This window comes from Alosa alosa, chromosome 7, assembly GCF_017589495.1.
Source record: "Alosa alosa isolate M-15738 ecotype Scorff River chromosome 7, AALO_Geno_1.1, whole genome shotgun sequence".
In the NCBI taxonomy this organism is placed as follows: Eukaryota; Metazoa; Chordata; class Actinopteri; order Clupeiformes; family Clupeidae; genus Alosa; species Alosa alosa.
Window position 1 is genome coordinate 9,992,337 of NC_063195.1, and position 72,089 is coordinate 10,064,425.

General features: G+C 41.3%; 2 protein-coding genes and 1 long non-coding RNA gene across 3 annotated transcripts; 1 reads left to right on the forward strand and 2 right to left on the reverse strand.

Annotated features, from left to right (window-relative positions):
* The first annotated feature begins 13,056 nt into the window (after positions 1 to 13,056).
* On the forward strand, positions 13,057 to 37,215 carry LOC125297641 (NXPE family member 3-like). The gene is given in 8 exon segments (XM_048248096.1): positions 13,057 to 13,219; positions 14,066 to 14,133; positions 22,858 to 23,256; positions 23,388 to 23,809; positions 34,287 to 34,399; positions 34,401 to 34,490; positions 34,971 to 35,314; positions 36,922 to 37,215. Coding segments are annotated over 8 exon segments (1,677 nt in total). The 5' UTR covers positions 13,057 to 13,173; the 3' UTR covers positions 37,117 to 37,215.
* An 11,937-nt stretch (positions 37,216 to 49,152) lies between these two features.
* Positions 49,153 to 49,844, reverse strand: LOC125297749 (uncharacterized protein K02A2.6-like). Its single transcript, XM_048248204.1, has 2 exons — positions 49,771 to 49,844; positions 49,153 to 49,642 (listed from the first exon to the last, which is right to left on the reverse strand). The coding sequence occupies exons 1-2, from the start codon at positions 49,842 to 49,844 to the stop codon at positions 49,153 to 49,155; spliced, it is 564 nt and encodes a 187-aa protein (XP_048104161.1).
* Positions 49,845 to 58,616: 8,772 nt separating this feature from the next.
* On the reverse strand, positions 58,617 to 60,810 carry LOC125297654. The gene is made up of 4 exons (XR_007194094.1): positions 60,735 to 60,810; positions 60,573 to 60,653; positions 60,418 to 60,486; positions 58,617 to 59,907 (listed from the first exon to the last, which is right to left on the reverse strand). It is a non-coding gene; the product is annotated as an uncharacterized LOC125297654 (long non-coding RNA).
* Positions 60,811 to 72,089: the final 11,279 nt, after the last annotated feature.

A 72,089-nucleotide genomic window follows, 5' to 3' on the forward strand; every position in this document is an offset into this window, starting at 1 on the left:
TCAAGTCACACTATATGACATTTCTGTCACACCCTATGACCAAATTGCATTTTTACATAAAAGTTCTTGTAAAAACATGTTTTAAATTCAGATATTATATGTTTTTTGTTAAATCTGTGATAATTGGGAAAAAAATGTATCTGTACAACACATATTTCTCATACTTTTTTTTTTATGTTACCATGCCATGTAAGTTTAAAAATAAATACTAAACTTTAATCTATTTTGCTGTTACACGATACACCATTCATACAGTGACTTCAAAATTCATTGTTAATGATTTTATTGTCAATAAAAACCCTGTTTTGCTCTGACACATGGTGGAGTGGTGCAGTTCATCATATGGCGTGACACCATGTCATTTGGTGTGACATTAAATAATGTCACAAAAAAGACTTTATAATTGAAAAATCATTAAAACATCAATAGCACACAAAGGGAATGGTATCTGCAAGAACCTCAAGAATTTTGAGTGAGTTCATACAAGAAATATTAGAATTAAGCTAAAATATCTGGTTACACTTAGGAGCATTCTCCACCTTGACAAAATAACTTGTTAAATTTGAGGTTTTTCTTCTAAATATTCACAAGGAAATGTTGCATATCAAAGCAAATGTGATTAAAATGTACAGTGACATAAATTAAAGTAGAAAAAAGTATCTAATTTTCATTTTATTTCAAATTATTTTCACGTCACACCATATGACAATTTTAGGCAATAACATGACAAATTGACATATAAATATATATTTCACTTTTTTTTTTTTTTTTTTAAAATGTATATTAGTCAAGTTTAGAGATACAGCAACACATATAAACACTTTTTAGGGATGATATTTGAAGTTTTTTTAAATTCCTTTTTTCAGGCTTATTTGTCATCTACCCATATGCGCAAACAATACTTTGGGTTTTCGCACCGGCAGCAATGAATCAACATAATCAGTCGAAAGGAGAGGACAGCACATCATGGGGAAGTGTTGTTTTAATTGTCATTATGGATTTGATCTGGTGTTTTACAACCGCATAATGGGTGTGATGTAGGCCTTAATTTTCATGTAAGTGGTCTTAAAAAGGTCTTTAAAAAAAAGTCTTATTTGGGGTGGTCAAACTTGGGGAAACCCTGTAATGGAAAGAAGATACCGAAGGCTTTTTTGCCATATTGAGTCAGCTTTACTTTCGTGTCCATAACTTGTCTAGGTTATGACACATTTTATTGTTCTTTGTCCTTTGGACAGTGCCTGGTGAGCTCGAACAACAAGGCTTTGAATCAGTTTACACCAGATTTGCCCTTCAATGAGACTGTGTGACATGTTCCAGCAATACTCATCACTTAAACCTCACTGATCACAGGAGAAATGTTCCTGTTGAAACCCACTATCAGAACTAAACAAGGCAACGCTGCATTTAGTTGTTATGCGTTCTGACTATGGAGCCAGCTCCCAGATGACAAAAAAATTTGCCCAAATTACTTTTTTGACATCAGGACTCTGAACTAAACTATTTTCAGATGCCCATTTCTTTTTTTACAATGAATAGGCTTAGTCCAACCAAAACAAGGTTTTGCCTAGTGGTAAGCTGGATAGGGGTTAATCCTAGCCTGACAATACAGTTTACTCACTAGATGAGGTGAGGGAATTCAACAAACTTGTTTAAGCTTGACAAATATATCAATACAATCTGTTTTTCAATTGGGCATCATATAGCAAATGTGAGTCGTAGCAATCACATCCCCCATTCTTTGTTTAAGTGATTAATAAGGTGTGTCTGATCTTTGTGCTGTATCAAAATTCCCACAGTTATGAAAGCAGACGGTCAAACAAATGTCTTACTTTGTATTTTTGAGTGGCTCACAAACTAACAATGTTCTATTTTCTGCTCTTCTCTCCCTCCTCCCTTTGGTTGGTTCCACCACCAGGATAAAAGACGCAGATTGACCAGCCCACGCTTTCATCCACCATTGTACACAGTATGGCACGCTTTGGCACAAGTTCAGTTTGTTTATGTTATTGTTTATTAGTTCATTTCTCCATGTTGTATGATTTATAGATAGACTTAAATTGTCATTGTGCAGTTGGTCCGTACAATGCAATTTGCTTGTGCAGCTTTTAAAAATAATACTCACATACACACTCACACACACAAAAAAATAAAAAATAAGAATACACATTATAAAAAGAACATATCAAGGCATTAACATGCTTCCATTGCTTAAAGTCCATGCTTAAACTTTCATTTTTAAAGTACAACTGTTTTGCTTTGTTTTATAAAATAAAAGTTTGAAATGCTATGGAGTGCCCTATTTTTTGACCCTCAAACTGATATCTCAATTGTAACTCCTACTTCTCAACAGTTTCTCATTGCAATGTCTCCTCATTTGCTCTATTATTTCTCCTAAGGAGAAACAAGTTGTAAATGAGACTACACTCAAACATATAAGAGATCTCTCGTATTTCTCCTGCTTCTCAAACTAATATCTCTTATGTGACTCCATCTGCTCTATTATTTCTCCTAAGGAGAAACAAGTTGTAAGTGAGACTACACTCAAACATATAAGAGATCTCCTGTATTTCTCCTGCTTCTCAAACTAATATCTCTTATGTGACTCCTACTTGTCTTATTGCTATGTGTCTCATCTTTTGCTTGTTTTATTTCTCCTAAGGCAAAATTAGGAGAAATAATTGTGACAAAAGTAATACTTAAATGATCCTTAAAAGAGAATCACCATTTTGCCTCCTTAGCAACAGAAGGGATACAAATGAGAAGCAAAAGTTTCCTCTGGGCATATGATGACATACTTAGGTTAAAGGAGAATTCCGGTGTGATATTGACCTAAAGTGTATTGAAACATGATACCGAGTGTGAACGTATGTCTCATAGCCCATCTCGACTTGTCCCCTGCACTCCAAAAATCTGGCGCTTAGTTAGCCGATGCTACCAACAACTTTTTCAGTAGTGGTGCTTCGCATCGGGCTAGCCATGCAAATAAATCACTGTTTTACACCCATTTACGAGGCTCAATGTATCTCCACACTTCATTGGTAGACTTCCTAGGGGCCCTGACATTTAAAACGAGACATTGAGAACTTTGAAAAGCACTGGTAGTTTACTTACAAGACGATTTATACAGACAGTATCTTCATCGAAAGTTTAACGCTTGCAGCCATCTTGAATTTAGTCACGATAAAGTCGAAAGCAACGAGTAAGAATGAACAGGTATGATAAGGGATCAGATTCCAAAAAATAATTCAGTGGAAATGCATGGATTCCAGTTTCTTCCAGTAGCAGCAACTGGAATCCATGCATTTCCACTGAATTATTTTTGGAATCTGATCCCTTTCATACCTGTTCATTCTTACTCGTTGCTCGACTTATCGTGACTAAATTGAAGATGGCTGCAAACGCTAAACTTCGTGAAGATTTTGGAGTGCAGGGGACAAGCCGAGATGGGCTATGAGACATACGTTCACACTCGGTATCATGTTTCGATACACTTTAGGTCAATATCACACCGGAATTCTCCTTTAATACTGTATTTCACCAGTTAGGGCACCAAAATGGCCAGTAGCTGCACTGTGTAGCCTATCTTGACATGTCTTTAAGTTTTGGGTTAGGGTTCTCTGTTGATTTTAATGAGTAGGCCTAAGCCTAAAGTTACAGCATTTCTATCACAATTGACCAGACTTTGACCTTTTGTCTTCTTTAAACAAAATTCTGGCTATGATTGTTCCTTGTATTGCATCATGAGCCATCACTGCACCTATTGCATTCTACTGTAGCCTTAAGCCTAGCTCAGTCATTATGTTGTACCACATCACCCTCCATTAGAAGTGCAATGAACTACATTGAGCATAATAAACTGCATTTAGAATTCCAAATCCATATTTCTAGATATTTTGGTAAAAGTAACTTAAAAGTAATACAATAGTGTAATGCCTTACAATTCAGAGACAGTAATATTATAATGTAATGAATTACTTTGAAATGACAGTAATAAGTAATACATAATATATTACGATTTTGAAGTAACTTGCCCAACACTGATTAAACCACATGTCACTGTTTGACTAAATGAAAAATATATGCATGGAGATCGTCATAGTTGACAGAAATTACGATTTGTGCCAGCATGTTGTAGAAACACAACCACAGCCTTTAGGCCTATTTGGTGCAAATCTTCTACATTGGTTATAGTCAGCGATTCACATTAACTGTAGGCTATCACCACAAGTGTATACTAAACGTTTTTGCCCAAGTTTGTGTTCCGTCATCACATTTTGCAAAATTAGGCTACCTTCGTTACTAACCTATCAGTTGATACTTTTTACGTGCATCGAGATTGATTGTGCATCTAATGTAACACTCGGTGGAGAGACTTCCACTTTCTAAGTTCCACTTTCATTGTCGTTGTGAGCTAAAAGGCTACTATATGGGAAATACTTTGAAGTTCCTTTTGAGTCCAAACATGAATAGGTTTTCTTTAACCTGTGCTACACTTTTCCACCAAGATGTGCGAAAAATGTAGGTACCGGAGATTTTTTATGTTGACAGACAAACCGCACTACAGTAGCCTACATGGTGCAGTAAATGGAAGCTCTTCAGAAGCGCGTGCAACTTACGCCTATGAAAACAATATATTTATGGAATAAAATTAGACACCTCTGATTGCTGTTTACGGTTAAACTGCGATGATGTGAACACCAGCCAGCGGAGGGCACTTATATAGCCTAGGCTACAATGCATGGACTCGTAGGCTATATTTCCCCACAAACCAAGCGGCTGCTTGGACAAATCCACTTGAGGGGTGGGGCAGGGGGGCGCGATCGTAACACACACTGAACCTGTCATGAAGAGGCCAAAATGATTGACCTGTCACCCCAAAATCCAAATGGATGCAACTGCATTTATAGGCTAAGCCTAGGTCTACATGACGGGCCGCAAATAGGCTAAATAACTTTGAAAAAAAAAAAAATCCCGGAGGTCACCGGCCCACGGTTGTACAGATTACCAGTCCGAGCCTGTGCTTGAGTCAATTTAGGCTAGCTAGCTGGTAAGTAATGGTTCACGTTAGCCAGCAGCACATCATCTTCAGCCTATCATTTTGACAGTAAAAGTTTAAACTCAACAAACATTTTATGTAAATCATATGAATATAATAAACTCTAACTTACTGACAACTAACGTTAAGGAATGCCTAATTATAAATCAGACTGCCGAGTAACGTTAACGTTAACATAACAGTATGATGAACTGCTAACGTTAACGTAAAACATTAATTTGACCAGCAACGATAACGTAGCCGGCCTAAGTTGACTCAAGCATGAATGAGTTTGTAAGTTAGACAGTAGGACGATGTACATAGACTGTAAACATGCCCGAATTTAATGTAGTACAATTTCACATTGAAACATTATCGTTAGATAAATAAATGCTTGCTTACCATTTAGGTGGAGCGGCGAACTTGACAGAGAGCTGAACACGTACGGTTGGTCTGACTGAACCAGTTGCTCAAAATGATCTCCCGCCGGACAGTTCAAACGTCGTCGCGCGTCAACTAAAAATCCACTACTTTTCAATCACCACGTCAAAATTTCCCAGTAAACCATACATCCATGACTTTTCAATATATTTTACTGAACTATGTATCGATGCTCTATCGATTATGGCAATATAAACTATAAACCAATGTTGTTTCGATGTCTCTCTGTCTATGCTCATGCACTGTCGGGGTTTTGTCAGGATTGTAATGCTGATTCAATGTCTATTTACCATTGAGATTTCAATCTCAACCAAAATGATGATTTGGATGGAAAATCAACATCATATCAATGTCACCTTGCTATCTGGGTTGCTAGGATGTCGGACTGGGTTACCTTTTTCCACCGTTTGAAATAGTGTAATGCACAACTTCTCCAGCAGACGGGGAAATATAGCTAATCCTGCCAAGTTTCCCTTTAAAGCAACACCAAAGAACTTTCCCTCTGTCGCACGCACGCTATTTGTTTATCCAGCACCAGCTTTGCAAATAACGATGTCCACAGACAAGGTAGAATATTTTGCATGACTTATAAAAGTACGATGTTTTGCGACATCAGATGGAAGTCACATTTGTAGTTTCTTATGTCTCATTCCATCGAACTACAGATCCGCTACCCGATCTGGCAAACTTACATAGTGCGGTTATAGCCGATAGAGGGCCGCCAAAGCGAATGCAGAATTGCCGTTCACCCTGTTACGAGTTGATGAACCACTGAAACGATTTTGGAAACATTATTTTAAGGTACAAAAAACTCTTTGGTGTTGCTTTAACGATGGTCATGGTTTGGAAACTCTTTTTCTCCCTTGCCTCTTTGACACCAACTAAAACTTCAGTTAAGATTAATAGTGAGTGCTGAGCAGGGGCACGTTTCTAGAAAAGTTAGCAACGACGTTGCTCAACCACTGTGGTACGACACAACTTGCAATCAAACAACAACGTGGTAACACCTGTTTCCAGAAAGCCTTGTACCTGTGTTGCAATTTGCTACCTCCGGCATTCATACACCGTAGTTCCAACAACGTTGTTAATGATGCAGCGATACATATCATTGGTGGAAAACCTATTGTTGTGTCTTGTAGGCCTAGTCTTACTCAGAAGTGAAAAGGAGAGAGAGGATGCAAACTCTTGTCGAGCACACAGAGTACTGACATGCTGCTGTTAAGCCACAAGACAGCCAATAAAATCTGTGATACCCTGAAATTCCTCCAGGCTATATATTTTTTAACATGGATATTTAACACAAATAAAGACACATATTGGTCGGCTTAAGTAAACTGTTTTATATGCTTGCAATAGATTAAGGTTTTTGCTGATGGCAATGACAATGCCAGCATTAAACACTTTTGGTTTAATTGAGAAAAATGTCGGCTGTGTGATTTCTAGGGGGTGGGCTAACATAACTTAAACTGGCTGGCAGACACCTCACAAATAACCTCAGATTTTTTTGCTGGTTACAGTAACTATGTCAATGGAATTTACTGTGTCTATTTCTAGATACTTTTTACAAAATGTAAGCAAGAAAAAGCCCAAAAAAATAGTACCGAATAGTTCTGAGTACCGTTTCGGTCATAGAGTCTATGGTTTCGGTGATGAGCGATGCAGACACAGGCGACACCGAACTTCGAAGCCATACATCCCCTAGTGTTATGGCAGTGAAATAGACCCCTATGCCGCGGAGTTGACGTTCAAGCAGTTTATTACATAATGCGGCAGATTATTATGTAACAACGCATTATCATTATATAATAACGCCGCATTATGTAATAACTCAACAAAATGTAATACATTTTCATGGCATTATGTAATAACTACCGCATTTTGTAATAATCTGCCGTATTGTGTAATAAACTGCTTGAACGCAATATGTAATACATTTTATGTAATAAGTTATTACATATTGCAGTTGTTATTACAAAATGCAGGTGTTGCAAATTGTTTTTTTTTTAATCAAAATCAATTATAGTGCATTATGTAATAACCAATCAAAATTAACGTCTTTGATAAAAAAACAGCATAACGTGTATTTTACTCAAAATGAATAGCCTATTTAAGAGGAAAATAGGCTATGTCATAGGTTACTATTGCTCAGCTTACATTAATAATGCACCTTAACTTGTGTGTGAGTTTCAAAGAGTGCTGCCAGTGTCAGTTATTATTATGCATTATTATTATTATTAAGTTATTATGCATTATTGCTTTGCTTATTACTTTTCACTTACATTTCAGTGGACATTTAAACACATTCCCATGGAACATGTTCATTCCCATGAAACTTGGTTTTTTTTAATGCTGTTTTATGTTTATGTCATCAGCTTTGTAATCACTTTGATGGTTAAATGGCTCATTACAGGGTGAATGAAAGCTGTCTCAGCCCCCTCTAGATATTTAATGGTTTATAGTTTGTCACTGTTAAAACATCTCCCTTACGAAAAAATCCTACATTGCAGGCCTACTGTGTATCAAAAACTAGAGAGTGTAACATCCTCGTCTGCTCCTCAGAACATCAGTACAAATGTTCAACAACGGGGGGAATATGGCAAGCCATTTTAACATTTAACCGCTAGACTGGATATGTATTGCAGATATCTGTAATTCAGTTTTGCCTAGTCAAAACAAACATTTTAGATATCCGCAACTGAATTCTTCCTATCCATAATTGTCATTTCAGATATCCACAAAGACATTCTTCTTAGGACAAATGACGCCACATTTGTCATTCATTTCAATGGGGTTTATCATTACGGATATCTACAATTCAGTTGCAGATATCCACTATGTGAATTGTAGATATCTTGAATTAGAGTTTTGACTAGGCAAAATGACGTTAGAGATATCTGTATTGCTATGCAAATTAGGCCCGCATCCCACTTTAGGCAGGAGCAGAGCGTGTTGTTGTTCAAATCATCAAATCACATAGCACCTGTTCTGTTAACTTGTAATTAGCACTAATTAGCACCATGTCAGAGCAGCCAGAGGGCGAAGGAGTTTTTAATTGTCTTTTTAATGCTGCAGCCCATGCCAGACAGGAGCTGGCAGCAAGAATTGATGATTCAATGTTGCTTTGATGTTTTCGATTACAGCCAACACCATTATGAATGGAGTTTCCTGTAGATGGTGCCTCTCCCCTAATCACTTTTAACAGTCATTACCAATTTGCAAATGATGGTGAATAACTACTCATCATGAGATGTACAGTATTTCGTAATATCTTTATTCTAATTATGTTTCCCATTGTAATCATGCAATTTGTAATGCTTTGCATGGACGTGCGCTGGTGTGCGTTCATGAATGATAGAAGGATGGTGCGTGCACCTGCCAATATGACTGTTGACATGCGCTCTTAAAATAGCATATTGACCATATCGCCATTGACTTCTGACCAGGTTTAGGTGGTGTATGATAGCGATTTTTAGACAACGCGCCAGGCCCCTCCGAATTGCCACACCCCTGGGCGCAATGCTTGAAATATAAACATACAAAATACCGAATTCAACTTTGCGCGGGTGAATAACGAACTTTACGCCATGCGCTGGTACCCAAAATACAGCCCTAAATGTTAAAATGGTTTGCCATAGTATGGGGGAAAGCATTTAGCCCTTCTGGCTAAATTTAGTTATTTAGAGCTGAGTGTAATAAATCTCTCTCTCCCTCTCTCAAAACGAGCACTGAAATGTGTTGTGCCAATTAACCTGACCAGATGCCTTGCCGTTGCCTAATGCTTGCTTAGCCTACTAGCAGGGCTCAAAATTGCACCAGACAAATGCTGGTAAATATTGAAGTTGGTAGATTTCAGACCATAAATACGGATTACCTATTGAATTGTGGGTGAATTTCGCCACTTAATTTGTCAGTGAATATCATTCAAGATAGTGAATGGTAGATATTCACATTTCAAAAAGTTAATTTTGACTCCTGCTTAGTGTTTACTAATGATAGCTTGCTAGCCAGCTAGCGATAGGATAGGTAAACAACACTAATAGCTGGCCTTTATGGAGTTGGTCGGACAGGACTAAGCTTATATTTCAGTTTGCAAACATGAATTCTTACCCTTTGCCTTTCGATTGAAAAAGCCAAACAGTTTCAATTGTTTTTTGCTGGCCATGTCACGTCTGCTTTCTCAACGGCTATCTGTTCAAAAAATAAACTTCTAAATGAATAATTATGTCTAACTGTTTTATTTCATTGCATGGCTATTGTTGCCCATTAGATGGATTTTAAAACATATTGTAACATTCATAATTTGCAAACATTTATTGTAATTATTATGAATTAATAGTGATTGGATTAAGGAGGAAAATAAGATACTTAGAATAACTCATACATTAGGTCAATATAACCCAGAAATGACAGTGACAATAACATAATTGCTGGGTTGAAAAAGATAGCCTACCCAACAATTATGTAGGTTTAACCTAAAGTATTGTTACAATAACCCTATGTTTGGGTCAGACCATCAACCCAACTCATTGGGTTGACTGTACAACCCAATTTTCGGGGTTAATAACACAGTGCTGAGCTCGACCACTATTTAACCAGTGGTTGGGTTGAAATTGGATTGTTTTTAACCCATTGTTTTTTAGAGTGCAGCCCATGATGTCAGCCACCGATGTCACGTGGTCCTTTATTTCGAGTAAATGAGACAACATCAAAATAGAGCTGGACCATCTGGTTTGACAGTCTTTGAGAGTGACTAGGTTAGGACTTTTCATTGGCAACAGTATTAAACCAACCAACATATAAAATATTAAGAAGCTTTTATGTCATTTATGTCAAAACAATGTAGGCAATTATTACCCTGGGTTGTAGGCTATTTGGGGGCCAGCCTTTATTTATAAATAGAATCCCGGCCATAATTTGAGGATTTACGGTATGCATAGTGCAAGCCCTAATCTCTGACTGAAAGTGCACAGAACTTGTTCATTTACATAACAAAATGTAATACTAGTAATATGTAAAACATTTAAGTACGAAAAAATGTCTGAAGTTCACTAAGCTTCCGAAGCCTAGAGGGTGTAGACGGTTATGTTGGTTCACGCCAATTCATATTAACTAACGTTTAAAAAGATGTTAAATTATATATATGTATATGTATATATGTATGTATATGTAAATTATTATATGATAATATTAATATATATATATATATATATATATATATATATATAAATTCATATTATTATATAATGATTTACATATACATATTTTAATATATCGGTTGATATATAAGTACAGAAGACTGCTAAAAACACTTACCAACTGTTCCTACCAACTTGTCTGGAAGGAAAGTCCATATAAGTCATCACCTCCCAGCAATACTATAGCATATGTTATTTATCTCATGAACACACTTTTTTGGAAGTGGGGATTTTCAAAGTCGGGTCCTCCGAGTTTATGACTGGCAAGAAGGCAATATAAGTAAGGAAAACTGACAACTACAAAGATAAGATAAGAGCTCCGTTGCTATGGTTGATGTCATTACTCATGCACAAGCTTGATTGGCTAATGATTATAATGCAGGAATGATTGCAAAAATAATGAGTAATAGGTGATAGGTCTTTGCTGGTAAGAATGTATGCGCTATAAGAACTGCGAATGACAGATGAGGAATACATAGCCTAAATGAATAAAGCCAAAACAAATATAATAAACATAATATAATAATATAATATGATATAATACACACACACAGCACGTCACATAATTATCATGTTTCAATAATAAAAAATATCCTGCAAGTGGTAGGCTAAACAAGATAAACTCTCCAGCTTGCGCCTGATATGTAGGCTGATGTTTTGCAAAATCGGACTGTTGAATGATTTTCTATTGAAATGTCAACAACATTACCCCACCGGCCAAAATGAAGTTCGCCCGAAGTCAGTAAACAATGTCATGCCAACATCTGATATGCCATTGGGCCAAAGTGTGCTTGCTCTCTGGGTTGTGACGAGGCTTGCATCCTACTTCTATCAATGTACCTAAATTAATTAATTGGACATTATTAGGAGAGACACATGTAAGGTCTCAAAGTTGATGGTGTATGTTAGAGTGAAAAACCAAGCTACAAGGTGAAGAGAATTGTCCATAGACCTGAGAGACAGGTCTGAAGACACAGATCTAGGGAAGGATACAAGAAAATTTCTGCAGCACAATAGCCTCCATCATTCTCAAATGGCAAAGTTTAGAGCAACCAACAGTCTTTCTAGATCCTGCCGCTCAGCCAAACTGAGCAATCCAGGATGAAGAGCCTTGGTCAGACAGGTAACCAAGGACCCAATGGTCACTATGAATGTAATCCAGAGTTAGCCTGGCTAGCGCCACCACTTCTCAATGAGACGTGGTCTGGGAACCAAACGTCCATTTTCTCGTATTTGAAAAAAATGCCCAGATCCGTTTATTGGGTGCCACGGATGTCTATCAAATGTGTCTGTGCATAGCTCATCATCGTCTTGCTTTCCCACCTGTTCTGTGATTGGTTCCCTATCTCAGGCGAAAACTTGCTCCATGGTCTCCAGGCTGCCTTAGCAGCGTGAATCAAATCGCGCGCAAGGCAGCATGGGAACACCCAGGCTAATCCAGAGTTCCTTTGTAGACATGGGAAAACCCTTACAGAATCAGTGCAGCTCAGTGCCAGGTTTCTTCTTAGTTCAGTCTTCGTTTCATCAAACCAGATGATTTTACTTCTCATGAGAATTGTTCAGGTGCTTTCTGGCAAACTCCTTTGGTTGACTCCTCTGGCGACTTTGATTGGTGAAGTGCTGCTATGATGGTTGTCCTTCTTTAAGCTTCTTTCATCTTCACGAAGTCTGGATCTTTAGTGTTTTGTCATCAACTTGTTCCGTCTGTATGGCTACTGAGTGCTTATCAGAGGGTGAAGTCAAGGTTGGAAGTAAAAATGTTGGGTGCTGTAATGTTTCTGGTGCTTTGTTGTTGTTCAATGAAGAGATGGTGGAATTTGTTGGATATCTTGATTGATTGATTTGACATTATTATTTATTATTGATATTCTCCTTAATATAGTCTTACCATGTCATTGCTTTTTTATATTATTGATTGAATGGACATTATTGTTTATTATTGCTTTTTCCCTCATTTCCATTACTTATTTTATTAGGCTATGGATTGAATTGACATTGTTGTTTATTATTGCTATTATCCTTATTATAGTTTGACCAACATTCTAATCTGTTTCCTGTTACATTTTAAATATTATGTTGTTTTTGTATTTGTGTGTTGCTTTGGACAAAGGCGTCTGCAAAATCCCATAACCATAAGCATCTTTTACTCATCACACTTGCAGGTCATAAATGCACAGCACGGTGTTCTACTCTATCACACTCTACTCACGTGACTAACATTCATGGCGTCACTTCACAGCAAAGATTCTAGATTCCTCCGCTCCAGAATCTTTGCTTCACAGTTTGTTTATAACATTACAGGTGCAGGTGAGAGAGGGGCGATAGTTTTCAGTTAATTAAGATCTTGGGCCTAGTCCAATTAAGTTCTGTGCTATTTGGTCTGTATTTCTCAGTCTATAGACTAGCTTTCCACATTTGTCATCAAGGACAATACAGCCTACTACCAAACACGAGAGAAAAGTTTTGCCAGCGCACACACACAAAGCAACGAGCAGAAACCCAATGGACTCAAAGACCCACAGTTTATGGATGCCTTTCCCCTTGAAGTGTGAGTATAGACTAATTTACTCACAAGACCTAATGACAAGTCGCTCAGTAAAATAATGCTGATACTTTGGCACCTGCCCACGTTAAACTTTTAGCCTACAGTCGTGAGCAGGCGCCTGCAGAAATAAATGTTATGGCACAAACTACACAAGCCATATCTACTACCGGTATGTATAGGTTTGTGCATGCATAACAGTCACCTTAGTTCGGTGTGTTCGTGACTTTAAACAGTGTATGTGCTTCAGTAAAGCTTTGTGCTTCATTCAGCATTATAAACCAGTTCTTATGCTAACGTTTTGACCAGCAATGTAGGCTATCTCTCTTGCCTACCTTGGTGCCTTCACCATTTCTGTTTTCGAAAGAAAGATGCATGTCCATGCGCTCTTATTCTCATTCTCTCTCCTGCGCAATCATTATGCCCTGCATGCCTAACTGCGTGTAGTTCTACTGCATAAAGTTTCGCAAATAAATTCGTTTGTTTTACAGAAATTGCCTACTATCACACTGTATGGTAACCAAAAGCACACATTTTGTAAACAAGCTGGTCGGATCGCGGTTCAGGTATAATTTTGTATAATTTTCGCGGTCCGAGTTGATTAAAATATCGGGCGTGCTCGGGCGCAACACTGCTACCAACCCCCCACTAAGGCTCCTTTTGTCAATGCCAAATGCGTAAGCATGTTTTTATATAAATATATAACCATCATGATTGTCTCAGATGTTCTTGAATTTTTCAAACTTTTTGGATCCCTAACTGAAGAGCACCAGACTCTTTGCCATTTGTTTTTGACTAGTTTACACATGTATTTTTAAGGATGAACTGATGATTAAATCTTTTTCGTTTTAGCATGCCGGTGGAGTCAAGTCCTGCATGGTTTTACAGTAATTTTGGCAGTCGGTCTTCTGTTTGTCTTGGTAGGTAGTTATATTTTTCTTTATTGATAGCGGTTAAAAAATGATCAAATCAAATGAAAAACTTGTGGGTTATAAGTGAATTCAGGAGCCTGTCTCAGTTTGACCAGGCTATAGAGCGTGACAGTCACGCTCGGACTGGTAATCTGTACAACCGGGCAAATGCCCGGTGGGCCGGTCCACGTGTGGGCCGGTGACCTCCGGGATTTTTTTTTTTTTTTAAAGTTATTTAGCCTATTTGCGGCCCGTAATGTAGACCTAGGCTTAGCCTATAAATGCAGTTGCATCCATTTGGATTGGGGGGTGACAGGTCAATCATTTTGGCCTCTTCATGACAGGTTCAGTGTGTGTTACGATCGCGCCCCCCTGCCCCACCCCTCAAGTGGATTTGTCCAAGCAGCCGCTTGGTTTGTGGGGAAATATAGCCTACGAGTCCATGCATGGTAGCCTAGGCTATATAAGTGCCCTCCGCTGGCTGGTGTTCACATCATCGCAGTTTAACCGTAAACAGCAATCAGAGGTGTCTAATTTTATTCCATAAATATATTGTTTTTATAGACGTAAGTTGCACGCGCTACGAAGAGCTTCCATTTACTGCACCATGTACAGTACTGTAGTGCGGTTTGTCTGTCAACATAAAAAAAAACTCCGGGTACCTACAATTTTCGCACAACTTGGTGGAAAAGTGTAGCACAGGTTAAAGAAAACCTATTCATGTTTAGACTCAAAAGGAACTTCAAAGTATTTCCCATATAGTAGCCTTTTAGCTCACAACGACAGTGAAAGTGGAACTTGGAAAGTAGAAGTTTCTCCACCGAGTGTTACATTAGATGCACAATCAATCGCGAGTCGATGCACGTAAAAAGTATCAACTGGTAGGTTAGTAACGAAGGTAGCCTAATTTTGCAAAATGTGATGACGGCACACAAACTTGGGCAAAAACGTTTAGTATACACTTGTGGTGATAGCCTACAGTTAATGTGAATCGCTGACTATAACCAATGTAGAAGATTTGCACCAAATAGGCCTAAAGGCTGTGGTTGTGTTTCTACAACATGTTGGCACAAATCGTAATTTCTGTCAACTATGACGATCTCCATGCATGTTCAGTAGCCTATATTTTTCATTTAGTCAAGCAGTGACATGTGGTTTAATCAGTGTTGGGCAAGTTACTTCAAAATCGTAATATATTATGTATTACTTATTACTGTCATTTCAAAGTAATTCATTACATTATAATATTATTGTCTCTGAATTGTAAGGTATTACACTACTATTGTATTACTTTTAAGTTACTTTTACCAAAATATCTGGAATTATGGATTTGGAATTCTAAATGCAGTTAACAGGCTGTAAAACTGTTGGCTAAGTTATAGACACTCATGAACAACTGATGCTAATTATCTGGGAAACATTCTCTAACAACAGTCAACAGTTCTCATTGTTTGTGTCAAACAGGTTGTCAATTTGTTGTAACATTAAAAGATGTGCTCTGTGCTCAAAGTGATGCTCGAAGCTCCAGTGGTTTCCGACTGAGCAAAACTTTTTGAAGATCGATGTTGTAGCAAAATCAAGTGAACATTTCCAGGATATGATTTTTTCATTGGTTGTTGCTTAAATCTTACCCAGGGACAATAGTGCTATTTTCTGATTGTCTATTGTGCAGCCCTTTCCTTTTTGATTGGCTAATAAGTGGCAGGCTCGACTAAGAACTCTAGGGAGGCGACTTGTTTATTGCCCGGTTCCATAGTGAGAGCTCTTGGACAGAGACATTTTGAATTTGAATTTTGCATATTAAATATTATAAATAGTTTTTCTGTGTTGTGGGGTCGTGACAAAAGACGAAATGGGTGACTGTCACCAGGGTTAGGACTAGGGAACAAAATTCGCCCTGGCAATTTTCTCCTTGACCCTTACTACTGGACCGGCGACCCCCACCCCCACACACACACACACACACACACACACACACACACACACATAAGCCCACCGATACCAAAATCCCCCTGATTCCCCCCCATAAATAACAAACACACAGTATCACGCTAGCAACACTTCATAAACTGAACCCAAACATTTAGATTTGGACCTATAGGTTATTATATAATCAGTATCGTAATTTCTGTCAACTATGACGATCTCCATGCATGTTCAGTAGTCTATATTTTTCATTTTAGTCAAGCAGTGACATGTGGTTTAATCAGTGTTGGGCAAGTTACTTCAAAATCGTAATATATTATGTATTACTTATTACTGTCATTTCAAAGTAATTCATTACATTATAATATTATTGTCTCTGAATTGTAAGGTATTACACTACTATTGTATTACTTTTAAGTTACTTTTACCAAAATATCTGGAATTATGGATTTGGAATTCTAAATGCAGTTAACAGGCTGTAAAACTGTTGGCTAAGTTATAGACACTCATGAACAACTGATGCTAATTATCTGGGAAACATTCTCTAACAACAGTCAAGTTCTCATTGTTTGTGTCAAACAGGTTGTCAATTTGTTGTAACATTAAAAGATGTGCTCTGTGCTCAAAGTGATGCTCGAAGCTCCAGTGGTTTCCGACTGAGCAAAACTTTTGAAGATCGATGTTGTAGCAAAATCAAGTGAACATTTCCAGGATATGATTTTTTTCATTGGTTGTTGCTTAAATCTTACCCAGGGACAATAGTGCTATTTTCTGATTGTCTATTGTGCAGCCCCTTTCCTTTTTTTTTTGATTGGCTAATAAGTGGCAGGCTCGACTAAGAACTCTAGGGGAGACGCACTTGTTTATTGCCGGTTCCATAGTGAGAGCTGCGCGGACAGAGACATTTTGAATTTGAATTTTGCATATTAAATATTATAAATAGTTTTTCTGTGTTGTGGGAGTGCGTGACAAAAGACCGAAATGGGTGACTGTCACCAGGGTCGGACTGGGAACAAAATTCGGCCCTGGCAATTTTCTCCTTGACCGGCCCACTACTGGACCGACGACCCCCCCCCCCCCACACACACACACACACACACACACACACACACACACACACATAAGCCCACCGATACCAAAATCCCCCCCTGATTCCCCCCCATAAATAACAAACACACAGTATCACGCTAGCAACACTTCATAAACTGAACCCAAACATTTAGATTTGGACCTATAGGTTATTATATAATCAGTATCGTAATTTCTGTCAACTATGACGATCTCCATGCATGTTCAGTAGTCTATATTTTTCATTTAGTCAAGCAGTGACATGTGGTTTAATCAGTGTTGGGCAAGTTACTTCAAAATCGTAATATATTATGTATTACTTATTACTGTCATTTCAAAGTAATTCATTACATTATAATATTACTGTCTCTGAATTGTAAGGCATTACACTACTATTGTATTACTTTTAAGTTACTTTTACCAAAATATCTGGAAATATGGATTTGGAATTCTAAATGCAGTTTATTATGCTCAATGCAGCTCATTGCACTTCTAATGGAGGGTGATGTGGTACAACATAATGACTGAGCTAGGCTTAAGGCTAACAACAGTAGAATGCAATAGGTGCAGTGATGGATTATGATGCAATACAAGGAACAATCATAGCCAGAATTTTGTTTAAAGAAGACAAAAGGTGTTGGGTGTGTTTGAATTCCCTTACTTTTCTGCATTCCATAGTGGGGAGAAGTTCACCTTGTTTAATTAAATAACAATTATATTTCCGTATTAGCTGCATACTTGAGGTTGGAGATATTAAGGCACGTCAAGTCTCTCACATACTGGAACTTCATGATACATAGCCGTATGATTTTCTTATTCAGTTCTGCACTGGACTTGGGGCCATATTGTATTGTTTTTTACTATATAGTTTTAATAGGCTAAATGTTTGGGATAAAAAAAAGCTTTTTTTGCAGTGCTTCCATACTTCCTTGAAAAAAGTATTTTGAGTATTATCTAAATACAAAAATACAGTATTTTATTTTGATACATACGTAATATGGTTAGGCCTACTGTATTTTGTAGTTTATTTTGATACATTAAAAATTAGGGTATTAGGTATTTTATTTAGAAATACATTCTGATGTATTTTTGCCCATCCCTGCCTGTTCCCAGCATTAGCACAACACTTTGCGATGATTAGCTTGTCACCTGTAACGATATATGGTAGGCCTACAGTAAGTGACTGACCTATCTGGGTACACTCAACACCTTACCATCTATTGGTGTCATTGTGGTTGAGATATCTGACATTTTTCTGTTAAAGATTGGCATGGAGACAATGGGACATGGTTGCCTTTGTCAGTGTCCTTATGTGAACTTGCACAGGTCAACTTGCTCATCTTTACTTGCGTACCACTTCACACCAGTGCTTCAGACCAGGGCTGATGCTTCAGCAATAGCCGTCACTAAAAAACTGTAAGTGTTGTTGAACACAGCTGTTCTCACATTAGCTGATTGCGATAAACATAAACCATTGTTGCCTAATTACCAATTATTCATTACACCTGTGTGTAGTATCTACTTTTTTGTGTTTTTCACATTTAGTATTTTGCAGTATTTTTAAAATACAAAAATACACACCAATAAAGTATTTTGATACAAAATACAGAGCCAATAAAAACCCAATAAAATAGAAATGACAAAATACTATTTTGCATTTGAAACACATATTACATGTTTCAGAAATACTACCCATCCCTGGGAACAGGCAGATTACATCTTTATAGTTGGCCATATGATGACATACTTAGGTTAATACTGTATTTCACTAGCCTGGGTGTTCCCATGCTGCCTTGCGCGCGATTTGATTCACGCTGCTAAGGCAGCCTGGAGACCATGGAGCAAATTTTCGCCTGAGATAGGGAACCAATCACAGAACAGGGGGGAAAGCAAGACGATGATGAGCTATGCACAGACGCATTTGATAGACATCCGTGGCACCCAATAAACGGATCTGGGCATTTTTTTCAAATACGAGAAAATGAACGTTTGGTTCCCAGACCACGTCTCATTGAGAAGTGGTGGCGCTAGCCAGGCTAGTATTTCACCAGTTAGGGCACCAAAATGGCCAGTAGCTGCACTGTGTAGCCTATCTTGACATGTCTTTAAGTTTTGGATTACAATATACAGGTAGTGGGCTCTCTGTTGATTTTAATGAGTAGGCCTAAGCCTAAAGTTACAGCATTTCTATCACAATTGACCAGACTTTGACCTTTTGTCTTCTTTAAACAAAATTCTGGCTATGATTGTTCCTTGTATTGCATCATAATCCATCACTGCACCTATTGCATTCTACTGTTGTTAGCCTTAAGCCTAGCTCAGTCATTATGTTGTACCACATCACCCTCCATTAGAAGTGCAATGAGCTGCATTGAGCATAATAAACTGCATTTAGAATTCCAAATCCATATTTCCAGATATTTTGGTAAAAGTAACTTAAAAGTAATACAATAGTAGTGTAATGCCTTACAATTCAGAGACAGTAATATTATAATGTAATGAATTACTTTGAAATGACAGTAATAAGTAATACATAATATATTACGATTTTGAAGTAACTTGCCCAACACTGATTAAACCACATGTCACTGCTTGACTAAATGAAAAATATAGGCTACTGAACATGCATGGAGATCGTCATAGTTGACAGAAATTACGATACTGATTATATAATAACCTATAGGTCCAAATCTAAATGTTTGGGTTCAGTTTATGAAGTGTTGCTACAGCATGATACTGTGTGTTTGTTATTTATGGGGGGGAATCAGGGGGGGATTTTGGTATTGGTGGGCTTGTGTGTGTGTGTGTGTGTTTGTGTGTGTGTGTGGGGGTCGTCGGTCCAGTAGTGGGCCGGTCCAGGAGAAAATTGCCAGGGCCGAATTTTGTTCCCAGTCCGACCCTGGTGACAGTCACCCATTTCGGTCTTTTGTCACGCACTCCCACAACACAGAAAAACTATTTATAATATTTAATATGCAAAATTCAAATTCAAAATGTCTCTGGCCGCGCAGCTCTCACTATGGAACCGGCAATAAACAAGTGCGTCTCCCCTAGAGTTCTTAGTCGAGCCTGCCAATTATTAGCAAAAAAAAAAAAAAAGGGAAGGGCTGCACAATAGACAATCAGAAAATAGCACTATTGTCCCTGGGTAAGATTTAAGCAACAACCAATGAAAAAAATCATATCCTGGAAATGTTCACGTGATGTTGCTACAACATCGATCTTCAAAAGATTTGCTCAGTCGGAAACCACTGGAGCTTCGAGCATCACTTTGAGCACAGAGCACATCTTTTAATGTTACAACAAATTCACAACCTGTTTGACACAAACAATGAGAACTTGACTGTTGTTAGAGAATGTTTCCCAGATAATTAGCATCAGTTGTTCATGAGTGTCTATAACTTAGCCAACAGTTTTACAGCCTGTTCACTGACAACACCTGCTCAGAACAAGTAATCTAAGCCTAGTCATATTTTCGTTATCACACGATGACTGATATATTGTCACATTACAAACATCTCTCTCTCCAAGTATGTTTAATCATTTTATTAGCACTAAATAAATTAAATTGTATTGCATAGTCGATGTTATAGGTCACTTTTAAAATCATGTCATAGTTTATAATTATATCCTGGCCATGGATGCATTAATCATTGCATCTGTCTTTCAAAGATGTCAGGTAAAAAACAATTAAGCATCCTCTCATTCGCCCTGAGAGGAAAGCCCCCTAAAAAGGCCAAGATAGAGGATGCTGGCCCAGAGAAGGTGGTGAAAAGGGTATTATTAAATTGTCAGTGTAATTTTGTCAAATATTTTATTCTGCAAGTCTGAGCATTTACAAATTATACTTTTGCCCCATTGAGTTTTTTGCTGAACATTGCACATCATCTACTTAGAAGGGCATTGCTCTCACGTACTTTGGCCTACAGTATAAGCAAATACCTGACCGACTGACACAGAGTTACAGAGGCTAGAATATTGTTTTCTCTTCATGCCGGATAACAAGCATCTCTGAACTGACGACATTTCAGCCCTAGGTCACTTGATATGACTTAGAAACACAACTGAGCCCTAGCATCAGGTCTTGTGAAGTTGTGTGCAAAAGGAATGAAAATATGAGTACTTTAGACCATTATTTGTCAAGGTATGCTCATGCATTTTGTGGAAACTCCCCATAGGACTTTTGGTTATCCACAATGCATACTGACAATCAAATGCTTACTGCATATGAACCCCTTAGAAGCATAATCTTGACTTCAAATGAAAGGTAACACTCAGGTTTCATGCGTGCATTTGGATTGTACTACAGGGGTTCTGATATGGAATGACTACACTAAATATGGAATAATTACAAAAAAATATAAATCTTTACAATTTCTATTTCAATTCAATTGGTGTGTATAAGGTGGACTGCACAACATGACATAAAAACATAAAAAACTGTTCCAGCAAATCACAGACGAGATGCGCGTTTAGGAGAGTTTCAATTGCATGGGAGCAGCACGGGAGGGTGGGGGAGGAAGTAGCGAGCTAGCTCTCTATTTTGTTTCAAAGTCAACAGAAGTGACGTTACCCAGCATCGCTTAGAGTACCTTTAATTGGGACGTAGTAACATTAATCTGACAATTTAAAGCACTACACATATTTACATAAATAAGATTGTCATTGATTCCCAAGAGTCAAAGCTTTCAAATGATGTATAATATGGCTATGCTACATAACAATCTGATGTCTGATGTAGTAATAATAATAATAATAATTATAATAATAATAATAATAATGCCCCCAATACATATAATGATATTAACTAAAATCTATGCACTGCTGTCAGAAAATCAGTCCAGATATCGGGGCCAAAGGTTTTTTTTTTTTTTTTGTTTTTTTTTTGTATTTAGAACTTAGGAGCATGTTTGCATGTTTGCTCTGCTTTATTCTAATGTTGGCCTATGTGTGGCCAGATTACTGTAAAGTTCTGGAATAAAACTCTTATACACAGCAAAGTAGCTTTTGGACTCTTTAGTGAACTTATAAATCTCTGTTACAATTGTTTAGGTTTATGTTTATGTCACCATCTTGATTTCTGGATTCTTCGCTGCTTCAGCAGTCAAAACACAATAATGAAAACTGAAACGCCTCCTTGTGGACTGAATAAAACAATGTCTGCTTACAACACATCACATGTGGAAATACTATCTTCAACATCATAACGACATATGTTATATATCATAAACATTACAATTACCATGGTTCAATGTGATCGTGTAAACAGTATTGAAAACAAGACTAGGTTGTGACACTTTAACTGGATAAGTCCATGTGTCCTCCTTGCTTCTTTCCTCACACAGCTATGCCACCTTCTATTGCTACCCAAACAGTACCATCATGTGTGCTCTATCACTCTCTCTCTCTCTCTATTTAGAAAGATATTATCAGTCTCCACAATTATAGTTCCAGCAGAAAATGACTATAAAATTACTATATTTCACCTTCCTTGTTTACTGGTCAAATAAATTAAAGAACGAGTAAAATCCTGAGTCTGGTCAAGTCCTTCCCTTTTCAAGTGTGGGAAGCCATGATGTTCTAAATACACTTGACAGCGTAAAAGACTCACATATGTGGAAGATAAATCACCTTGTTTGTTTATTCTCTGTCCAGCTGTTGTTGTCATAGACCTTTGTCAGACAATTTAGAGGCACATATGAGGAGGAGAAATCACATTGTTTATTTATCTCTGTGCAGATGTTGTTGTCATACACGTTCTGCGAGCTTTCCCTTAGGCCTCACCAGCAGCAGTACAGTAACGGACCTGACAGACTCGTCTCCAATGAAACGCAGACGCTCCGAACCCCTGAGGGCCCGGATCCAACGTTCCCTGTGAGTGACGACCCGGGCTTCAGTCCAGAGGAGTGGGACCGGATACAACAGGCGGTCCGCTGGGCCGAACCGGACCACGAGATTAGCAACGCAAGTGTGTGCACGAGTGCAGCCCACTCCACCTTCATTATTAATAACTTCAAGGAGAAATACACAGTGGAAGAGGAAGTCCTCGCCACCATCATCGCCAAGGATTTCACTGGTACGCCAAAACGCTACGGAGGAGACTTCTTCCAGGCCAAGGCTTATTCAGACAAATTAAAGGTAATGGCTTATTCAGACAGTTCACATACACGCACGCACACACACACACACACACACACACACACACACACACACACACACACACACACAATAACACACCCGTCACATTATCATCCATTTCTGCACCTCAGGCCAGTGTGTTTGGAGAGGTCCTGGACCATCGGAATGGCACCTACACGGCCCAGTTCAAGCTCCCGTGGGCCGGCCCGGTGAAGCTGGCCGTGCGCCTGATCCACTCCAGTGAGGCGGTGCACTTCCTCAAGCAAGGCCGCCGCACCTACAACAACCACTTCTTCTTCTGGAACTACTTCCTGGGCACAAGTCAGCAGCACGGGGGTGCCCAGGTGGAGGAGGTAGTGGAATGTAAGGTGAAGTGGCCGGGCGTGGTGCTGTCGTCGTCGCCAAGGGGACGGTGCGAGTACCACGATGCCCACACGGGCCTCACCTGGCAGTGCCACAAACCCCCGACACTGACTTGCCAGGACCGTGTGTTCCACTCAGGAGGTGTATTCACGAAACACCTCACCGCCCTGGAGGAGGTCCTCATGGACAGGTGAGCAAGACACACACACACACGCACACACACACACATACATATACACACACACACACACACATACACACACACACACACACACGTAATGATCCTAATTACCAGGCTGATGATAATCTTTTCAATCTTATATGGACTCTTGATCAACTACTAAGTGTGGGCCTTGTGGGCCTACTGTCACATGTCCACAGGAACAGTTAACTATAGGGACAGGACATGTAATCAAATGTATACCTTGTCATGTCTTGATTGATTCACTCTCACTACAACAATGGTTTCAAGTCTCATCAATCTTTCACATTATTCATTTAGATGTACTTTCTAAAATGTATTGGATGAGTAACTTATACCTGACAAATAAATTGTTATGCTCTGATCCGCATAGCCTTTCCGAGTACTTCATGACCATAGTCGTAGTCTAAGGTAACGGTGTTGCCACAATTATGATTGGGATTAGTTATCGCCGCCGTAGAAGCTAATCAGCTGGAGTGGTAAGCTACAGCAGAACTGACTATTGTAGGCTATAGGGTGATATAGCAATGGGCAGTTTGTCAGCGATGGTATAGACAAGACGGCGAAACCTTGGCTCAACCTGAACCTTCTGTAGCACAGGGTGTAGTAAACTGCTAGCGCACTGATGAGTTTAGCAGTCTGAGTCAGCACTGTAGCCTCTGTCCTCCTCCATAACCAGTACATGTTGTGTTTTAGAACCGCCCGGGTGCGGCCGAGGAGGAGTTAGACCAAAGATGTCTAGACCTACGTAACATTATTCCTAGAAGTAACGCGTGTCATAAGAAAAAACAAGTTAGGCATTCTCCTTAACAGTCTATATTGTGGGTTTACCAACCTACTATGGATATTGTTTTTTACATTGAACTGAAACTTTCCATATTTAGCCAATTCAGATTTATTAGGTTAACAGGGGTTCTATAATCAATTGTTATTTTTCCAGCGAGCTTCGACGATTTCCTTGACCGCTCCCAGTTCCTCATTGGTCCTGACCAGTAACGCCTTATAGCCTGTAAGTGACGCCACTTTCGTCAGGACCAAAGAGGGAACTGAGAGTGGTCGAAGGAAATCGTGAAGCTGTCCGCTACTTGGAAATATAACAATTGATTATAAACCCCTGTTAAACCTAATAAATCCCCCCAAAAAAAAAAATCTGTCCTGCAAAATCCCCGAGAAAGGCTCCCAATCCCGCCCCACTCGCCGCTTCGCTTCTATGTTGTCTAAAGCAGTGAAATGGGTACGCTGCATGCCTGGGGAACGTGAAGGCACTCAAGGGGTACGTGAGATTTTAACCCTTAGAAGACATTGACGAATAAAGGCCAAAAACACATCCTTTCTTTTTGTTACATTGTTCCGCTGTTCATAGCAGCGAGATGAAGCCTTGATTGTGTGACAGAGCAGAAGATGGGCTTTCCAACGAGACCACGCACTTGTCTGTACGTCAAAGTATGAAATTAAATCAAATTGCATCATATTTACAGTATATACTTCTCTGCGTTCACCAGCGCACCCATTACTCTCGTTTGAATTACTCGCAAACCCGTGAAAGCATAGATATGGCAAGCTTATCAGATGAAAGAGGAGACACAGGGCTATCCATTGGTACCACGTATATCGATCCTTCTGGCTTATGAAAACAGACGAAGTGACTGCAAAATAATAACGTTGTGTACAAAACCAACTGCACACCCATTACTCGTTTGAATTACTCATGGACCTGTGATCGGATAGATATGCCACGCATGTCGGATGAAAGAGGAGACAGAGAGCTATCATTTGATACCAAGTACATCCTTCTGGGTTATAAAACAGACGAAGTGACAAAAATATATAGCTCGACTTACCTCACGTTTTTTTCTGTTTTTGTGGCAAAGCATGTTTATAATCCAATGCTATTGTGTGTTTCTTTATGGCAAAGAATGTTCATAATCCGGTTTTGAGACTCTAGCAAATTACTGCATGGCATCCAGTTCAAGGCTCACATTGAATCCCAATTTGTTTGACAAAGAAACACCTTTTTTACCTTTACTTTGTTCATGGCAATGCAGTAAAAAGTTGTATAGAATCATGAGTGCAGACAGGCACACGCTAACACGTAAACTCGGGTCAAGTCAGGTCAGATCAGTTCGTGTTACAGATATGGAGCGCAGAAAGGTCATTTTTAATCACTAAATAAAAAAATGGCAGGTGCACACATGGCCGGATTATCATGACCATGGGCCCTGGGCACAAAATCGGAATGTGCCCCCTCCCTCCCCACATGCACGCCCGCACACAGTTGCCTGATGGTACGCACAGTGCCTACGGCCATACACCTGCAGGCGCGCACTCGCTAACCCCAAAGTTAACCTGTAGGTTACAGCAGCTGTGAGAACCACCGTTGGGCTGCTAAGAAAGACTCTGTTGTAGTTTCTAGATGATACAAACACAAAATTAATTTCTGTCAATTAAACCTCTTATCAGATTTATTTATGGGTATCCTCATTTATTGTGATGTCGAAGTTCCATGATAGTGTTTGTTTCATGCATGCAGTGTGTGGTTTGGATGAGCCAGATGGACAGCTTGCCTGTCTTCAGCTTAAAATTTCTGTCTAAAATTGCATAAAAAAAAAAAACCAATTAACTGCAAAAAAAAAAAAAAAACACCAAGAAAAACCCCTGAACCCCCGAATTTTTGGAGCCTACCCTACTTAGCCTACAATTCCTAGGCTATGTCATGTCATTTTAGCTAACGTGGTTAGAAGTTTCTCGGATGCAATTGAGCAGTTAGTCCACACTTCATCAACCCACAAACATGAAATTTACTTCTGTCAAAACTTTTGAAAGGGAGAGACACTAATCACGCGATTTTGGACAGAAACGTTAAGCTTTAATCTGCACTGATAAGAGATTTAAATTGACAGAAATTACTTTTGTATGTGTAGGTTATCATCTAGAAACTTTCTTAGCAGCCCATCGGTGGTTCTCAAAGCTGCTGGAACCTACTGGTTGTGCTTTGCGGTAGTCTGTCTGGCGATTACGGGTGGCACCCTCACCTCCTGTCTTACCTGCTGATCTAGTAACGGAGATAGATATCTTCACCTTTTAGCTTCGCCTGTTGTCAAAACGCGGTACAGTAATATTCTTAGCATGTAAGCCTTGTCTTCATTAGATTGCAATCTGTACCAGGCATTAACAAACACCTAATGCCCTTTGCTAGCGTGAAACTACGACAAAATTATGCTTGTGCTTTACTGGGCGCCACACTCAAAACTTAATTTAGTCTCGAAGTTTTGACAGAAGTAGATTTCATGTTTGTGGGTTGATGAAGTGTGGACTAACTGCTCAATTAATTGCGCCTCGAGAAAAAACGCCAACCACGCGCAGCTAAAATGACATCTCGACATGACGACATATAGCGTAGTCTGGGTGTTGTTTTCAACGCCGCATAGCTCGCCCTCACTCATTGACTGACGGCAGGCAGCATTTGTGCAGGCAGCTACAGACACTGTTTCTGACGTCATTTAACATAATATTTTGATTGAACGGGTTGCAAAATCTGCATAAAATTAGGGAAGTGAGTACTGCGTTTGTAACGTGATCGAAAGTAATATTTTGACTGTGCCCAGGGCCCCTTACTGGTCCCGTGCCCACAGTTGCCCTAATGGTTAATCCGGCCCTGGGCGCACACCACATCTGTAAATTGCTCATCCTCAGAGAATCCCTCCACCATGGCAGTGATATTTCCAGATTCAGGACAGTCTGCCCTACACACACATTAAATGCATGTAGAGCTATGAGCTTGCTGTGGTGAGATACATGTCAAAATATAAGATTTTTTATAATACGCTTTTTATATTTTAATTCTTTAAAATCAAAATAAAATCAATGCTAGTACTAATACATGAAATCATGGCAGATCTGGATAGCCTAGACTCAGCCAGGAACAAAACTATATATGTGTGTGTGGCACTTACAATGACCAGAATAAATGAAAAAATTAAAAATGTAGTGAAAATGCCCTAAAAACAGCTTAGGGTACTAAGGGTTAAAATATACACATATTTAAAAAGTAGAATCCATGCAAAAATACTTAAAAAACAATTATTTAATAAATATTTCAGGAAAATATACATTGTATGTGTATGTGTTTATCAGTTCCAACGTTTAATAAATTAGACACTGATGACACAGTGCTCTGTTTTAAGTCTTTTTTCTCAACTAAAAATGCTTTGCGCTGGTTAGGGGGTACTTGGCTGAAAACATATTTCACAGGGGGTACATCACTGAAAAAAGGTTGAGAACCACTGGTCTAAAGCATTGGTTCCCAAAGGGTGGATCGTAAGAGATTTTATTTGTCGCCAGCATAGTGACAATTTATGTTGTGTAATATGCCTAGCTTATACCTTAGCTTAGGAACTCCCTCTGTGCATTTTTGCATTTAGAATCTCTGAAACAGGGCGAACACCGCCAGAACGTGGATATCACTCGCAAAATGAAACAATATTTCTGTCGGGCGCATACCATGGACCACACAGTTGCAAAATGCAAGGGACATGAATCAGTCTATATTTGCACGAACAATAATGGACATCAACTCTTCAACATGGCCCATTCAAATCTAGAATCATTTTAAATTGTAAAAAAAAACCCTCCTGTAAACGCTATTTCCTGTTTCCAATCTCGCGAACTTCACTAATACAGTAAAGCTGCATTTACTAGCTAGTTTCCCATAACAACCACCACATAGTCGAGGTGACGAGGGTTATTAAGATCGACTTTGAACACAGTGAGCCATACAACTTTAGCCTGGGTGTTCCCATGATGCCTTGCGCGCGATTTGATTCACGCTGCTGAGGCAGCCTGGAGATCATGGAGCAAATTTTCTCCTGAGATAGGAGACCAATCACAGAACAAGGGGGAAAGCAAGACGATGATGAGCTATGCACAGACGCATTTGATAGACATCCGTGGCACCCAATAAACGGATCTGGGCATTTTTTTTCAAATACGAGAAAATGAACGTTTGGTTCCCAGACCACGTCTCATTGAGAAGTGGTGGCGCTAGCCAGGCTAATACAACTTGACAATTACTCTGAATCATAGTGTTAATGTGTTGAGTAAAGCTACACATTTTTCGATTGATTTTGTTACCATGTGTGTTTATTCCTGCCGTTACAAAAACTAGCATCTCAGATAACGTTAGCGATTAGCTCACGTTTATATGGCAATAGAAAACACCTTCAGTTTTCGGTGTAGTCGCTGACGCTGACGATTGATTGGCTTGTGAACAGGACAGCTGCTTTGTATTGCTCTGATAGGCTACTCGGCGGCTAGCAGTAGCCAATCAACAAACGTATTGTGAGTTGCAAGCGGTTCTCTTATCTCGAAATGCCTTGCAATCTTTGGGTGCACTCACCGCATGTTTTAATTTCATCTCCGGCTCCGTTCCCCTCATTGTTGCATTGCATCCTTTAAACCAGCAGGCGCGCAGGAACATATCTTTGACCAGGGGTGCTGAATAACAAAATAATGGATGTCTGACGATTTCTCCCCAGGGCCCAGCATGATATGATTCGAATTTAGACAGCTAAATATGCCATTTCAGCGCCGTGTATGAGTAGGCCTAAGAGTGAGAAGTTTTATAATGCCTTGGGCAGCCACATTCCACTGCAACTATGCACAGCACTTGCCACTCCGACTCATCAATAAGAACACACACACCAGACCCATAGAAGCGCACTTGACTTTACATCATTAATCTATTTCAGTATAGCCTAGTCTAAGGTAAATTCCTTATGTGATTGTCAAAACCACACCAGAGATGTTTGGCTTTAAAATATATGCTAATTAGGCTGCAATGACCTGGCAAACAATTTCTGAGTAGCCTAACTTATGGTGTCTCCACTCCACAGCAAAAGTGCTCTAAGGGTCATTCCGTGTGAAATCACCCAATTTCTGCAAAATTTGGCAGGTGACCCTCTCCGAAAAAAACTGAAAAAAATCACAGGTGATTTTTCACCTGTGAAAAATCTATGCATAGATCTTGAATAGTATATCTGTATAACTAATCGTTGCAAAGCTACAGCCCTTTGAAACTTCAAGTCATTTTAAGCATTGTGTCACCGTATGTCTTATGATTGAGAAAAAACGTCAGTAAAGGCTCACACACACACACACACACACACACACACACACACACACACACACACACACGTTAAGTCATCGTTTCCCAACCTTGGGGTCGGGACCCCATGTGGGGTCGCCTGAGATACTGGGTATCTTAAAAATGGCCAGTAAATTACATTAAAATATACATGCATTAAATAAATAATATTAAGAATGATATCCCATGATATCCAAGTTAAGTAACTAATAACTAACTAACGGATCCTTCATTACAATCTGGCTACGTCAAAATAAACGGTAACGGTTTTACCCCACGACAGATCCTCCGCCACATACGGCATTTTACAAAATGCATGAGCATGCCTTGCCAAATAATGGTCTAAAATACTCATATTTTATTCTATGGACCCTTTCAAGACAGTTCCATTATCAGCATCATAGTTGGCCCCACAAGACTTCCTTTTTAACATTGTTATCTAAATGCAGAGGAAGTAGATTGGTAACCAAATAGAACGTTCAAGCATTGTTTTTGTTTTTATTGTTGAAAGGGTCTATATTGATCTAGGGCTAGGGCCCAGTTGTGTTTCTAAATCATATCAAGTGACCTAGAGGGCTGGAATGCGGTCAGTTCAGAGATGCATGTTATCCGGTAGAAAGAAAAAAAACAATATTCTAGCCTCTGTAACTCTGTGTCAGTACATCACACAGTTCTTCTGATTATTTTCTTCAGTGGGCTCTGAAGCAGGGGCTGTGCAATTTCAGGCAAAAACTTGAAATTGGTATTGAGGATGAAACAGTTTTAAAATAAATGTTCTCTAAGTGAAATATATTGCTGTTGCTCTTAGTTCTTTTAAGTTTTTTTAACTCTTTTAAGTAGATTTAAGTTTTCTGTTTAAGGTGACAATTCGGCTTGTAGATTATTTCTCCCTCTTTTAATTGACCTGTCGCTAAGCGCCACCCTTAAACGTCCCACATACTCGACGCACCCGACCAGTAGTGCGACAATGTGACGTCACAGAAGCGCCGTAACCATTTATACTCACGCGTGGTGGTCGCAACACTAGTTGCAATATTCTCCTGAACAGAGGTGTCGCTGTTGTGAAAAGACTAACATTAACTACTTACACAGCAGAAGAAGCTGCCGTAAGAAACACAAGTACCTAGCCTCTGTGATGGTACTTCAGACTTTGGTTGCTACTATTCACAACTACCATCATCATTATCATGTAGTTTCCAAGGTGTGTGCACAGGTAGATAGATAGATAGATAGATAGATGGATATATAGATAGGTACTTTAGTCATCAAATTTTAATAATTTAAACAGTTTAGTTAGCTGGCTGAGTTTGTGTAATTTCCTGAAGTGGAAAGAGATTTTGTTAAGGCCTTAATAGATATCCTTTGTTTGAAAATAAATCGTTTCTATTCTTTCCTCTTAATTCCATGTGTTGCTAACTCTCACTGGTAACTTTGTTAACGTATCCAGCAAACTATTAAAAATTCACGACTGTAACAAAACACTGCAACTCGCTTGCCCTCGAACTAGTCCATCTTCCTGTTTCCGCCTTTGTCGCTCGTCTGAAAAAAATGAGTGGTGCGCTACCGTGTGCTACACGGCCAAAACCCTGGCGCGCCAGAGAGATCTACGTCATTTTGACGTCACATTGTCGCGCTACCGGTCGGGTGCGTCAGGTATGTAGAAGCCATTAGAACGCTGATGAGCCAATGACAGTCCAGCCTCAACGGGACTCGGACATCAGCTCGGACAACTCCATAGGAAACAACAGGGAGGAGGCATAAAATGACAAATTAATGGTTATTTATGGAGTTTATTAACTCAAAAAACCCCGACGGATAACCATGGTCAAACGTTTTGCATGGGGGACGTGTAATACTGATAGCCGGTACCCCAAGAGGCTAGAAAACGGTATATTTTCATCAACAGTAGCCTACAGGACGTCTCTCGCGTTTGCAACAGCTCGACGTAATGTAGGCTACTAAGCCAACAATGTGGGCACAGGTTCCCTGTTAAATCCCAAGATGAAAATGCTCATTAACCAACAACTATATTCTTACTACATCAAATATTAACGTAACCTAACATATCTTAGGATCAATCTTCCACTAGCTAGCTAGCTAGCATTAACGTCAGTGGTTTTTGCACTGCACGGCTACTCGCCACAACTGTTTGTCACCTTGTATGTATTCCAAAGTTTTGAATACACCCCTCCATAGCATAATTAAGTCCCTTTTGATAGCTCCTGGAGGAAAGTAAATCTTTTATCGACCAAAACGTCCTCAAAGCCTGCTTTCATATAATGTCAGCTGCCATTGTCCATAATGTATTTCTAATCAAGTCTGGTTTGTTTGTCCGAGTTTTCACACGGTAACAATGGGGGGCGGAGCTTAGCAACAGGTCAATTGGAGCGAGCGTTAAACGATTTGACTGGAGCGGGAGGATTTTTAAGTGGAGCGGGGAGCGAAATTGAGCGGAGTGACCTGACTCGAATTTGAGCGGAGGAGCAGCCGAGTGAACAGCCACCTGAACGAGGAGCGGGATATTCGCACCGCTCAGCTCCACTCACTAACTCTGATGACACTATGTGGCTTGCGTCTGTCCTATTTGGTCGATATATTTGACCGCTTGAATGGCCTCAACCTGTCTTTGCAAGGCCGCAAAACTCATATTTTGCTCCTCGCAGACAGAGTGGACACCTTCACACAAAAACTTGACCTCTGGCATGGCTGCATCAGTCGAGGGAACTGCGACATGTTCCCCAGCCTTGCAGTACCTGTGACAGTGATAAAGTGACTTAATGTGGCTTGCGTCTCTGCGTCTCTGTCTAAAGTGACTTTATCACTGATGCAGGTACGTCACACGATTTCTTCTCTCTATTTCAATCAGCGTCTGAGCACCTGTCAGGAATGAGAAAACAATTTCTGACGTAGGCTACTTCAAAGAGGATTATCGCTCTTTTGCGTGAGTTCGAGATCCATTTGTGTTCACAGCAAACGAGCTGTCAACTGATATGCAGGAATAGCTTATTGAGCTGAAGAGTGACAGGCTGAAGGAACTCCTGCCCACATTCGTCATTCTGGGCAGCATTGATGCAGGAATACCCTCAACTCTGTGACGTCGCCTTGAAGATTCTCCTCCCTTTTGCGTCGACATAATTGTTTGAGGCAGGATTCTCAAAAATGACTGCACTTAAAACAAAATACCACAATCGTGCACAAATCAAGAAACAGACATTGTGCCAAGAATTGAGGATCTTTACAAGGCAAAGCAGGCTCAGGTCTCTCATTAACATTGCCTACCTGCAAGTTTCTGTAAAAATGTAATGATATGCCTACTATTAGGCCTAGTAATAATAACAATAATAAAGCATAAATTCATATCAGAGGTCTGGTGCCAATTCCCAATTATAACAATAGCCTAGTAATGATAATAGGCCCGAAGGGGGGGGGGGGGACTGCAATGAACCAGCTTTGGGGGGACCCAGCTTGCAAGAGTTTGAAAACCCCTCCTTTAAACCAATTAGAATGACATCTGTTATTCCCAGCAAGAAGCACAACTTCAAACAGCACATCAGTATTTTGATAGTAAGCGGTGCAATTGAAGGAATCTGCTTGCAGATGAGACTGTATGGAACACAGGGATTCCACTAAACCTTGCTTTACTAAAAACCTGTTTTACCGTCTTACCTTTAGTGGTGTACCGTCTGTGTACCGTCTTACCTTTAGTGGTGTACCGTCTGTGTACTGTCTGACCTTTAGTGGTGTATCGTCTTACCTTTAGTGGTGTACCGTCTGTGTTCCGTCTTACCTTTAGTACCGTCTTAGTGGTGTACCGTCTGTGTACCGTCTGACCTTTAGTGGTGTACCGTCTGACCTTTAGTGGTGTACCGTCTGTGTACCGTCTGACCTTTAGTGGTGTACAGTCTGTGTACCGTCTGACCTTTAGTGGTGTACCGTCTTACCTTTAGTGGTGTACCGTCTTACCTTTAGTGGTGTACCGTCTGTGTACTGTCTGACCTTTAGTGGTGTACCATCTGTGTACCGTCTTACCTTTAGTGGTGTACCGTCTGTGTACCGTCTGACCTTTAGTGGTGTACCGCCTGTGTACCGTCTTACCTTTAGTGGTGTACCGTCTTACCTTTAGTGGTGTACCGTCTGTGTACTGTCTGACCTTTAGTGGTGTACCGTCTGACCTTTAGTGGTGTACCGTCTGTGTACCGTCTGACCTTTAGTGGTGTACCGTCTGTGTAGTGGTGATTAAATGACCATACACAGCATATAACCTTTAGTGGTGAGCGACCTAGACTTCCCATGCCAATCTTTCCTGTACCGTCTTACCTCTAGTGGTGAGAGAGCCGTGCAAACCTGGACTTCCCACACCAGTGCCAGCAGGATTTTTCCTGAACGATGTGTGGACGTCATTTGTCTGTGCCACCCGACATTTCACTGTTCCAGACATCGCTCAATGCCTGAGGGACAAACACATCTACATCATGGGAGACTCCACCATCAGACAGTGGTTTTTATACCTCTTTAAGGCTGTACCAAGTAAGGAACGATATATACTAACAAGATATACCACCCCCCTCCATACACACACAGACACATGCACACACCAGTGGCTCAGATAAACCACGGCCACCCCAGTGGTCACCCCTGGCTCAAAGAATCAATTTTTGGTCATGACAATGGTCAATAAGTTGTGACCCAGATAGTATATCTCAATAAATACTCTTTGCAAAGGAATGCACATTTATATTATCATTTATCCATGGTTTCTCCTTGAAAGGCACCCTTAACAAGATTTGGTGTTTAGGTCCCAGTCTGGTTGAGAAGCGCAATAATAAACAAACTAAATATGCTCTTTTGCAACAATGTATAAACATAACTCCAATATAATATAGAGGGAATGCACCGACAGCAGTCTGTAGAAAAAGATCTGGTAGCATAGAATGTGTCAAGTGTGTCATAAACTGATATGTTAACATCTCGTTAAAACATTGTTTTTTTTTTTGTTCTTCGTCACAGCTCTTAACCGCGTCTACCTCCCCATCAACGTCCAGATGGGGCCCTTAAAGGCCGTAGACCTGAAGAACAACATCGTCATGCATTTCCGCTCGCACGGCCTCCCTCTGCACTGCGGCAAGATTCCCGTGGAGTACTTCCACTACATGAGCAGCGAGATCGACGGCCTGCCTGGCGGCCCGGACACCGTGATCATGTTCAACTTGTGCGCGCACCTCGCCAGTTACCCACTCACTTACTACGGCTACCGCGTCTGGCTAATCCGGAGGTCGGTCGTTGCCCTCTTGAAACGAGCGCCAGGGACCAGGGTCATCATCAAGACAGCCAACACGGGGTACAACAAAAAGGTGGTGTATTGTTCCTCTGTAGTCTACACTCAAGGGATCAACTGTTAGTGTGATACAACTAAACAACTTTTTATTGGTCTTCTTCTACCTTCAAACATCAATATCATTACCAATAGAGCGCCACCTATTGGCCATAAATGGCTGTTACTGGTGAGAACACGTTTTTTTAAAAGATGGCTTTTATTTATACATTTTGGCTAACATATTTTATCCAAAGCAACTTACATATATCAATTAGCTGCAGGGCTAACCTCCCTGGATTAGCTCAGGGTTAAGCATTTTGCTCAAAGGTACAATGGTGGCAGCCGAAAATCAAACAACTTTTTTTGGCTCCCGACTTCACTTTCACAATGGCACAAACATTTGAATCCTCTCTCAAAAGATTTTCCACAGAAATCTTGAACAGAAATCTTGACCAATGTTGAGTTTTTGTTTTTGGTAAAACCGTCCACAAATTGAAATAATGTAGCAACAGAAACCATCAGAATCGACAGTGCTCTGTGTTATCCACCGCTTTGATGTAATGTCAGAATCGACTGTGCTCCGTGTTATCCACATATCCACTGAAGTCGTGTGGGGTTTGCCGTTATTGCGGAGGTGGCGTGTGGCACGTGTTCTGCTGCCCCTCTTGATGGATTGTGTGTGTATGTGCACGCACACATGTTTACTTGGGCTGCATGTTAAAATATGTGTGTGTGTGTGTTTGTATTAGCCTGCAGTGTATATCTGTGTGCATGCTTTTATGTGTATGTGTTTATGTGTTAGTGTGTGTGTATGTGTTAGGGCTGTCACTTTTGTGAAAAAATCCTGTTCGATTTTTGAGACATAAGTGTTCATTGAAACGATTGTAAAATCGATTTTCCATGTCTAAAGACGTTTCCATTTTCAACGCCAAATATAGGCCAATCCACGGACAACTAACAGGCATTATGACAAACGTAAAGAGGACGCTTGAAGACGCACAAACCAGCAATATTTCTGATGATTTATTGCCGTGAAGTCTCGTGCACAATGACAAACAGGAGTGCATCAGTGAAAAAACATTACTGCAGGCTTCAACGTGGCTGTGTTTACGATTAGAAATGTCAAACAAATTTCGCCTACGTAGGAACTCACGACTGCACAGTTTGCATACCACTTTGTCCTTCTCTATAGTTTGATCTACCCAAAACCCAAAGTACTTCCATATCGAACTCCTCAAGTTATTAGGGCTTATCACTCATCTCTCTCATGCCGCACAGGTTGAACGCGTTTTTTAGCAAAACACCAGCAGCACAGCAGTCGATTGAAACAGCTGTTTACGGTGCGTAAAATTGGTGGGAATTGTTTTTTTAGCTTTCGCAATGCGTACTGCACTTTCGGAAGTCTTTATTCTTTTTCTACTTCTTTGTGAGTTTTGTTACATCTATCTTTTTTATTTGTTTAATTCGTTTAAAATTAATAGTGTACATATTTGGTTAAAATCGATTCCCTGTTTTAGTTTTCGAAACTTGTGTTGGTTAGTCCAATCGATTGTGAAACCGATTTTCGAACGTAAAGTGACAGCCCTAGTATGTGTGTTTGTGTTTTGTGCAGCATGTTAAAATGAGTGTTTATGCATTCTACAGCATTTTTATCGCAGTGATTGGCTCACTATGCAAGTGGACCGGATCCTGCGCGAGGCCTTCCGTGACATGGGAGTCTACATCGTGGATGTGTGGCAGATGACCGCCTGCCACTACTTGAAGGATGACCTCCACCCTGCCCCACTGATAGTCCAAAATGAAGTCGACATACTTCTCTCTTTTATTTGCCCTCTCTAAGAATGCAGCTCCTCTCTCATTAGTGCGTCATCTGTCTGTGTGTGCGTGTGTGTGTTTCTGTGTGTGTCTGTTTTTTTTGTTTGTCTGTGTCTGTTTGTGTGTGTGTGTCTGTGTGTGTGTGTTTGTGTGTGTCTGTGTGCGTGCGTGTGTGTGTGTATGTGTGTGTGTGTGTGTGTGCGTGTGCCATTTTTTATGTGTGAATGTGTTTGTCATTCTCCCCAGTGCCATAGAAAGAGAGTTGCAACACTCTTTGTCCTCACAAAGCAATCAATAATTCCTAAAAACCCTGTGCTGAATGGCTGTCACAGGAGGGATGGTTGTATTTCTGGCTACTGACCGGATGATTGGTAGTTTTGGAACATTTGTCATCTCCATAACCCGGAAACTGGCATGAAAAAGAGTATGTTTTGACATTACATGTTTTTTTCACGGTCTCTTATGAGAGTGTTTTCTCTACCTCTCAGATTATCCCCACCCGCATTTGGAGCGCTGCTTCAGGTGCAATATATTTTTGGCCACTGCTATTTCTTGGCACTGTTGTGTTCTGCTCTGTTCGTTTTTGTGTGTGTGTGTGGTGTGTGTGTGTGTGAGTGTGTGTGAGAGAGCACAACAATCGTCTATGGTAACAGGGGAAAGAACACTGATAGGCAGACACAGTTAGCTGCACATGCACAATTTCATTCTGTTTGGTGATCACGTCAGCTGAGTGAAGACATTTGACTTACTTTGAACTTTCTCATAAAATTATGAGAAATCTTTGTACTAAAAACAATACCAACTACATTTTTATGTAAATATAAGATCATAACACTAGGCTAGATATCAGTTTTTGCAGTGCATGCGTGTATGTGTGTGTATGTGTGTGTGTGCGTGTGTGTATTTTTTGCATGTGTGTCACAACGTCAGCTGAATAAAGACATGGTATAACTTAACAATGGTCATGGTTTGGAAACTCTTTTTCTCCCGTTTTCATTTGCCCTCTTGACACTTACTAAAACTTCAGTTAAGACTAATAGCGGGTGCTGACCAGATCGAGCCTACGGCTGATTACGTCTTTCTGGTCAAAGAGCATCTGTGGCTCCAATTGGGAATTCATGGTGACAGACCTCAGTGTTTACTGGCATGTTGCCTCGTTGTCTTCTTCCAGCCTTAAGAAATAACCTGCCCATACTGTTTCCAGCATGCCTTAAGAAATAACCTGCCCACACAGCATATTGGTATTAATGATCAAGACTGTTTCCAACATGCCTTGAAGAAATTAAATGAGCATATTGGTACAATTATCTTGGCGTTTGCCACATAAGGCGATAGTAAACCATGTTGTGATGTTTCGGTCACTAGTGCAAACTTCCCTCAACATTACCATGACAAGATCACCACAGTTAACATTTGAGTCCATAAATACCAAATACCAAAAACTCCTATAGGTTTTTGCCTATATATATATATATATATATATATATATATATATATATATATATATATGGCTTTAAGTAGAAGGATGGGTGGATTGATAATAAAGGATTGCACTGCATATGCAATGATTGGGTGGCTTTCCAGCTCTACAGCTCGTCACTACCTCCTAGTGGTCAGACTGTGTCATGACATCTCACATAATAATCCCAAAATGGGGTGGGAGCGCAAGATGAGGGATATGTTATTTTTTGAGAGTTCAGTAGAAGTCATTCACATGTTACAGTTTTTCCTCGATAGCTTTGACCTGCTTAAGGAAATTGGGATCCACTTGGTCTTCATTAACACTTTCTTTGCACACCAGAAGTCATATCTTGCGAATGTGTTCACACATTTTCATTGGGTTCACACAGTTCTAACACCCTTTTGCAAAACAGTTAACACAGATGTCATTCAAAGTTCCCAAACTCTATCAGTTTCCCCGTGCTAAACAAAAGGAAAACATCTTTTCACAGGTGGTAGAGATTCCTTGAAGTCTGAATCTCTGATACACCTGTGTGAAACCACTTTGCACAATTGTTCAATCAGCAATCATTCATTATCCATAAGAGATACCATGTCTGTTCTGTGTTGCTATTTGCAAGTATGGATCTAAGGCACATTTAGATAAATTATTGTACTGCCTATTTGGTGAAGAAAACAGTACAAAAGGTGTTTACTGTAGGTCTATTTTGATGAAAAATTACAAGTTGTAGTTCAATGAAATTTGTCTTGTCTAGGGGCTAACTGTATGACATGGCAATGACAGTTACATGTTGGGAGGAATAAATACTTTTTTTTTTTTATCCAGTACATTTAGTCCTTTCCGTTTTTTTCTGATACCAGAAAAAAAAGGAACAGACATAGCAAAAATGAAATGCTCATTAGATTTTGCATTTTGTTGTCCAGTGTGTAATGATTGATTGAAATCACACAGTGATTTGACGACAGGATGTTTTGTTTGAAGGCAAGATTTGCTTTTACTGCATGTTTTAAGTGTTTTGAAAGAGAAAGTCATTTTAGCCAGAGTGCTTTTGTTCAGACACAGGTGTTAACTGTTTCAAGGAGGTGATGTCAGAGTTGACACAAGCATCAAAACGATCGAGAAAAACTGTAACTAGAGTCATGTTGGGTATCACAGCTGATACAGCAGCATTTTACGTCACTACCTCTTAGTGGTCAGACTGTGTCATGACATCTCCCATAATAATCCCAAGATGGGGTGGCTGAGGGATATTATCTTATTTCTTGAGAGTTCAGTAGAACTCATTCACATGTTACTGTAACTAGTCATGTTGGGTATTATGTCCTGCCTCTGCCACCCAGCAAGGCTGCCTATCACAGCTGATACTTCAGCATTTTACCAGCTGTTTGGATTTTCTATTCTGACAGTTTTAGCCCATTATTACACACTCCTCAACAGAGATGATATCCTATGGGTACATGGTGAGGGTATCATGGCTACATGGGGTCAAATGCCTTCAAACATGCAAAAGCTAACTGTTGAGTTTTCTGGTTAGTTTAGTTTATCTTTTACTTGTTATCTTTTCTGATTTTACAATGACAATTACTCTAAACATATCTATCCATTTCAGGAGCATTTCTTACTCTTACTCCAATTCAAAACTATTAATTCACACTAACATCTCACCATAGCTGTAAGACAACTGTTTGACAGGAAAAGAGTGGGTCTCGCCACCTACATGGAACTGCTCTGTCTCTGTGCATATGTAGGACTTTATTGAACGGTTGAACCAGGTCTGCAACACTGGAAACTAAGGTGAGATGCATAACAGAACATTTTGTTTTTTGTAAATATCATAAATATGAGCCAGTAGCATACCTATAACATATATAGCTATAGCCTATATCTTCACCCCAACCCCACACCCTTGTGATTGGATGGATGACATCCATGATGGTAAAGAAATGCTCGGTGGAGGCATACCATATAAGTCTGGTCATCATATTCATTATTATTCCTTTTTGAATGTTGTTGCACGTCGAATGCTGAAAGCATAAGGGTTGTTTGTTCAATACTATGGCTCAAGGGTTTAAGAAAGTGTTTAAATAAGTGTAAATAAATACACTAGAGATTTCTCAATATGTAACGAAGGATATTTTACCTCATATATGAAAGACAACGCAGGCACACTGACATCCTCTCAGCATTTCCTGTCACAAGGGTCTGTGGTCAGGTTGCCGTGGCTACAGAATATGTGCCAAATGTTCAGCCTTCTTATCTTGCACAGCAAAATGCAACACATACTGTAACTGCTTTGGTATCCTGCTCATTTCTACCAGGCCAACAATTACGCCTACTTTCCACCAGCTTTGGGCACATTTCTAAAAAACACTGTCACCCATCTATTCCAATAGGCACTCCGGTGAGCTTGTGAAGCTCCTCCTTGCATTTTTTTTTGCAGTCCAGCATTTTCATCTTTGAAAACAAAAAACTCCTCTACTGTGTGTGGCCGGATGTCACCGATCTCTGTAAATAAATGCAATTCTTTATGTTGAACACTAGAGGTCCTGCCACATGTTTCAGATGGATTTTTGGGCATAATTGCCAACCAGGTGGAAACTTACAGTTTTTTCTGATTGCTTAAGCACATTTTTTGTAACTATGGCTTTTTTTGCAAAACCCTACACACAAATAGGAAAACCTTTCACCCAATCAGCAAAACATTGTAGTTTTCTTGCAAAAGCTAACACACCTTGCTTAACTCTTCACACCTTTGTAAAAATTGTGTTTTCGTATCAAACAGTAAACACAAGCCATCACAATAGTAAGCACACAATGTGCCAACAACACACTGATGGTCTGAATAAAAAACACATCTGGCTTTTGCTTTCTCTGTGCACAAAGTAGACTCAGTTTGAGGTCATACTTTTGTCATAGTTCTGTAAACATACAGGGATCCAAACTTCAAGTATTGGTGTTTATTTACACACATCAAAACAAACACAAGTGTGTTTTTCCAAGTCAAAACACAAAATAGCAATTTCACTGAGACAAAACCAATCAGTCGTCTCTCTCAAAATTTCGTCTACATCACATGCAATGTCCTAGTCCAAGGCACCGGGGAACATATATTCTGGAATGCCGTATCCATGACAACATCCCCACATGTAGACTATGGCTATTTCTTTCTCTTCTTACCCTTCCTCTTCCCCCTCCTCGTCCTCCTCTTGCTCCTCCTTGTCCTCTTCCTCTAACTTAACCTCCTTGTCCTTGTCATCCTCTCCCTCTCACTTCTTCACCTCTGCATCCTCTTCTTCCTCCTACTTCTTCACCTCCACGACCTATTCTTCAGCCTCCTCTAATTCTTACTCTTCTCACTCTTCCTGCTCCCTCTATTACCCATTGAAAATTACCTGTGGCTTATTTATAGTGCTTAGGCTGATTGCAAAGTGAACTAATTATCTAAAACAGTTTTCACATGAGAAAGTGTGCAAGAGAGTTGGCAAAATAGTGTAACTAATAGCCATACATGTGTATAGATTTCAAGTGTGTTGATCATTTGGAAATTGAGTGTAAAGCATGAGTTGTGTTTACAGTGAATTGTGCCTACTTGTGCAAAGTGTGTGTTACAAAATTGCAAACTGAGTGCAAAGCAGTGTTTGTGCTTTTGGTTTTGCGAACTCAGTGAGTGGTTTTGCTATAAGTATTAATAGTTTTAGAAATTGTGCTATAAGAATCACGGTTGTGTTTAAGCATTCAAAAACTGTAATTTATGGCCATTTGCCATTGGAGCCTGGGCTGCCTGTTTTTTTACAGTGTCCTCAGTGAATGGGTAACTAGTGGACTGAGAGGAGATGATTGCTGAATGTTACATTTTTTCATTATTATTCAATAATTATTATCCTTCATATTTTAAAACCAGCATATCTTTCCTGTTCAGGTCAAGAGAGACTGCCACTTGGATGCTGCTACTACAGTAGGATGAGTACCTCTCAGAAGAGAAAGGTTGCTGCAGGTCACAGCAAGACATCACAGTCCAGCAAAATCATGAAAAAGGATCCCGTCTTAACGACTCACTCTGATGCAGGGTTAGTGAAGATACAAATCTGCATTATGGCTATTACTTCTCACTCACTCACTCACTCACTCATTCACCAACACACTCACACACACACAAACAACAAGAGAGAGAGAGAGAGAGAGAGAGGTACCATGACATGGTGAAAATCAGGTTCTTGTTTGTTTGGTTTCACAGAGAGAATAGAGAGATTAGTTAGCCAACATCAAACTCTCAGCCCAACCCTAAATATACACTAAACTGAGGTTTAGTCTGAATCTATGTCATTTAAGTATTTAATTTGTTATCAGTCCATTATCAGTCCATAGCCCTTTTACAGGCAAAAAAATCAGTCTACATGTGGGGATATTGTCAGGTCAGGCCTGGATATGGCATTCCAGAATATTTTTTCGCTAGTGCCTTGGATTAGGACATTGCATGTGATGTAGACAAAATTTTGAGAGAGACGACACAATGTAGACTGATTTTTTTTGTCTCAGTGAAATTGCTATTTTGTGTTTTGACTTGGAAAAACACACTTGTGTTTGTTTTGATGTGTGTAAATAAACATATTCAATACTTGAAATTTGGATCCCTGTATGTTTACAGAACTACTGTATGACAAAAGTATGAACTCAAACTGACTACCTTGTGCACAGAGAAAGCAAAAGCCAGATGTGTTTTTTATTCAGACCATCAGTGTGTAGTTGGCACATTGTGTGCTTATTATTGTGATGGCTTGTGTTTACTGTTTGATACGAAAACATCATTTTTACGAAGGTGTGAAGAGTTAAGCAAGGGTTGGTTGGTAAGGGGTCCGGAAGCTTGAAAGATAAAAGGGCGCAAGATTATGTTATGTTTTGAAGACGAGAAGGATGATTTTGAATTGAATACGGTATTGTACAGGGAGCTAGTGTAGTTGATGGAGGATCGGAGTGATGCTGCCAGGGCCTGGTACGAGTGAGAACTCTTGCAGCGAAATTTTGTATGTATTGTAGCCTGTCTAATCTCTTTGCTGAGACACCTAAGAGCAGGGCATTGAAGTAGCCTGGAGGTTATGTAAGCATGGATGAGAGTCTCAGCAGTGGTGGGGTTAAGGGACGGGCAGAGTTTAGAAATGTTTTTAAGATGGAAGAAGGCTGTTTTAGTGATGCATTTGATGTGAGAGACAAAAGAAAGGGTAGAGTCAATTATGACACCAAGGTTTTTGACTTCAGAGGTGTGTGTGTGTGTGTGTGTGTGTGTGTGTGTGTGTGAGAGAGAGAGAGAGAAAGAGAGAGAGAGAGAGACTAGTTGGCTGTTGATAACAGGCAGATGTATACTGTAATATTTAATAAGCTGGAGAGTAAGAGACTAGTAGTGACAGTTGGCCATTGAAAACTGGCAGTTAGATATAGAATACATTTAGAATATAGAATAACTGATCTTCTAGCCTACTACATTTGAGCAAGGACACTTTCATAGTTCATGGTGGCATAGTGTAGTTAGGTTATATGCTGAGGTGTGTCTTTGTGTTAGTCATAGGTGATGACACATTCTCTACAGCAACAAAAGAAACAGATGTTGTAACAGGCTATGTATCCAGTGTCAGAAGGCAGATATGTGTGGACTAGTTCAAGTTCAAGTTCGGTTTATTGTCATATGTATAGTAAGCCTACTTGTACTATACAGTGAAATGCATTTTTCTCCATCACTCACATGCAGTATAACAGACAAGGAAACATACAACAGACAAAAAAACATAAAGTGTATAGTGCAAGACAGAAAGTGCATCAATTATTCAACAATCTGACCGCCTGTGGAAAAAAACTATTCCTGAGACGGGTGGTGCTGGATTTAATGCTCCGGTAACGCCTCCAGGATGGTAGGGGAGAGAACAGAGCATGAGAGGGATGATTGGGGTAGGCTATTTAATAATGCAATCAGCTTTTCTCTTGCAGCGGGAAGTGTAAATGTCGTGGAGATCAGGGGCCTGTACTACGAAGCGGGGTTTCTGGCTTATCTGGGTAACTTCGAGAGTAACTTGATCACGTGTGGCGTAACTTCCCGATTAACCCGTACTACGAAAGGTGGATAGGTTTTAACCGAGGTATGCTGCCATGGCAATTTACGCTGCATCTCAAACCTGCTCCGACCAGGTTATGTTCTTGGTTAACCCGAGGTTTCCGTTAACCACACCCTTTATAAGTACCACCCCTCCACTAACAATTTCTCCCCGAGACATGTCGGGCGCACCTGGATGATAATGACATTGGAGCGCAAATCGTGAGGGACTCTTCGCAGGGCTTAGGGTTTTAGAGACCGCCAGAAAAATATATAGCCTACCCGGACGATATTCTCTATGAAGATATAGATTGTCAGCCGAATTCGTTATCGTTGTCAGATGATCTAGGAAGACGTCTCATAGCAATGCCCGTACGTGGACATTCATGTATTCAATCGGTGATGCAAGAATACTGTACGTCCTAAAATAAATAAATAAAAATCACCATTTTAACAAACTTGTTGAATTGAATGTCATATTACTGTACCCTGCACATAAAGGCAACACATTTCCACAGCACCAGAATCCTGCCAATGCCTCCCTCAACCCCTCCATAATCGGCCTTCCACTATTATTTTATGCGATGGCCAACTCCTCTGCTACTGTAAAACACTCTGGTGCCTTTCCTCCTACAGTAGTGTTCGAAGACACCTGTTTCTTGTTAGCTGTAAAACAGAGGCCAAGTGAAGGCTATAAGCTAGGCCTACATGTTTTCATAATTAAGAAATATTAATGCAATCTATAACTATATAAACCTACTATTCTGAATAATGTTTTTGTGTTTCATTTTCACCTGCTGCCATGTGCGTTTGGCAATGGTGTTGCATCTGAAATGTTCACAGGATTAGGCATACACTAAATCAGTCAATGGGGGCTACATAAACATTCAATTATCCTTATTACTGTAATCTATATGCCCACTTCTGAATTGGGTTGCATCTGTAGGCCTTTCTATGAACTCAAATTAGGCTATTCAATTATTTCAACTCATTTCAGACATTCAGCAAGCTACTAATCCTCAGTAACACATATTTGAAGAACATGTGGGAATAAAACTTTACTTTTAGGCATTTAGGCTACCCGATCTGTAATACGCTGCCAACAGCCTTGCTTTGCTCACTGCCGACGATTTGATTTTTTGTCGTGAGAGCCGTTTTAATTCCTCATAACTTGTCATAATAATTGTGCATTCCTCATCCGTAAAATAAGGTGATCACGCCATCATTGAAAGTGGTGACTTGCTGCAACCCGCCTTTATGTGAACGCTACAGGGTTAACCCCGCTCAACAAATCAACTTCATAATCAGCCAGAGTAGCCTACCGATTAACACCACTTAAGATAACCAGGTTTTGTCAACCCTGGTTTAACAAAGTAACCCTGGGTTACATCTGGGTAGGTTAAGCTCCCTTCGTAGTACAGGCCCCAGGTAGGTTAGTGTCAATAATCCTGGCTGCTGACTTGACAACTCTTTGCAGTTGTTTGCGGTGATGGGAGGTTGTGCTCCCGTACCACACTGTGATGCAAAAAGAAAGAACGCTCTCAATGGTGCATCGGTAGGAATTCTCAAGTGCTCTGGTACTCAGGCCAAACTTTTTAAGACGTCTCAGAAAATAAAGGCGTTGTTGTGCCTTCTTCAGGGTGCACTTGGTGTTTAATGACCATGTTAGAGTGCCTGAGATGTTAACGCCTAGAAATCTGAAGCAATCAACAGTCTCTACAGATGCTCCGTTGATGGTAATAGGAGTGTGATCTACTCTGACCTTCCTAAAGTCAACAATGATTTCCTTAGTCTTATTGACATTAAGGAAGAGGTTGTTATCATGGCACCACAGGGTAAGGTTCGCTACTTCCTTTCTGTAGGCTGTCTCGTCATTGTTGCTTATAAAGCCAACCAGAGTAGTGTCATCTGCAACCTTTATAATGGAATTTGAGTCGTGGATAGCTACACAGTCATGTGTAAACAGGCTGTAAAGTAAAGGGCTGAGACAGCAGCCCTGCGGGGCCCCGGTCCTAAGCACTAAGGTGGATGAGAGTGCTTTGCCTATCCTTACAGCTTGGGGTCTGCCCGTCAGAAAATCAAATAGCCAATTACAGATAGTGTTGCCCAGACCAAGGCCTCTAAGCTTCAGCACTAGCTTGGATGGAACAATAGTGTTGAATGCAGAGCTATAATCAATGAACAACATTCTACATAGACATTTTTATTTTCAAGGTGGACAAGGGCAGTATGCAATGCAAGTGAATTAATGACCCACTAGAGACATATGCCAAATTTCTTGTTTTTGTTCATGAGAGAGGAGAGTATGGAGGTGGTGATTACCCACAGATCAGCCAACGATTACAGCATTATGATTGCAGATGATTGGCAATAAAACAAAGCAGTTTGGCACAGGAACTGCAACAAATCCACCTGTAACAGTGAGCATCTGCTGAGATTCACTACCAGAAATTACTATCTGTGATTGGCTATTTGATTTTCTGAAGCAGACAGGACTCGGTGTCTTCAGAAAAGACGTGGTAGACCATCTTACAAACCTACACCAACACCTGCATCTGCGTCAAGTCCATCTAGTGAGACTGTCGTGCACGAGGGGCTACAACTTCCCCAGAACACAGGCCTCAGATCCACCCAAGACAAATGCAACAAAGTTTAATTTAGATTGTTATTTTATTTATTTATACAAAGGCACACAGGACTGGAGGTCAGCAGACTGATAGAAAATGGCACCACTAGGGGCAGTCACACACCCGGCTAACAGTCACTAGGCTAGGCAGGTTGAACACCCCCCTACACACAGTGCATTCACCCACAGGAGACACTTCAGGAGATCACAGCAATAATCACGCAATCAGTTCAAATTCAGCCAACTTAGTTCAAATAGCAATGCACACTAGTGACACAATCCACACAAAGGGGGGGGATGGGGAAGCCCCCAACCTAGGCAGCAGCTGGTTCTGAAACACCCCCAGTAGCCCACAAGTCCCCTCCCCACAGTCCCTGAGTAAAAATTGTCCGTACTGGTCGGCTGTCCCCACCCCACCAGTATAAAAAGAAACAGTCCAAGCTCGGGCAGCCAAATAAAATGTTTAGTCCCCCACAATTTAGGCCACCAGCACAAGTTCACAGTCCAGCCTCCAGTGAGGTGCAGTTCAGGCCACAGCGAACGCTCCCCTGTCGACGGTCGCAGGTAGTGGTTTAGGCTCCGCCCCCACGGCTAAAGTGGAACAAACAAACAGTGGCTTAGTCGTTGCCTTCACCGAGCAATAGGCAGAGGTTACGAGCTAAATATCAAGCAATTAAGAAAAAGGACTTCCCTTTTCCTCGGAATAGAGAGTGCTGAAAAAGCTTTTTAGATCACGTGCTGTTCGTCGCAGGTCCAAGATGTTGATCGGATCACCCGTCGCTATCCACACACCTCTCCCAATGTGTAGCCCCTCGTCAGCTGTTGGCCTCCTCCAGCAACACTTCCCTGCTGCAAAACAGCTGTAATCAGACACAAGCCGCTGTGCACCGCTGCTCTTCACACAGGTACAAATGCACAATATCGCAACAATCACATCCCTTTTTAGAATACTTAGCTCGCGTTGAATCATTGAGTCACCACGGCGTTGCTCTTTTGGCCGTCTGCCAGTAGGTCCACACAGCCAGCGGGCGTCAAGACGCCCCCAGTCAGCCGGGCGATCCCTCTCTCCCATCATTTCAGAATGCCCTTTTTATGGAGAGGGAGAACCTATCCCTTTCCAGAGCTCATTTCAGACCCATCAAGCAATCGTACATCATTGGCAATTAGTCAGGTGTCCCACACGATCGCAGTTTAGTTCATCAACACAAAAGCAACAGTCCCATCGCGAGTCACCATACAGTCAATCATACACAAAATGGTCATTGTATCAACAATCAGCCAGTAAACATTAAACAGGATATACACCATATAACATCAGTACCCAGTACTCAAGCCCAATACACCATTGTCCATAGCCACCCACAACATTTTCCATCCCACCACTAAGCTAATCCCAACCATGCCACCCCAAAGTTACCTCTGTTGGACCACAGTATTCCCAGTATCCCCACTACTGAGGTAAGCAACGGCCTCACCCCACCCTGTTGCACTGAACTTGGGCCAGGTTTGCTTACCCCTAGTTGGTTCTGGGAAGGGACTGGGTGCCTCATATACTGAAGATTCACAGGCCAGAACCCTACCCCCTCCTGCGAAGCCACCCTTCCTGGCTTTCCCACTTCACTGCTCAATGGCCAACCCCCAGGACAAGAGCGCAGATTGTTTCGGTGGATTGTACGTGTGGGGCCTTCCTTGCCTTCAGGACGTATCACGTACACAGGCTGTTCTGGGTTGAGCTGAGAGACAACAACAAAAGGCTTCGGTACCCAGTACGGCCCCAACTTCCCCCTAGCCCTCCTCCTAAAGTTCTTACACAGGACCCTTTCCCCTGGCACCAGGGGATGAGCTTTGGCCCGTCGGTTGTAACGCTGTTGATCCAACTCTTGCCGGCGCTTGCTATACCCCTGCACCTGCCTGGTCAGAACCTTGTCTCTGGTAGGCCACCCACCCATCGATGGAGCCCCGTATCTGAGGTGGGGAGATCCCCATGGCCACGTCCACTGGCAGCCGAGCATGTCTCCCATACAAGACATAAAAGGGAGCAAGGCCTGTGGAACTATGGGGGGTGTTGTTGTAAGCCTGTAGCAAATATGGCAACTGTTCCACCCACCGCGTCTGGCCCTCCTGGTCTAACGTGTTCAATAGCCCCAAGAGGGTCTGATTAAACCGCTCACAAGCCCCATTGCCCTGTGGATGATATGGGGTTGTGTGGCTCTTTGTGCATCCATACACATGGCACAGCTCCTTCAGGAGCTCAGATTCAAAAGCCCCCCCTCTGTCTGTTAAGATCCGTTCAGGGCAACCAAACACTTGGATGACATACCTCCACAGAGCCTTCACGGTTGTCTGGGCCGTCTGATCTTTTGTGGGGATGGCCACTGCATACCTGGAAAACAGGTCAGTAATTACAAGTATGTAAGGATATGCATCATTGGCCCGCCCCAAAGAGAGATAGTCCAAGGCCAGGATCTCAAACGGGTACTGACTCACCACTGGATGGAGGGGAGCCCTCACCTCTGGTCCTGCATGTCCAAGCACACACTGCCGGCACTCAGCCACCCATTGCCCAGAATCTTGAGCCATGCCATCCCAGTAAACCCGACTTCGGAGGGCTTGCACCATTCGCATGGCCAAAAGATGTCCACATCTCACGCTGAACTGTGGCTGGCACAACTGCTGGAGTCAGAGGCTGTCCTGTTATTGGGTCCCAACTGGCCTGGACTAAGACCCCGTCACACAGCTGTAGGCGCTCCTATTCTCTTAGCAACCTCCATTCACTGGATGTGAGGAGTTGTGGGTCCAGCTCTTGGCGTGACTTACTTCCTGCCTTCCACTGGCGTATCAACCTTCGGTCGGCTTCCTGAAGAGCAGTCCAATTCGCCTGAGGAACGTCCACCTCAGGGGGCCCCCTGGTGTCTTGTCCATCTGGGGGTTGGGGAAGGACTTGGGCCTCAACTAGGTGGATGTTGACTTCTACCGGCACCCGGGACAAGGCGTCTGCATTCTGGTGTGAAGACCCAGGTCTATAGCAGAGCTCAAAGGTGTCATTGGCCAACTGCGCCATCCAACGCTGTTCTGTCGCCCCCAGATTTGCTGTTTGGAGATGGGTCAAGGGCCGATTATCCGTGAAGACCTTGAAGGACGCCCCCCAGAGGTAATCCTTAAACTTTTCAGTTACCGCCCACTTTAATGCAAGAAATTCCAGCTTAAAGGAGCTGTAATTCTTGTCATTCCTCTCGGCTGGGTGAAGGCTGCGACTGGCGTCCGCGATTACCCGCTCTTTCCCCTCTGGCACCTGAGCTAGCACTGCCCCTAGGCCCTGGAAGCTTGCGTCAGTGTAAAGCCGAAAGGGAGCCTTAAAGTCTGCATAGGCCAGAACCGGAGCCTGGAGGAGGGCCCCTTTCAATGTCTCAAAGGCAGTTTGGCAGACTGGTGTCCAGGTTATGGCGGCAGTCTTCTTGCCCCCTGTTCCCTGGAGCAGGTTGTTCAGCGGCAGCGCCACCTTCGAGAACCCTGGGACGAAACGTCGGTAGTATCCAGCAAAACCCAAGAAGGAGCGGACTTCTTTCACCGTGGTGGGGATAGGCCACTCCCGTACCACCGCAGTCTTTTCTGGGTCTACGGACACTCCCTTCTGGCTCACTACATGGCCCAGATACTTCACCTCCCGTCTAAAGAGCCGACACTTCTGGGGCTGCAACTTAAGTCCGTGATGATGGAGCCGATCAAACACTTGCTCGAGGTGGGTTAAGGCGAGACACTACAGGTGAATAGGGTAAAGTTTTTAACAAGCAGAAATCACTATGAAACTTCCCCAGTTGATTACTTACATTAATATGAGAAAAAAATTTATTACAAGTTTGCTGTAATTTATCAGTTTACATATGCAAATTAGGCATTATCTAATTAAATATGCTTAATTTGCATACATTTTAAGGCACGAAACCTGAGCATTGGATACAGCCAAGTTCAAAATTATGTTTTCATTGTGTTCAGATATTAGATGGGAAAAACATTTACAGAGGGATTTATGAATATCTACTTTTGTTATCCTGTAAATCAGAAAATTATGTCACTAGCCCTAAAAAAAAAAAAAAAAAAAAAACGCTTTTTCCATGTTTTTAGGCATAAAATGTCATCTAAGTCAGGCTAGGAATAATATATCAACAAACCCCTCTGTAGAAATCTTTGACATATAGTTAGGCATAAATCCAGAAAGTTTGGTGTATGTAATGCTTCTGAAGTGGAGTTTTGAGCTCAGAGTGTGAGCGGAAACTCATTTTGAGAAAAACAGCCTTGAAAGACAGCCAATGAGATTCCGCTCTCAGCCTAGGACTCGCTTTTGAACTTTCAAGGATTGGTTGCTGATACAAAGGAAGTGTCCATATATGGATCACATAGCGTGATACAGGAAAACAGAGCTTTCCAACGGTAGTACACATGTTATGTTTTGGACCACGGTCGCTGAGTGCATGCAAGGTTAGAATGCTAACTTTGCTGAATTTAGGAGAAATATACAGGCCAGTAGACACATATAATGAAATAAACACCTAAATGTGTAAATCGGACTTTTTTGTTGTAGTAGTGTGATAGAATACATGCTAAGGTAACATACTAGCTCAAAATCTCGAAATTGACCAGTGCATGAAAAAACGATGTTTTCACCTGCCGTGTCTCGCCTTAAATGACTGTCAAAATCAGAAGAGTAAATAATTACATCATCAAGATAAATGAACAGGTAATCGTGGACCCGCTCCCCCAGACACCGCTGCATGAGGCGCTGGAAGGTAGCGGGCGCATTACAAAGTCCAAACAGCATCCACTCCCACTGGAAAAGCCCCATCGGTGTTACAAAAGCAGTCTTTTCTTTATCTCGGGGGTCCACCTCAACCTGCCAGTAGCCGCTGGCAAGGTCAAGGATCGAACACCACAATGCCTTCTTCAAGCCTGTCAAAGATTCCTCAATGCGAGGGAGGGGAAATGCGTCTTTGTGAGTCACGGCATTAAGTTTCCGATAGTCAACACAGAACCGCCAGGTACCATCTTTCTTTTTCACTAGTACCACTGGAGCGGCCCAGGGGCTGGAACTCTCGGTCACAATCCCACTAGCCAACATCCCCTGCAGCAGGGTGAGCAGCTTTGAATACAGACTGGGTGGAACTGGCCTGTAGCGCTCCCGTACTGGGGGGGCCTCACCGGTGGAGATTGGGTGCAGCACTGCACTGGTCCACCCGTAGTCCTCCTCATGGGCGGCGAACACACATGTCCATCTCCTCAAGAGCAGGTTGGTCAGTTGCGCTTGTTGGTCCTCCGGCTCAACCCCTCTCTCCCCTGAGGGACATGGCGGGATGGTTATGGTCGCCTCAGCTCTTCACTGGACGTGACACGCCGACCTCGACTTCACCTCCCCCACAGGCCGCAATACCAGCTGTTTCTGGCCTTGAACATCAGCTGGGTCTATTCATGCGACCTGGGCCAACGGCTCATGGGGGGTAGCTCCACAGGGTAGGGGTGTGGATTGCATACCCGGAGGGGTAGTTTGCCTGCCTTTAATTGCACAACTGACCGGCCTATTCTCCACTCCCTCTCCTCTCCCCCCAGATCTTCTACCACTACACAGCAATTGGGGAGCCCTTTGGCCTGAGGCACAAAAGCCCATACTACCATTTCTGTCTGGGGGGGGGAGCAGGATGGCGTCTGCTGGCTGCAGCCGTGCTGTTCCCTGGAACTCAGTACTCAAGCTGGTTGCTTGTACACGCTGGCAGAAGTGAAAGGCCTTCTCCCATGCTTGACCTGCTCTACGTGGGAGAGTGGATTTAAAAGCAGTCAGACCAGGGTGAGTGTCTTTGAGAAGGGCCTCCCAGCAGTGAGTAATCACATTCATTCCTAAAATGCCATAGTCCGATTGAAGGCAGTCATCTTTCACTATCACAACCCCCTTTGCAGGCACCACTACTCCCCCAATCTGGAAATCTAGAATGGCGTATCCAATATAGGGTAGGTTAAGTCCATTGGCCGCTTTTAAAGTCAACCAAGGAATCTCTTTAGCATCATGGACCTGCTCTTGCACATAATGCTGGAACAATGACTGGCTAAACAATGTCACCTGCGAGCTCAGTCAAGAATGCAGGGATATTTCTCCCCTGCACTGTAATCTCCACTTCTGGACACTGTCCAATAAAAAAGCTGGCTTAAGGGGTTTCAGTCTGTTCCTCCTCGCCACCCGCCCGACAGTGGCCGAGGTGGTCAAAAATCCTGGGACGGGGCTGATCGTTGTGGGCACTCCTCTGCATATGTCCAGGCCGGCGCAGTGCAGGCATATTGGCCGCCTTGGTCGCCCCACCCTCAGTGCTCTCTCGACGACGCCGTCAGGCGGATCCATGGTCTCCCACCGCCACGCATTCCTAGCACCACGCAAGGCCAGACTGTGCTTGGGGGTTGACTTGCTCAAACTGTTGCCGTGATTTCACCTAAGATGCTCTCCTTGGAGTGTGTCGATCTGCTCTTCACCTCTGACAACACCTCCTCCGCCTTCAGAGTCTCGGATCTGTTGCCAATCCTCTGTAGTCTTGGCTGGCGCGGGGGCTGGTGCTGGGTCCGTCTAGTGCTGGCCTCTTCAATGCTGTGGTTCTGCTCCTGCTCCACGACCTTGGCTTCTCTGCTCACCTCTGAGAATGTCATGGTGGGGTTCCTCCTTAACAGCTTCTGCAGCTCTGCCTGTAGTGGACCGGAGCTAAGACCCGGCCACCAAATGGGACCGCATCATCTCATCGTTGTTCAAGGCCACCCACCGCCTCTCCCTCCCACTCCGCCACCTGGCAAGACATTCACAAAGACGTAGGATAAATGCCCCCACCTCCTCCCCAGCCTGTTGCCTGCAGGTGAAAAAGATCTTTGTTGGGCTGTCATGGTTGTCAGGGGTGAGTAGAAGGATTTCTCTTCTCGCCTCCCCTTGTAGAGCACTCAACACAAAGTCAACTTGCTGGGCCTTACTTAGGTTTTGGGCTCGAATGAATGTCTCAATTTGGAAGCGCCAATCTGCTAAACCTGTCCGTTTATCTTTGTCTCCAAATTTAGGCACCCAGGGCCCACCCAAGAACCATGGCATCATAGCCACATTACTAGCCTCTCTCGGTGGTGCCTCTCCATCCATGTTGTCTGTGTCAAAGGTGGATCCTGCCCGACTACGCCAAAATAATGTCGTGCACGAGGGGCTACAACTTCCCCAGAACACAGGCCTCAGATCCACCCAAGACACATGCAACAAAGTTTAATTTAGATTGTTATTTTATTTATTTATACAAAGGCACACAGGACTGGAGGTCAGCAGACTGATAGAAAATGGCACCACTAGGGGCAGTCACACACCCGGCTAACAGTCACTAGGCTAGGCAGGTTGAACACCCCCCCACACACAGTGCATTCACCCACAGGAGACACTTCAGGAGATCACAGCAATAATCATGCAATCGGTTCAAATTCAGCCAACTTAGTTCAAATAGCAATGCACACTAGTGACACAATCCACACAAAGGGGGGGGATGGGGAAGCCCCCAACCTAGGCAGCAGCTGGTTCTGAAACACCCCCAGTAGCCCACAAGTCCCCTCCCCACAGTCCCTGAGTAAAAATTGTCCGTACTGGTCGGCTGTCCCCACCGACCACTATAAAAGAAACAGTCCAAGCTTGGGGCAGCCAAATAAAATGTTTAGTCCCCCACAATTTAGGCAACCAACCCAAGTTCACAGTCCAGCCTCCAGTGAGGACAATGGGCCAAGTTGTGCAGTTCCGCCTCAGCTAACGCCTCCCCTTGTCGACGGGCTGCAGGCGAGTGGTTCAGGCTCCGCCCGAACAAACAAACAGTGGCTTAGTCGCCGCCTTCACCGAGCAAATAGGCAGAGGTTACGAAGCTAAATATCAAGCAATTAAGAAAAAGGACTTCCCTTTTCCTCGAATAGAGAGCTGAAAAAGCTTTTTTAGATCACGCGTGCTGTTAAATTACGCAGGTCCAAGATGTTGATCGGATCACCCGTCGCTATCCACACACCTCTCCCAATGTGTAGCCCCTCGTCAGCTGTTGGCCTCCTCCAGCAACACTTCCCCGCTGCAAAACAGGTGTAATCAGACACAAGCCGCTGTGCACCGCTGCTCTTCACACAGGTACAAATGCACAATATCGCAACAATCACATCCCTTTTAGAATACTTAGCTCGCGTTGAATCATTGAGTCACCACGTTTGCTCTTTTGGCCGCCTGCCAGTAGGTCCACACAGCCAGCGGCGCCGCCCACGCCCCCAGTCAGCCGGCGATCCCTCTCTCCCCATCATTTCAGAATGCCCTTTTATGGAGAGGGAGAACCTATCCCTTTCCAGAGATCATTTCAGACCCATCAAGCAATCGTACATCATTGGCAATTAGTCAGGTGTCCCACACGATCGCAGTTTAGTTCATCAACACAAAAGCAACAGTCCCATCGCGAGTCACCATACAGTCAATCATACACAAAATGGTCATTGTATCAACAATCAGCCAGTAAACATTAAACAGGATATACACCATATAACATCAGTACCCAGTACTCAAGCCCAATACACCATTGTCCATAGCCACCCACGACAAGACTCAGCAGCAAATGCTGCCAGTACAGATACAGTTGAAACCAGAAGTTTACATGCTAAAGTTGACTAAAAAGAGGAATAAAATCATCCTTTGAATTAATGCCTTTATTAAAAAATGAGGAACATTTTTATTTGTGAATGAATAATGTATTGTAAATAAATAAATAAATGTTATTCTTTAAAATACAGGTGCTCATAAGTATACATACCCCTATGTTAAATTCCCATAGAGGCAGGCAGATTTTTATTTGTAAAGGCCTGTTATTTCATCGATCCAGGATACTATGCAGCCTGATAAAGTTCCCTTGGCCTTTGGAATTAAAATAGCCCCACATCATCACATACCCTTCACCATACCTAGAGATTGGCATGGATTCATTTCAGTTTGCATTGAGCTCAATGCAAATCAAACCAGCTAATAGGCTAGCTGAAATAAAACCATGCCAATCTCTAGGTATCCACACTGAAAAGCTAATATTTTGTCACTAGCACCAGCTCTGAACAAAACTGTTCATGAGTTATTTATGCAGAAGTCGAATGTGCGTTTTGTTTCATTCGTCCTTCCTGGCCGGGACGAATGAAACAGGCTTGGGGGTCAAAGGAACATACATTTTAAGCTATGTACTTACATACAGTTCAGAAAGTAAGAAAGTATTTGATCCAACCATTTAGTAAACCAGCTGATCCTAATTAGGAGCCAGGTAGATCAGATAATTAGTGATATCACCTGTGTTAAGTGCACAGGTAGAAATAATATTTATGGCAGGACTTTTACTTTCTTGAACCGGGATGTCCGCCTCTGGCCGTCAGTCTCTAGGTTAACATGGCAAAACTCTAAAAGCTTGCCATACCTTCCGTGCCTAAATTTGGGTTGCTAAGCCACGATTGACCTGTGGTGGTTTTCGGGCGTGGCAGAAGGCTGTCAGAGTCAGGCACTATCAGACGTCAGATGGAAAAGCACAGTGGTGGATGAAGTAGGCCTACTACTGTATGTTCTTGAGTGAAAGTAAAGATGCCTTCTGTAAAATATTACTCCAGTAAAAGTGGAAGTATTCCCTTTAAATGTCCACTCGAGTAGAAGTATAAAAGTATTTGCCTTTATACATACTTAAGTATTCAGAGTAAATGTACCTTGATGGATTATGGTTTTATTGTCCTTTTATCATTTTCACATCAAAACACCTACTCAATCAACTGAATTTAGAGAAAAAACCTAATGCCACTATCGGCACACCAATCTTTAAATAGTGTCTGACATTTGTCTATTAAAAAGATCATAAGCACAAACCATCAAAAGCAATCCATTCCCATTAGGTAAAGCCAAGTGGTAATGAAATAACAACACTAGATTTTTTCACTTTACATTTATCTGTAACTTAGTTGCAAGTTAATAATAACTTGGATAAAAACACAAGCTCCTTTACTATATCACATCTGTATGTCTGCATAAAAGTAATTCAAAAAGTTTGCACAAAAAAAGCCAAAGGTGTTCAGTCAAGTCAGTGTCAGCCGTTTATTCAATCATTTACATTGATTTATGGTGATGCTAAGCATGAGCATAAAGCATACTCAAAATGCTGCAGCGGGCTTGTGACAAATTCAACGTAACGCGCAACGGTCCAACAAGTCTCAACAAAACCAGAAGGAGTTCAGTGGCCGTATTCACAAAGAATTTTAAGGCTAAAAGTAGCTCCTAAGTGCGAATTTAGGAGCATCTCCTAAAAATAATGGGCGTGTCACTCCTAACTTTAGGACTCCTAATTTTTTCTTCACTAAAAGTAATTCACGAAGCATTTTAGACCTAAAAGTAGCACCTAAGTCTGGGACAGGTTAAAAGAAGTCGAGATGACTCCTAACTCACTAAGACCTATTCACAAACAGCTTTTTGTGGCATTTCACGTTGCAATGTTTTGAAATGCGTAGCCTATGCGGCAACACGAGCTTCCGATCATGAGGGAACAATTTTGCATTCATAAAAGGGATGCAATAAAGCCACCAACAACAACCAAAACTACTCATTGTTAACATGTAAATTAAATGTAACATTTCATTGCGAATCAAATTAAAATGTTCTCCTCTTTGCAAACGTAGGCATATGGTGACAGATTCATTTAATAATGTTGCAAAGATACTGCATCAATCCGTAGGCCTGTTTCATTAGGCTACTAGGCTATTTGTTTTGCCTTACTCTTTATTCATTTAGGCTAGGCCTTTCTTATTCAGTTATTCATCATCTTCCGTCCTTCGCACTACTTGTGTAGCGCACGCATTCTCAGACCTGTCACTCATCATCGTAAGGGAGGTGTTTGGAATCATTTCCGCGTTACAATCATCAGCCAATCAAGGTGGTCATTTCAGTCAAGCTCGTGCATGAGTAATGACGTCATCCATAGCAACGATATTCTTAGTTTAGGAGTTGTCATTTTTCCTTACTAAAGGCCCATTCACACCAAGAACGATAACTATGACAACTATAACCATAACGACAAAAGCGTTCACACTGAACAACGATAAACAAAGTCTCTCCTTGTGTTAATAAATGTGACGGCTAAAATTCGATGGGTTCTGATTGGCTATTAGCATTTTATCGTTGTGAAAATCGCTCTGAAAGTGATCCCCAACGATATCTTTCTTCATGTCGTTATCGTTATAGTTTGTGTGAACGTCGTCATTCATATTAACGAGAACTATATTTATTTATAGTTATCGTTATCGCCTTAAGAGTAGGTCTGAAAGGCTTTGTGAATAACTTAAGAGAAAACTCCTAGCTAAAATCTTTTAGTGTGATTTAGGAGTACTCCTAGTGGTAAGATAAAAGGCTTTGTGAATATGGCCTCAGAGCAAATTGTGTGCTGAGCCCCGATTGGTGTGCTTACGGTGCACTCGCTTTGACCTCTCTTAGCCTACATTTTGTTATAAATGGTTCCTTTGGTGCATCATCTACTGTACATGTATGTGTTTGCCTTAACTGTAAAGCACTTTAGGTCTAGGCATACTAACAGTTGTTTTTAAATGTGGTATGAAATCAAGTTACTTCACTTGGAGATATTCATGTTACAATTACTGAAGAATAAAATAGGATTTACTGAATTGTAATGTTGTTTAGACTGCTGTTCTTAAAGTACATAAGTACAATACATTCATTCATTCAATACATTCTATTGAAACTGATTCAGGAAAGAAAGAGAAGTGGGGTGGAGTTAAAGTCACAAGGTCATACACATAAGACATACTGTTCTTAAAGTCAAAAATAATCGAGAGGATGAGCCCTAGATTCCAATATCAATTTGCATCTTCATTCATATTTTCCTTCATCATGTGACGTGGCAAGGAAATTTGGAGTCGACTACGCCACCTAGGGGGTTACACCCTAGGACCAGTTATACTATATTCCCTATAATACCCACAAGGCAACACAGATTCGTACACTCTTAGGCCAGAGACAAGAGTTAACATGATTTATTGATACATACAACACAGATTCAAACATAAAAGCAATGCATCAGGTGTAAATACAGGAGACGCCTGGGTCAGATCTACTGGATGGTTAATGATGGCAACCACACTGTTACGCCGTAGCTTAACCTGTGACCCGTAATCAAAGGGAGTGGAGCAGGGCAGGGGGCTTACCACAGCGAGCAGGACTTCCAAAAAGGGGGAGAAGGAGGGACCCAGAAGACACGCACCACACGTGAAGGATAATGGCACTTCAATTACACTGCAATTCAGAATAAAGCACCCATTGTACACAGCAGAGAAAAGTGAGGGGGGGGAACTCCGCCACCTGAAGGTTGGCCTGCCGCCTGTGGGAAACCCACCACACCTGTCCGGAAGAGAGAGAAAGCGCGCGAGAGCGAGAGAGAGAGCGAGAGCGAGACAGACACAAGAGTTGGTAAAAGGCTTGACAGTAATTATATGGCAATCATTCACCAATAGCCCATTTATCAAACTAGGCTACTTATCTCAGGCAGGGGGAGGGGAGGCAGTCAGGCTGTCCACCAGGGCCCAGAGGTTGATCCTGACAGTGAAGCCGCCCTGGTCACAGTAATTTAAGTTACAGTACGCATACACACACACACACACACACACACACACCTCAAAGATACCAATAGGCCAACAGTTAGAAAAGCATGCGAGTCAAGCATAGGGAGAAACAGTACAGCACTGCATAACCGCATGCACCAAATCAAAGAAAAAACAAAATAAAACATGCAGGTTAAACAAAAAAAAAAAAGACAACACACCAGGTATAGCCGGCGATAGGCGCCAAATCAAAGAAAATACAAAATAAACATGCAACTCAAGCAAAAGGACGGGACAACACACCGTATAGCCGCCAAATCAAAGAAAACAACCAGACGTAGGCATGCAGGTAGAGCTATAGAGAGGGCAGTACACCACTGCGTAGCCCCATGCGTTAAACTACAACTAGTCCCCAACCAAACTAGGCACGCCGTTCAATCCCGACCGTATGAAAACGTCATCCACAAATCCACAGCACAACAGAACAGCAGCCTTTCCAACATTTGTAATGCATCTACATACCAAGTGGCGATGAATCCCCTCTCTGGGACCGCAGGTCATGAATTGAGCTTATGAGAGGCTTGGCTACGGCTAGCCGCAATCCGGAGAACAGATAGTTTAGTAGTGGACAGACGCAATTTAAAATACAGGGCGGTAAATGAATTAAACTAACCTACCTCCAGCTGATTCCCACCGAGCACCCAGCGTCAGAGCTCGCTACAACAGCCTTGCCAGTGAATATGGACCACTCAAGCTGACTAGAAGACGTGGAGAGGGAAGTATTACATTCATGAAAGGCACAATGACCTACGACAGGGCTGAACGCCAAAATAGCTTACCTTATTTAAAACACACTCGTCGGAGAAGTGGCTACACAAGCCAACTTGCCACCACACGCCACCGAGTAACGACGGGCACCTCGGAAGCAAAACAAAGACAGGAGAAAGTACCTCCCCGTGATATCCGCTAAGCTAAATATCCAAATAAGAGTCCGCCCTGCAATTAGGGTGATGGTAGCTCCACCAATCAGCAGCGTGAACCTAGCGAAAATAGAATGTTCGTGCCGGATGTATCTATTGCTAGCAAAGGCGGCTAAGAGTTAGCAATTTTTTCAAAATAAAAGTCCCGCTAACCACATTGGGTTTAATGGAGATCGTTCAGAATAATGAAACAAACTTTTGATTTGACTAACCCTATAACATAAACCTATGTGAAATAAATAATTTATTAGGAAAAAACTGGTTAAATGTTCAAAAATACGTTTAGTTTATGAAGCTTCTTATGTGTTATATGATTTGTATAGTATTATTTATTGTTTATTAGGCTGTTAATTAATTAGACATTGTTGTCAAGTTGTTGAGCTAAGAAAACTAAGTCTTGTGCCCCCTCAACATGGGGGTGAAATGGCATCCTCACATCATCAGCTTTCTGAAAATGTACAATTTATGTCGACTGAATCGCCCGGGCGGCCTACGGGCATCATCATGTGCCAACCGTGTCATAAACAATGGTATGGTATAGTGACATTCAAGTTGTTGAGCTAAGAAAACTAAGTCTTGTGCCCCCTCAACATGGGGGTGAAATGACATCCTCACATCATCAGCTTTCTGAAAATGTAAAATTTATGTCGACTGAATCGCCCGGGCGGCCTACGGGCATCATCATGTGCCAACCGCGTCGTAAGCAATGGTATGGTATAGTGACATTCAAGTTGTTGAGCGAAGAAAACTAAGTCTTGTGCCCCCTCAACACGGGGGTGAAATGACATCCCTCACATCATCAGCTTTCTGAAAATGTAAAATTTATGTCGACTGAATCGCCGGGGCGCCTACGGGCATCATCATGTGCCAACCGCGTCGTAAACAATGGTATGGTAGAGTGACATTCAAGTTGTTGAGCGAAGAAAACTAAGTCTTGTGCCCCCTCAACACGGGGGTGAAATGACATCCTCACATCATCAGCTTTCTGAAAATGTACAATTTATGTCGACTGAATCGCCCGGGCGGCCTACGGGCATCATCATGTGCCAACCGGCCTAAGTAAGCAATGGTATGGTAGAGTGACATTCAAGTTGTTGAGCTAAGAAAACTAAGTCTTGTGCCCCCTCAACACGGGGGTGAAATGACATCCTCACATCATCAGCTTTCTGAAAATGTACAATTTATGTCGACTGAATCGCCCGGGCGGCCTACGGGCATCATCATGTGCCAACCGCGTCGTAAGCAATGGTATGGTAGAGTGACATTCAAGTTGTTGAGCTAAGAAAACTAAGTCTTGTGCCCCCTCAACATGGGGGTGAAATGACATCCCCACATCATCAGCTTTCTGAAAATGTACAATTTATGTCGACTGAATCGCCCGGGCGGCGTACGGGCATCATCATGTGCCAACCGCGTCGTAAGCAATGGTATGGTATAGTGACATTCAAGTTGTTGAGCTAAGAAAACTAAGTCTTGTGCCCCCTCAACATGGGGGTGAAATGACATCCTCACATCATCAGCTTTCTGAAAATGTAAAATTTATGTCGACTGAATCGCCCGGGGGACCCTACGGGCATCATCATGTGCCAACCGCGTCGTAAGCAATGGTATGGTATAGTGACATTCAAGTTGTTGAGCCAAGAAAACTAAGTCTTGTGCCCCCTCAACATGGGGGTGAAATGACATCCTCACATCATCAGCTTTCTGAAAATGTAAAATTTATGGAGGATTTTGAGGACCTTGTCCGAAGTGCTTTACACTGCTGGACAAGGGTAAGTACGCTTTAGGGTAGGCTAGACTGTGGTGTTTTCATGCTCCAAAAATATAAATGTCCTGTCCCACAACATATCTGATACATAATAAAGAATATATTAATGCCTTATTTTTTGCAATTCCTATGATATCTGATGGCAAAACCAAAGTATGTGAATTAGGCTAATTATGCTACTGTAATTAGCAAGCTTAAAACTCAAAATTTAGGTTGGTAAACAAGATATTTGAATTCAGCACCCTCAAATTGTGTGAAATAGCCCCTTTACCGACTTTTCCTCAAATTTGTCAACAGGACTTTTTCTGAACGCTTGTTAGCTATCTGCTCTCCCTCTATGGGGAGTTTTTGTATGTGGTCAAAAACACCTCCTTTTTTACTTATGGCCAACCCTGGCCCGGTGTCTGCCCCCTATGTAATCGGCAGACCCTTTTTTATCCAATCAATGTATTTTCAATAAATCATATAGGTAGATGAGCTCACTGAGCTGCCACAAAAATTATTAAATAATCCCCAGTAGGCCTGTGTCACGTTCGCGCACGTGTATGACATCCTGACCCAGCCTCTGCCTGGCCACCTGGCTGCACATGAACTCTTCATGAACTTAACTACATATATCTCTCGGCTGCTGCCTGGCAACACATGACATCTTCAAAAAAATCTACCACACATCCTGAGGAGCTTACTGCCGACATTGAAGGACCGCAACCTCTTCAGGAAGTACAGCCTGCTCTGCCCTTTCTTGTAGAGTGCTTCAGTATTGGCTGACCAGTCCAGTTTATTGTCCAGTTGTAAACCCAGATACTTTTAGGTGTTTACCACATCCACATTGACCCCATCAATGGAGACTGGTAGCAGAGCAGGGCTTTGACCTGCGGAAATCCACCACCATCTCCTTCGTCTTTGAAGTGTTGAGTTGAAGGTGGTTGAGTTTGCACCATTGCACAATTAGTGAAAAGTGATAGAGGTGAGTGGGGAGGAAAGAGTTAAACATTCATGACAACATTTGTAATTATAGCTGTTGTGCGACTGACACGCCCCAAACTCCTAAGGCGGAACACGTCCAACCAGTTTTCTATAAAGGGAGTCTGTGAGCCTTCAGGAAATGGAAAACAGGCGAAAGTCAAAACATACAGTAAGTTATTTTGAAGAACATAGTCGCAAACATAGGCGAACGTTCTCAATCGATTTGAAACATGTTTCAGTTTGCCTTGAACACAAGCGAACATTCGTCGTCTGTTGCTGCATTAATGAAACACCACTTTCCCATCAGAGACATATTTGTAAAAAGCATAGCTGGTATGATATAGAACATTATCGGTATATAGAATCAACATGAACATTTTCTTTAAAAACACAGATAGTAATGTAGCTCAGTAAGTAAGAGGTCACTCTATGATGCAGGAGACGGGGGTTCGATTAATGCTCACTGCAGCCATTTTGAAGGTGCATTTCTCACAGCTTAACCAAGCTAAATAGATAGATACAGTAGATAGAGATAGAAGGTCGGGCTTGTGGAGCTATAGGCTACATGGTCCTCGCTTTAGATTGGGGGGCTGCAAAATGTACTATAAATAGGAAGAAAGGTCTTATAAGTGCATTAGTTATCCACCTCTTTGTCTTATACACCATTAACAAGCATTAACAAGCTGCTTGTTACAACTGTTAACAAATATGCTTGTAAGTAACTTAAAAGAATATATGAATATTAACACTTACAAGCTGCATGTTAACAGTTAGTTAATGTTATTAAAGGATAACAACAGTTAACTAACTGTTAGTAATGAATTGTTAACTGCTTATTATGCACTGTTAATACCTAATAAGCACATGTTATTCTAAAGCGTTACCAAATTGTCTTTTCAATTAGAGTCCATTTAGTTCAGTGAGCTTGGGAGGTAGCTTTAAAAAGTTTGTAAGAGCATTGTTTAAAACACATAGACCTACTGTAACATGGCACGGAAAGAATGTTGAATGGCATATCAAGTGTCTAAACAAACCAGTTGCAGCGTGTGTCATTTATCTAGAATTAGATCTCTCCTTTCAACTTCATTTCATGTGTGCTAAGCAGGGTAGGAATTTCACGGCGGCCACAACGGCCATGGCTGTCGTTGCCCCTTGCGTTGGCCGTGATGCCCCTTTGATCAGAGGTTTAACAGGCCACGGAGGCCTTGGTGCCCCCTTTTTTCAATATTCTGCTGCTTTGCATCCGACTAATAGCTCATTTTTATCGAAAATGGTGAAATTCCAAGCCTGGTGCTAAGCCTTCACACTCAAATTGTCAGCCTCCTTTCCTAGTAGCGATAGCTGGCCTGACAAGGAAATGGCCTTCTATGGCAAACAGTCACTGGCTGAAACTTAGCCTTCGTTAAACTATATATAAACTATGTTTGTATGAGTGGTAGGTTGTGGTGTAAAATGACTTGATTGTAGGCTTATCTGTTAGTTTTTTGTTCAGTTAAACATATTTATGTAACAAGTGTCTCTTTGGATGGCAGGAAAGCACAGCACACGTGAATTTATAGATGAAGAGTGAATAAATGTACTTGCTTAACTGGTATCAAGTTGTCAATGGTTATTTATGCAAACTTGTGTAGCCTAAACCAGACATACCTAGGCCTAGCCAAATTTACCCTGGCTGTAGATAAAGCAGGATATGAATTTCACAATATTTTGCCAGATTAGGCTAATAGTGGTTTACTGAGGTGTACTATCAATTGAAATACCATTGAAATCACGTTGATCTTAGTTTGGTTGTAATTTCAACATTGTTTCAATCCCGTTGATCTGTAGTTAGAATTTTAACGTTGCTTCAATATTAATGAAGGGTGCAAAAGTGATGTAGAATCAATGTTGCAGTGTGACGTTGATTCAATGATTTTAAATTTGACAAAGTAATGTTGATTTAACATAGATTCATTGACTAATTGTTATCTGGGTACAGAATGAGCAGTCATCAACACCAACTGAAAGCCCTGTTTTGCAGGTAGCCTATTGCATTGTAGACAATTAGGCTTTCTCTGAACTATATTTTCCAAAGGCCAGATTTCTTGCTTGTGTCACAACTTCAGAACGGCTTGACGCACATATTTCAAATTTGGTGTGAACATTTGTATGGACTCGATGATGAAATCAAATGTCAAGGTCAAACCCACCTTCAGTGTGATATCTCAAGAATGCCTGACACACAAGGTTTTTTGGTACAAGGGTTTGTATGATCTCAAAGATTAAGGCATTTACAAAACGCACAACCATACCTTGGCAAATAATGGTGCTAAGTACTCATATTTCATTCTATATTGACCTAGTTTGAGATACAGATTCACAAGACTTGGTAGTGGGCCTCAGTTGTGTTTCAAAGACAAAATAAATGTCCAAGCGGGCAGAATGTGGTCATTTCCAGAGATGCACAAAACATGCACAAAACATCATTCTACCCTTTGCCACTCTCTGACAGTTCATCACACTGTCTATTGGTACCACAATCTATTGGTACCAAAATAATCTACAAGGCCTCTGCTTTCAAAAGAGGTCAAGCACTTGAATATAAGTCAAAGTATGTGGAAACAGGGTCATTGTTAGTAGGTGGTGTGCAATTTCGAGCAAACACTCAAAATAGGGGGGTAAATATAAAGATTTAAGATTAAATTACAATGCCACACATGGCAGACACCTTCAGATATTTGACTTTGTTGCTTTCATGGGAGCCAAACCTCACTCTATGGGAGCTCGGCTCCCTTTGGCTCCCACATAATTCGAGCACTGGTTGATAGTATCAATATGCATTCATGCATTAACCTCCTGAGACAGAACAAGTCACAGCGTAGCGTAAGTTATATATATATATTGAGAGTATAGTAAAACTGTTGATGGTTTGTTTTATATGATAATAGTGTACTTGCTTAATCTATTCTGGGAAATATATGATGTGAAAAAGGGCCATGTTTCTTTGTGAAATTAAGCTGTTTATTCAATCAGTGTATTTTGTTGTTAAAAAACTTGGGCAAGGGATGGCACAGACGCTCCTCAGGATAAGAATTGCATTGGCCATCAATGGTTTAAACGTGTATTGAACAGGATAGAATGGTGAAGCAGTGGTAATATTACGAGAAACTATGATTAATCTAATTCTATAAAATTAAGAACTTGGCCTTGAATAAATACCAAGTAATTTATCAACTATAGCAGAAAAGTGGTATGGCATACCAATGCCACATAATAATAAATATATAAATGGTGAGTGGATTAACAATTTATTTACCAATAAATCATAAAGGTAGATCAATATCACTTAACATTGAATGTAAGGTAAAACTCAGATAGGTCAATATAATGTAACAAAAAAAGAAAAGAACAACGTAAAAATACATTATACATTTAAAATACAGTTTATACATTTGAAAGATTACTTTTTGCCATTTTACTGTGATGGCATTCAGTGGGTGGTGCTACTCTACAATAAAATAGGTTACGATAATGCATCTGCAAGTGATCAATTTACCACAAACATTTTGTATTCTACTTTGCAACGATTGAGAAATGATCACACAAAGTTGTTTTCATGTTACCGGACGTGGGATGGTGGGGGAACGGGTGGCATAATTCCCCCTCATGTTTGCCTTAAAGGACAATTCCAGCGAAAAATTAACCTAGGGGTTAGTAACACATGTGTACCAAGTTCATCCGTTCTCTGAGATATGTTTTCATGCTAGTCAAATGTGACCAGTTTTACCACAAATCGCTAATTAACGTATAATATTAGTCTTCGGGGCATATGCAAAGTAAAAAGAAATCACTATTTTTATACCAAATAGCACCACACTTCCACGGTAGCATAATGAGGGGCCCTACATGCATACCTGTCAACATTTAGCTTTCCAAAAACGGGAGATTTTTTTCGGGCAGCGAAAGTGTTTATACCGGATCTGTGTTTGCATATTTAATACGTTTCATACACGTGTTTCAACACTGCATTTCGGTCGTTGCTTTTACCTTACCATTACCTTACGCATGTCAGTTATGTATCCACCAGCTGTCTGCCTGCAGCCTACTTCGCCTACTTCTAAAACTCCAAAGCTGCTTGCTGTCAGATTTGGTTCCGAGGGAAAAAGTTCAGTGCATCAACAACACTCAATAACAGTTTATGTGATGTGTTAATCAATTAAATTCCAAACAATTTCACAACAGCTAGTTCTGGAGTAGGCCATTCAACTAGCCCGCTTGCTTACGACGAGACAGGCTGCGCAGTTGGCACCCGCTTCCTTATTTGGGTTTCGGGTTGCCAGGTTTTAGCCTATGACAAAACAGTTGAAATTGAAACTAAGTGATTGTGTATGTGTAGGGTGTATTTCATACACAATCTGGCAACCTGAATGGATCAATGATTTTAAAATGAAGTTTGATGGCCATGCAAATTACGGGAGTTTTCCGGGAGAAATAACAAAACGGGAGGGTGCTGGGAGATGACCTGGAAATACGGGAGAAACCCGGGAAAAACGGGAGTGTTGACAGGTATGCCTACATGTAAACCAAAGCATTGAGAACTTTGTAAGTGTACAGACAGTTTATTAAAAAGATAGTTTAGAAACAGTACTGTTCACGTATACAGGCTGGCGCCATCTTGGGAAACAGTCACGTGACAATTCAGCTCACGTTGCACGACATTGGACTGGGAATTTTGGAATCCAACAAAGCACTGACATGGTGCCTTTGTGAAATGTACATATTCATGCCTCTGCTGTTTGTTTTTGCATGCTATTTTCTGGCACATTTACTTGCGTGGCCAGGTGGGGGCGCAATGCAAGGCAGGCTCATTGGGTGTCATCATAATCATAATATATATTAACCTGAGAAATTTCAGACTATTCACTTTAAGCAAAGAGCATTTCTGATACACGTTTTCATTGGCCAGATGGTGGTGCTATGTTAGGCATGGAAATTACACATGTGAATCGACTCCACACAATGACTATTATGTTGCCTTGACTGCTGTGATGACATTTTTATCTTATTTGTTTGGCCTTTTCCTACTTACATTTTGTGAAAATACATAGTAGATTAATACATAAATATCATTGGTATTATATTTCTACTAATGTCTGTATGTGTGTCTGTTTGTGTGTGTGTGTGTGTGTGTGTGTCTGTATGTGTGTGTGTGTCTGTGTGTGTGTGTGTGTGTGTCTCTCTCTCTCTCTCTCTTCCTCTGTTTGTGTGTGTTTGTGTGTGTGTGTATCTGTGTTTGTGTCTCTCACGTTGTGTGTGTGTATACATATCAGTGTGTGTGTCTCTCTCTCTCTCTCTGTGTGTGTGTGTGTGGGTGTTGTGTAGTGAGACTCATGTGTTTTTGACTGGTCATGTTAATAACAATGTCTTTTTTGTGTGTCAGATTCTGTAACAACTCTGATTCTGTAACAACTCCCAGAATTCCCTGCCTTTCACTGCTCTTCGCTGCCCTACCAAGCAACTCCCCAAGCACACTGAGGGACTCAATACTGTTACATTTTGCTCTTAACACTTTGAATGCCGCATTGTTTTCAGAAGCTTTGGCCCAGAGTGCCAGCAGTCTAGATCATTGTTGATGATTTTTGTAATGCCACAGCGTATTCTATGTTATAGCTATGGACACATACTATGGCTCATTTGAAAGGTGAGACTATAAGCTCTCACTGGGTACAAACCGTCAGAGGCGAACCTTGTCAACAGTCAAGGCAGGCAACTGCTTGGAGCCCCGAGCTGCTAGGGCCCCCCCGAGACCTGGTCTCTATATATAGCTCTGGGTCTCATCACGTTTGCCGGTGGGATAAGCAAGAATTTCGTCCATAGAGATTGAATGATTAACCCTCTTGTTATTCTTGGAGTCAATTTGACCCCAAGCAACGTTTAACATCATAAAATATATGGTTCACTTTTTTTTTTTGCTTCATGTTTCATGACTTTTACTCAATTGAAGGGTACAACAGAGTTAGCATAACATTTGTACAATAATATGTTTTCAATGTCCTGTACAAATATTTTGTACATTGATGTTCCTTGGGGTCAGTTTGACCCCAGCTGTATGAAACATAAGATACATTAATATTTGACCCATTATGGATATTATTCTTTGAATAGTATGAGAACATATTGTTATTATCCTTATTACATACACAAGTACATATTACATATAAGTCATTTTGGCAGGACTGTATAAGTCAAAAGGGGAAGCAACAAATGTGTACATATTTCTACAATGAAATAACGTGTCTAGGCTAATCTATATTTTCAATAAGCAATCACTGCATGCCTACGTAGACAGCAAATTTAGATATTTTTTCGTTTTGTGGAGCGGCACCGGTAGGCTATCAAAAGCAGATTTCGATTTTCGTTACCACTGTGCAGCCAAGCCTTAAGCCATTCCCAAGTAGCCTAAATCGAGGTAATGTTTAATTATGCATGATTTATTTTGTTATTGAATTCGTAAGCTGGGATTCCTCTCGGCAACAATTATGTTTAAAAGGTAGCCTCCTGCTTTTCAGAAGGGGCGCAGGCAGGCTACTAACAGAGCGATGTACAGTGGCAGAGCGACGCACAGTGGCTGAAAGTGGTACTAAAGTTTCACGCAGCTTCACGCCGCATAATGCGCGACTGAAGTGGCCATTTGAAAGTAATGCCCACTGTATGCTCTATATTTTGTCCAAATGATGTCTGTCTATCATCGTTGCACTCAGAGAAAACCGGAATGGCGGTCGTTTGGGTTGTTGCAGCGTCGTTGCAGTATCACTGGAGAAATACAAATTAAAGTTGCGTGATCCTGCGTGAGGTCACGTGTGAATCACAAGTGAAGCTGGCCAATTTGAAGTAATGCTCACTCTAGCTGGTGACAGTTACAACAAGTTAAGCAAGGAGATGTTAATGTTATGTTTGTATTAGGGCTGTCAGCCATAATCGCAATGTGATTTGGCTATTAACGTTTTTCATGTGACGTATTCTAGGTTCTATAGCTTTGTTTACATCCAGCTGGTAGGCAAGGGACAAGTTGAACCCATTGAACATCGTTGTCTGCAGCTGCCTCTCAGTAGGCTACATCTCTGTATTTCAGCAATGTCAACATTTCAGGCATCAATAAAGGTGATGATGAAACGTTATCCCATTGTTCAATATTTGATAGCCTGTCACAGGAACGTTGTTTCGCTAAAATCGCCCTGATTTGGTGCATTGATCTGTATCGGAGAACCTGCATGTAGCCCAATGGTAGCCTAACTTTTTTTCTCTGTTCAAAACTCGGTTTACACGAAGACGATAGCCTTTCTTAGAAGCTGTGAAATTTGACCAGAAAGGAACATGTCTTCCTTCTGAAAGCTGACACAAAATCAAACAATATTTGATCATTTAACTTCAACTGAACAGCGACAGGTTTTGGTAGGCAGTAGACTCAGCAGACTTTAAAACGGTAGCCTAGAAGCTACTGTTATAGCCAGCATCAGTCAGCATCATAACATTAATGGCGTTAGTCATGAATCCTGTAACATATTATATCATATAACAGCGATGGCTTATTCCAAGACGATCTGCATGGATATATAACCACCCAGAAAAACTCAGAATGTGAGTGATAAAGTTCATTAATTGTGTGAAACTTTTTATTAGTTATCCATTGCAGCATCGCCTATATTAGGCTGTTATGCTAGCTCAGCCTTTAAATATGTTGTTATTTTGGTCATGTGGACTTGATTAAACGGGTAAAGATAATTCATAAACTGCTTATTTCTTACATGACTGAAGCAGTAGCCTAGGTTCAACAGTGGTGTTTGAGGTTGCTGTGTTAAGTTGTTGTGTGTGATCGCTAAACTATTAGGATCAAATCAGTTTATTTTGACATATGGGAGTTAGCCTACGTGACCTGTAACGTTAGCCTATAGCACAAAAGCCTATTCTGTTTTCATTTATTAGCATTTGTTGTGATTATATAATCAAATGACACACATGATAACTTGAAATAGAAGGACAGAAGATAGGTGATTGATGTCCACAAGCATGAATTTCACGAGACAAATTAGAACAAACTGTTCCGGTAAAAATAATCTTGCCATGTTTAAAATGCTGCACTTTTTCCCTTCATAGCCTGTCTCTGGCAATTCATTTTTGGATGACTGTAGTTGTATTTTAGCCTACGTCTTCGTAGACAGTAGGCTACACCATTAGGCTATCTTGAGAATAAAAGACTTCACAGCTGCTAACGATCATCCTCCACAACCACGAGAATAGGTAGGCTAAACGGTCGTTCGTTGCCTTTTTGCTTCTTATTGTAAAACCAACTGTTAGGGCCTACACAAGTGGTCGGCATCCCGGTCAATATTTGATATTAAAATTTCAATTTTGAAGCTATTTGTAACTATGTGTAGCCTATGCAACCCGACTGTTGTAGGCTTGCCTACCACTCTCTGCAGTGCCTTGCCAACCATTCTTGC

Excerpts from the sequence above, each read along its gene's own strand:
- LOC125297749 (XM_048248204.1), bottom strand. The coding sequence starts at position 49,844 with ATGGCATGGCTCAAGATTCTGGGCAATGGGTGGCTGAGTGCCGGCAGT. Across the intron at positions 49,643-49,770 it reads TTGGACATGCAGGACCAGAG|GTATGCAGTGGCCATCCCCA; the intron begins GTGAGGGCTCCC and ends CCTGTTTTCCAG.